The sequence below is a fragment of the Chiloscyllium plagiosum genome, unplaced genomic scaffold (assembly GCF_037043375.1).
Source record: "Chiloscyllium plagiosum isolate Xiang-an unplaced genomic scaffold, Cpla_swu_hap1 HiC_scaffold_40, whole genome shotgun sequence".
In the NCBI taxonomy this organism is placed as follows: Eukaryota; Metazoa; Chordata; class Chondrichthyes; order Orectolobiformes; family Hemiscylliidae; genus Chiloscyllium; species Chiloscyllium plagiosum.
Window position 1 is genome coordinate 41303293 of NW_028270178.1, and position 72089 is coordinate 41375381.

Consider the following 72089-nt stretch of genomic DNA (forward strand, 5'->3'; position numbering starts at 1 on the left):
CGAGGTCCGGCTCTGAGGCCCAGAAGGGAAAGGGGGAGAGGAGGAAAGCGCTAGTTATAGGAGACTCTACAGTTAGAGGGACAGACAGGCGGTTCTGTGGGCATGGGCGAGACTCTCAAATGGTTTGTTGCCTCCCGGGTGCCAGGGTCCGAGACGTCTCGGACTGTGTTTTCAGAATCCTTAAGGGGGAGGATGTGCAGCCAGAAGTCGTGGTGCACATTGTCACCAACGACATAGGTAGGAAGAGGGATGGGGAGGTCATTCAGGAGCTCAGGGAGTTAGCCTGGAAGCTAAAAGCTAGGACGGACAGAGTCGTCATTTCTGGGTTGTTGCCGATGCCGCGTGACAGTGAGGCAAGGAATAGGGAGAGAGTGTAGTTGAACACGTGGCTGCAAGGATGGTGTAGGAGGGAGGGCTTCAGGTATTTGGACAATTGGACTGCATTCTGGGGAAGTTGGGACCTGTACAAGCAGGACGGGTTGCACCTGAACCAGAAGGGCACCAATATCCTGGGAGGTAGGTTTGCTAGCACTCTTCGGGGGGGTTTAAACTAATTTGGCAGGGGGATGGGATCCGGACTTGTAGTCCAGCAAGTAGGTTAACTGTTTTTCTGGATGTCCAAGAATGTAGGGAGGCTGTGGAGAAGGTAGCACTGACAGGGAATACTTGCAGACACAGAGACGGGCTTACTTCAACGCAAGGAGTATCAGAAATAAGGTGGGTGAACTTAAGGCATGGATCGGTACTTGGGACTACGATGTTGTGGCCATCACGGAAATGTGGATAGAAGAGGGACAGGAATAGTTGTTGGAGGTTCCTGGTTACAGATGCTTCAGTAAGATTGGGGGAGGTGGTAAAAAAGGAGGGGGAGTGGCGTTACTAATGAGAAATGGTATAACAGCTGCAGAAATGCAGTTCGAAGGGGATCTGCCTTTGGAGGTAGTATGGGCTGAAGTCAGAAATAGGAAAGGAGCAGTCAACTTGTTGGGTGTTTACTATAGGCCCCCCCAATAGCAGCAGAGATGCGGAAAAACAGATTGGGAAACAGATTTTGGAAAGGTGCAGAAGCCACAGGGTAGTAGTCATGGGCGATTTCAACTTCCCAAATATTGATTGGAAGCTCTTTAGATCAAGTAGATTGGACAAGGCGGTGTTTGTGCAGTGTGTCCAGGAAGCGTTTCTAACTCAGTATGTAGATTGTCTGACCAGAGAGGAGGCCATATTGGATTTGTTACTTGAAAATGAACGAGAAGAAGTGATGGGCTTGTTAGTGGATGAGCATCTAGGTGATGGTGACCACAATTCTGTGACTTTCACCTTGGTTATGGAGAGAGATAGGTGCGTGCAACAGGGCAGGTTTTACAATTGGGGGAAGGGTAATTACGATGCTGCAAGACAGGACCTGAGGAGCATAAATTGGGAGCACAGGCTGTCAGGGAAGGATGTTGTTGAAATGTGGAACTTTTTCAAGGAACAGATACGATGTGTCCTTGATATGTATGTACCTGTCAGGCAGGAAAGAGATGGTCGTGTGAGGGAACCTTGGTTGACGAGGGAGGTTGAATGTCTTGTAAGGAGGAAGAAGGAGGCTTACATAAGGTTGAGGAAACAAGGTTCAGACAGGGCATTGGAGGGATACAGGATAGCCAGGAGGGAGCTGAAGAAAGGGATTAGGAGAGCTAAGAGAGGGCAAGAAAAATCTTTGGCGGGTAGGATCAAGGATAACCCCAAGGCCTTTTATGCGTATGTGAGAAACGTTAGAATGACGAGAACGAGGGTAGGTCCAATCAAGGACAGTAGTGGGAGACTGTGTATTGAGTCGGAAGAGATAGGAGAGGTCTTGAATGAGTACGTTTTTTCAGTATTTACAAATGAGAGGGACCGTATTGTTGAAGAGGAGAGTATGAAACGGACTGGTAAGCTAGAGGAGATACTTGTTGGGAAGGAAAATGTGTTGAGCATTTTGAAAAACTTGAGGATAGACAAGTCCCCCGGGCCTGACAGGATATATCCCTAGGATTGTGTGGGAAGCAAGAGAGGAAATTGCTGAACCGTTGGCAATGATCTTTTCGTCTTCACTGTCAATGGGGGTGGTGCCAGGGGACTGGAGAGTGGCGAATGTTGTGTCCCTGTTCAAAAAAGGGAATAGGGATAGCCCCGGGAATTACAGGCCAGTTAGTCTTACTTCGGTGGTAGGCAAAGTAATGGAAAGGGTACTGAGGGATAGGATTTATGAGTATCTGGAAAGACACTGCTTGATTAGTGACAGCAAGCACGGATTTGTGAGGAGTAGGTCTTGCCTTACAAGTCTTATTGAATTCTTTGAGGAGGTGACCAAGCATGTGGATGAGGGTAGAGCAGTGGATGTAGTGTACATGGATTTTAGTAAGGCATTTGATAAGGTTCCCCATGGTAGGCTTATGCGGAAAATCAGGAGGCATGGGATAGTGGGAAGTTTGGCCAGTTGGATAGAGAACTGGCTAACCGGTCGAAGTCAGAGAGTGGTGGTAGATGGTAAATATTCAGCCTGGAGCCCAGTTACAAGTGGAGTTCTGCAGGGATCAGTTCTGGGTCCTCTGCTGTTTGTAATTTTTATTAATGACTTGGAAGAGGGAGTCGAAGGGTGGGTCAGTAAATTTGCAGACGATACGAAGATTGGTGGAGTTGTGGATAGTGAGGAGGGCTGTTGTCGGCTGCAAAGGGACTTAGATATGATGCAGAGATGGGCTGAGGAGTGTCTAATGGAGTTCAATCCTGTCAAGTGTGAGGTTGTCCATTTTGGAAGGACAAATAAGAATGCGGAATATAGGGTTAACGGTAGGGTTCTTAGTAAGGTGGAGGAGCAGAGGGATCTTGGAGTCTATGTTCATAGACCTTTGAAAGTTGCCACTCAGGTGGATAGAGCTTGTAAGAAGGCCTATGGTGTATTAGCGTTCATTAGCAGAAGGATTGAATTCAAGAGTCATAAGGTGATGTTGCAGCTGTATAGAACCTTGGTAAGGCCACATTTGGAATACTGTGTGCAGTTCTGGTCGCCTCATTTTAGGAAAGATGTAGAAGCTTTGGAGAGGGTGCAGAGGAGATTTACCAGGATGTTGCCTAGAATGGAGAATAGGTCGTACAAGGATAGGTTGAGCGTGCGAGGTCTTTTTTCATTGGAATGACGAAGGATGAGGGGTGACTTGATAGAGGTTTATAAGATGATCAGGGGTATAGATAGAGTAGACAGTCAGAGAATTTTCCCCCGGGTACAACAGAGTGTTACAAGGGGACATAAATTTAAGGTGAAGGGTGGAAGGTATAGGGGGGATGTCAGGGATAGGTTCTTTACCCAGAGAATGGTGGGGGCATGGAATGCGCTGCCTGTGGGAGTGGCAGAGTCAGAATCATTGATGACCTTTAAGCGGCAATTGGATAGGTACATGGATAGGTGCTTAAGCTAGGACAAATGTTCGGCACAAAATCATGGGCCGAAGGGCCTGTTCTGTGCTATATTGTTCTATGTTCTATGAGGGAGCATAATCTGGGGTGGCATGGTGGCTCAGTGGTTAGCTGTGCTGCCTCACAGCACCAGAGTCCCAGGTTCAATTCCAGCCTTGGATGACTATCTGTGTGGAGTCTGCACATTTTGTCTGGATTTTCTCCCACAGTCCAAAGATGTGCCACGCTAAATTGCCTGTAGTGTTAGATGCATTAGTCAGAGGGAAATGAGTCTGGGTAGGTTACTCTTCGGAGGGTTGGGGTGGACTTGTTGTGCCTGTTTCCACACTGTAGGTAATCTATTAAATTCCAGTGCGTTCAGGAGGGATGTTCGGAAGCACTTCCACATAAAAAGGGTGGGAGAGGATTAGAAATCTCTTCCACACACAGCAGTGGATACTGGATGATTTGTTAACTTTATATCTGAGATAGTTCTTTGGTTTGTTAAGCAAAGAATTTAAGGATAATGCAGCTGTTTTGATTTGTAAAGCTTAATCTATCATCCTTTTTGGAAATTCTCTCCTCCCCACTGCCTCTGGTCAGGAAATTCAAATATTAACAGATTGCCCTCCTGATCCCTGCATGTCAAGGCATTTGTCATGCACAGATGTGTAGAATTACAGTGTGAATATCACAGCAGTTCCAACATTCACACATTGTCACTAAGGGAGCCTTGCATTCTCTGTAAGTGCAAGATACATGGAGTAGCTTGGTTGAAATCTTACATAAGTTCTGATGACCTGTTTTCTGGTCCTGTAGTGGCTCCAATCAGGATTTTGTCCAATGCCAAGAGCTAGGGATAACCTGACCCAAGGGAAAGAGGAGAATTTGTTTTATTGACAGTCCAATCTCCAGTCCTATGACTGGGTTAGGATCAAGGTTTCCAATTGGGTTCTGCCTCCAGCAGAGTTGGAGCTAATACCTTTAAGGATCTTTTACAGTTATTCAAATGGTTATCTTGTAACCAAACAAAATCAGAGATTTCTTTCTGCTCCCTGAGGAGGACTGTGTACTCAGATCCCATCCTAGCTCCATAATCTCTGGAGTGAATGGGCTGGAGGACAATCTTAAAATTCAAACTCACTCAATCCAAAGCAATTCTACAGACACAATGGGCAGGTCATTGGTGGTAAAATCTTATTGTTGCTCTCCGAAACAGGCAGGGGGATCTCCTGTTCAGTAATTCGCTATTTCTTTTCCTATTTGCTTTACACAGTTAATTTGCTGGCAATTTGCATTCTTTCCCAGCATAAGTGTGGTGTTTCCTCTTGCTTGACTCGTTACCTGGTGGTTATGGCAGCTGCCGATCTGATGTTATTTTCACTGATGTTATGCTGAGGAGAATTCCCTGTTTTTATTACCCACAGTCTTTTCTGGACATCACCCCTGTGTGTAGTGTTATTGGGGCACTGTTTCGTGCAGCCATGGACTGCTCTGTCTGGTTCACCGTCACTTTCTCCTTTGACCGGTTTGTTGTCAGAAGCTGAGAACAAAATATTGCACTGAGAAAACTGCGACAATGGTTCTAGCAACAACCTGCATCTGTTCTGTCTGAAAAACATCCCTTTCTATTTTCAATATGAATCTTCGATGATGATCAGCAATGTGCCATTCTACTGTAAAATAAAATCAAGTTACTGCACTGAGACTTGGTGGGTGGCATTGGATCGGCTTGATACAGTTTTAACCCCTTTACTGCCATTCGCTTTAATTCTGTTGCTCAATGCTCTGACAGTCATACACATTTTAGTGACCAGTCAAGTCCGAAAGAGGCTGAAGGGTGACAGCAAAGGAGAGAACTGAAGAGACCCAGAGATGGAGAGCAGAAGGAAGTCTGTGATTTTGCTCTTCTCCATATCGGGGAGCTTCATCCTCCTGTGGTTAATCAATGTTGTGGATTTCTTGTATTACGTCATTCAAGGAATGAATATTGACGAATACCCACCTTTTCAACTTCACCTCAATAAGGATGGTTATATGCTGCAGACTCTAAGTTGTTGCACAAACACATTTATTTATGCAGCGTTTTCTCGGTTCAGACCAAAGTTCAGTAACACAGCTAAATACCTGGTTACATGAATTCTTTGTGTTATAAATAAATAAAACTCCTTGGTGAAGCACATAGGAGGGACTTGTTGTTCCTGGGCTTGAATGATTTTTGTTTCATTAATTTGTGCAACATGGACATCATTGGCTGGGTCAGCATTTACTCCCTGTCCCTAGTTGTCCTTTGAAAAGGTGGTGGTCTCCTTCCTTTTTGAATCGCTGCAGTCCATGTGCTTTGGTTCACCTACAATGTTGTTAGGGAAGGAGTTCTTGGATTTTAATGCAGCAATACTGAAGGAGCGGTGACATATTTCCAAGTCAGGATGATGAGTAGCTTAAAGGTAAACTTGGAGGTGCTGGTGTTCCCATGTATCTGCTGACCTTCTCCATCCAGGTTGAAGTGGTTGTGGGTTTGGAAGGAATTGTACAGGGCTGTGAATTTCTGCAGTGCATCTTGTAGATGCTACACACTGGCCTACTGAGCATCGGTGGAGGCAAGAGTGAATATATGTGGATGTGGTACCAATCAAGCGGACTGTTTTGTCCTGGATGGTGTCAAGCTTCTTGAGTGTTTGTTGGAGCAACACCCATCCAGACAAGTGGGGAGTATTCTATGACACCCTGACAAGAATCCTTATCCCAGTGCAGGAAGAGAGTCGAGCTGCAAACCTGCGGATTCCTCATCATTGCATAATCCAAAGGAACTGTCTGGGAAAGTTAAATTTCCTATTGGGTAATTCCAAATGGAATTCCCTATTGGGTAATTCCTATCAGCTTGGAATCATCTATTCATCTCCATCAAATTCAAATACTTCAGAGGGTTCTGATACAATTTCATAGAATAATTCTTCAGAAAATGTTTGACCATTCAACAGACCCCATACTAATGGCAAAAACAGCCAACTATGAGCTGTTTCGAATCAAGAAAGTGTGGCAGGTATTATATGACATTATCAGTTCCCACCCACCGAACAAATTTCTGGCTCCCGATTTTTCAGCATCAGACAAGTGTGGAGGCTGAAAAACCTCAAGGATTCAGTCAAGGGGGGTTAGAGAGGAAGGGCAACAGCTCACAGCACTATCCAAACTGACAGCACACACAAACACATGCACAAATACACATACACGCATGCACAGATATATATACACACACACACATACAAATGCACACCATTGCGGTATGGAAATTGTTGCAATTGGACTGAGGTCCCTCGATGAAGATGCTCATGTGGAGAAATGTTGTGCATCTCCTGCAATGTGGAAATGATTTATCTTTGAGTAGTATTCCTGACGTTATTCAAAACAGAGTGTTTCTAGTGCAATTATATCCAGGCAACTCCATGTGAACCTATTTGTGAGGAGACAGTGTGAATTTTATTATACTTTCTGCTGCTTACAGTGTTTTCTGAAGTATTAGATTAGATTACTTACAGTGTGGAAACAGGCTCTTTGGCCCAACAAATCCACACCGCCCCGCCGAAGCGCAACCCACCCATACCCCTACATTTACCCCTTACCTAACACTACGGGCAATTTAGCATGGCCAATTCACCTAACCTGCACATCTTTGGACTGTGGGAGGAAACCGGAGCACCCGGAGGAAACCCACGCAGACACGGGGAGAACGTGCAAACTCCACACAGTCAGTCGCCTGAGGCGGGAATTGAACCCGGGTCTCTGGCGCTGTGAGGCAGCAGTGCTAACCACTGTGCCACCATGCCGCCCATTCTCACAAATTCTAAGTGAGAAAGGATTCAAAAATGGTAGCAGTGAGACCAGCACTGGGCATGTTCATCTCCTTCTCCTTATATTTCAAGGACAGTATCACAAGTCATCCAGCAAAACTGTTCTGTGTCTCCAAAGGTATTCTTTGAAGAACAAAACAAACGCGCAATATGAGAGATTCACAGACTTAAATGTTTTCTCCAAAAATAAATCTGATTCTTGTGGAAAGTTCACTAGAGGGTGGCATTGTATCACTTTAGACACAAGATGGGCAGACAGAGAGAAAGACAGAGACTCGTGCCTTTGATTCACCATATTTTAATTCATTCATCCAAAATTCCATCAGGACAAAGTGAGTACCATTGCAGGCAGAGACGGACAGACACATACACACACGTATGTCAACATTATCATCAACATTGTATTATCTTAAATACAAAAGGGACAGAGAGAGAAAGAGGTGTTTGATCCCATTTTAATGGCTTCATCCCGAAAACAACAGAGACCCCATTGCAGAGACACACATAAACATAGATTCCTGCAGTAACATGAACACACACTAGACACAAACACATAGATAGGTACAAAGACAGACACAGATACACGTAATCAAAAATGTACTGTAATATATACACGAACACACACACATATACCTTCAGACACACACAGTCATTCACACAGATGCACAGACACACACACAGATACAGAGATAGAAACCTACACAGATTGACACAGAAACACACACACTTACTTGCAGACACACAGACACATACAGAAACAAACACACACAGGGTACACATTCAGACTCAGATATTGTCAAGGACAGCAAAAGTGAAGCCACTAATAAAATTCCTCATTCCAAAAACTAAATGAGAAATCAGTAGATTTTTTGGAATGTGAGAGTTTACTGGAAATGTGTGCATAATTTCAAATAAAGAGCTGTGCCTTTGTTATGAAGGTGTTATAGTGTACTGTACCTTTAGGAAAGTATCTGACTGCACCAAGTGTTCTGAACAAGATACAATGAAACCTTTTAATCCAGCAGCTAGAATAGTCGGTTGGAGACAAAAAACAAATGTGAATTAGGCCAATCAATTTAAATTATACACCAAAAAAAAAACCAAACTCCAATCAAGTTTGAATCTAGTATATCGACAATATTAAAAGCTGATGACAAAATCTGGTGCTTGGGGATATAAAACCAGAAAAACGTGAACAGTTGAGAGAGAACTGCCAAGCCACCAATAAATGCAGACTGCCCACACAATAGGTTTCTTAAAGGTACATTTATCTATCAACGACCTGTGAAAGAGAAATTCTAAGAAGAAGAAAATCTACAGAGGAAGATACAAATGGCAGATTTGACAGCTGCCTGGTTTTGAAATTTGGATTTTTGTAAATCTTAATCAGAGGTTTTATTGGACTAGTATTATAAAAGGGAAAGTAACAATACGAGATGTAAATGGTTATTAGTTAATTATTTTCTGTTATACTTTCAGAAATAAAGTTGTTACTTTTTACTTTAACTAGTTCTTGGCCTCTCAAATTTTCGCAGATTTCTGCACTGAGTAAATCATTTTGTATTACAGGTTTAAATTAGTAGAGGGTTCACCCCGTGTTGTAACACCTTTAACAAATCTGTGAAGGAAACTACAAAAAAAGTAGTCTGGTTAGCAGAATGCGAAGCATCCTTTGTAAGGATGAAAGCAATTTGAAAAATGAACCAGTGTTGGCCATCTCTGATTTTTCCAGCCTTTTCAAAATGGCATTTGATGCTGATAACTTGGAGTTGTGTGCTGTCTTGTTCCAGTACGATGAATCAGGAGTAGAGAAACCCATAGGGTACTTCTCTTAGGAACAATATCAGTTATAGGAAAAATACTGTCCTCGAGAAGAAGAGGCTGTGGGATTGCTGTTGGCTTTTCAATACTTTGAAGTCTACATCTGACAAGGATTAATGAAATGCAAAGTTACACTGATCAAGACCAATTAGCCTTCATTGAGAAGTTTAAAATGAAGAAAGCAAGGCTAATCCAATGGAGTCTTTTGCTGCAACCATTTAATGTAAAAATCGTACACATTGCTGGAAAACTTAACGTAATTGCTGATGTATTGTTCCAAGGTGAGAAATAATAAATGGATTGCAGTCAGTGAAGTAGCACCACCCAGAAAGTTTGTGATTTCTAATAAACCTGTTGGACTATAACCTAGTGTTGTGCGACTTCTAACTTTGTTCATCCGAATCCAACATTGGCACCTTCATGTCACAATGAACCAAAGACATCTCTTTACATACAATTATATTTACATGCATTTAAGGTGGATTCGATAACTGAAATGACTTCCATTTACCTTCAGAAGGAAGATGTCAGACAGTGGTCTTGCCCCACTGAGCCTTGGTAGCAGCTATCCCAAGCTTTAGTGTGCTCTTCAGCAAGTAGTCCTGGACCTTAACACGTGTCAGTCTGCAACACGTAGTCAAGGTCACCTCCTTGTTCTGGAAGACCAACAACTTTCGGGCAGACAAAAAGAGCCTCTTTTACTGAATTGATGGTCCTCCAAGCGCAATCAATGTTTGTCTCGGAGTGTGTCCTGGACAACACACAGTAGAGCACAGAGTCCCGCATCACACAACTGCTGGGAACACACCTTAACAGACACACTGCATCTTGCCTCAGACTTCCTTTGCAAAGACACATTCCAGAAGGAGATGCTTACAATCTCTACTCACCTTGCAGCTGCTTCCAGGGCAGAGTGTTTACTGGACAGAGTCCAACTCCAATGTTTGTTTTGTTTTCTTCATATGCTGTTTGTTAGAAACGAAAATCGCTTCTCAATAATCGCTCTAGACAAATTCAGGAAAACAAAGTTTTATTAACAAGTCAAGTCTGCAGAGTCGGGCACCCTTAAAGAAAAGGCACGCTGAGGCTTACAAAGTCTCCATTATTTATAGGACAAGTCCCTCCTCTCCTTGGCTCCAACAAGCCATGAGGTTCACATTCTTAAAAACATCATTATTTTTATCACAAAGTCTGCAACAAAAGGCTCCAGAGTCTCCAAAGTTTGTTGTTTTTCTCACCCTGTAGTCTTATCAAAACAGATGTCTCAAGTCATACTCCCATCCTGGAGTCTTATCAGCCAAGGACTTATCCTTCTCTGCTGTGTGAATGGCTTCATTAATCAAGAGCCTGCATGCTTTTACTATAGCTCACAAATTGTCAGCATTCTGCACAATTTAAACTACTCTACTTTTGAGTATATAAAATGGTTGTTAGAAAAGAAACAAAGGTTTTGTCTTTTATTATAGATCAGTCTGTGGTCCAGGCACATCTTAAAGTTTAAACCGAAATTACCTCTTACAATTCCACCCTTTTCTTTCTTTAAGATGTGCCTGACCAAGATAAGCCCCCCCCCTTCCCTCAAGGGCCCGGGAAATCCTTGGTCTCTCGCAGCAACATCACTTTAAGTTCCCGTGTCCCATGTTGTGGAACCACTACTGCCTGGAGTCGGGAAATATTTTTCTGAATTAAAAACTGAATACAGGGAGTTAGGCAGGGTAATACGAGAAGAAGAATCATGCCGCCCCCAACCACCAGCAACGCCGTGCGCCACCAGCTACCACCTAGGAGACCATCCCACCAATACAGTCCAAGTAGAGTTCATTATTACTGTCTTTTCAGTTTTACCGACAACGGCTTGTCCCCTTGCTCGCATGTCCAGGTGCTTTCTTCTTCAGGCGGAACGGGCCCCTTTATCCTTGATGCGTGGACCCACCCTTTTTCTTTCGTTCGAACAGCTGCCTCAGTTGTTAACAGAACCAGGAACGGTCCTTCCCACCGCGGCTGGAGCTTTTCGGCCTTCCAGGTCTTAACAAGTATCCAATCTCCGGGCTCCACCTTATGCAGGAGGAAGTCGAGCGGCGGAGTCTGAGCCAGGAGACCTTTCCTTTGGAGTTCTGCAAAAGAACGGGATAAGGCCAGTAAATAGGTTCGGATAAATACATCCCCCCCTTGTAGAGTGGGACATCCATCAACCTTACTCCAATACGGTAATCCGAAGAGCATTTCATAGGGGGAAACCCCGACATCTCGGCGAGGTGCCGTACGTATCCTCATTAGGGCAAAGGGCAGGCACTTTGGCCAGGGTAACTTAGTTTCTAACATCAGCTTAGTCAATTGGGTCTTGAGCGTGCCATTCATTCTCTCAACTCGACCCGAACTCTGAGGATGCCAGGGTGTGTGGAATTTCCATTGGATACCCAGGGCAGTACAGATCAAATGGTGTAGCTTAGAAATAAAATGCGTCCCGCAATCGGAGTCAATAGATTCCATTATGCCATATCTCGGGATTATGTTCTCTAACAACAGTCGGGCCACGGTTGGTGCATCGTCTTTGGCAGTTGGGAAAGCCTCTACCCAGTGAGTGAAATGGTCTACTATTACTAGCAGATATTTCCATCTCTGTACTGGGGGTAATTCTGTAAAGTCAACTTGGATCCTCTGAAATGGCCTAATCGCTAGGGGCTGACCACCAGCTGGCATAGAACGCATGGTTTTCTGATTAATACGCCGGCAAGTGGGGCATCCGACTACCTCTTGTTGGGCTAATGTGTATATCCCCCTGCATACATAGTCTCTCAGGATTGTGTCACACATGGCTTGCACCCCCCAGTGGGTCTGATGGTGTAATCGGTGCAGAATACCCCGGGTGATCTGTTTGTTCAGTACTTGTCTCCCATCAGGAACCGTCCACTTCCCGTTAGTATCTAGCCGGGCACCCAATTGATCCATTTTATCAATCTCCCCCTGGGTGAAGACGGGTTGTTTAGCGAGGCCCTCCCTCAACGGTATTAACGTTAACAATTGGACGGATTTTTCGACTGCTGCCCGCTTGGCTTCCTCGTCTGCCAGCCGGTTTCCCACCGCTTCCGGTGTCGACCCCTTCTGGTGACCGGGTACATGGACTACTGCAAGTTCCGTAGGTAACGCCAGGGCTTCCAACGTTAGGCTGATCATTTGTTCGTGAGCTAATTCCTTTCCCCGGGAAGTTATCAATCCTCGCTCTTTCCAGATTTTCCCGAAAGTATGAACGACTCCGTATGCATACTTTGAGTCAGTATATATGGTCCCCACTTTCCCTTCCAACAGCTTCAGGGCCCTCTGGAGGGCGTACAACTCACAGGATTGGGCTGACCACTTCCCGGGCAGTCGTCCAGACTCAATCGTCCGTTTCGTTGCACCATCTATAACAGCATAGCCACTGTATCGTACTCCACTGATGCACCGGGAGGACCCGTCGATATACAGTTCCTGTCCCTCACCCAGCGGGGCTTCTTGCAGGTCCTCTCGGCTTTTGGTCTGCAAGTCCACAAATTCCACACAATCATGCTCCTGTTCCCCGTCTGCAGGACGTCCGTACAGAAACTGGGCTGGGTTGCAACTGAGATCTTTTGCAAAATTGAGATCGTTCCCGGTCATCAAAATCGTCTCATACTTTAGGATGCGAGAGTCTGTTAACCAGCGGTGAGCCTTCTGAGCCAGTATGGCACTAACCGAATGTGGGGAGTATACTGTGATCCTTCCTCCAAAGGTAAGTTTTCGGGCCTCTTCTACTAACATTGCCGTAGCTGCCACTGCCTGTATACAGGTCGGCCATCCACATGACACAGGGTCTAACATTTTTGACAAAAATGCAACCGGCTGACGTTTCCCTGCCCGCAGCTGAGTGAGCACACCCTGGGCAATTCCGCCGGCGCTATTAACATATAACTGGAACGGTTCCTTCAGGGTGGGTAAAGCCAATACCGGAGCTCGAATCAGTTTATTTTTAATAATATTAAATCGCTGCTCCTCCTCATCTGACCAGTCCACCTTTTGTCCTTCTTGTCCCAGTTTGTCGTACAAAAATTTTACTAAAGTGGTGTAACTTTCAATCCATATCCGGCAATACCCTACTAGTCCCAGGAATTGTCTGACTTCCTTCTTCGTCCTGGGTATTGGCATACCCGTAATTCCTGATATTCGTTCTGGCGTGATACGGCGGTGCCCCTTACTGACTTGATGGCCCAGATATCTTACTTCTCGCTCCACAAACTGGAGTTTTGTCCTGGAGACGCGTAGACCCTGTTTCCCCAGGAAGTTCAACAGGGCAACGGTGTCTGCTCGTACCTCCTCTTCTCTTGGTCCTGAGAGTAAGAGATCATCGACATATTGGAGCAATTGATTCTCCGCGTCACACTGAAATCCTTCTAAGATCTGCTCCAGTATTTGTCCAAACAAATTGGGTGACTCCGTGAATCCCTGCGGCAAGACCGTCCATCTTAACTGTCGCTTTCGTCCTGTGAAGGGATTCTCCCATTCAAAGGCAAAAAGGTTCCGACTTTCTTCGTCAAGGGGGCAACTCCAAAAAGCATCCTTCAGATCTATTACGCTGAACCATTCATGTTCGGGGGGAATTTTACTCATTAACGTGTAGGGATTAGGTACCACCGGGTATCTAGCCTGGACTACTTCATTCAACCCCCGCAGGTCTTGCACCAGCCTATATGTCCCGTCCGGCTTCCTCACAAGGAGTATTGGAGTATTGAAAGGGGACATGCATTCCTCCAGTAGTCCATCTGTGATTAATCTTTCTATCACAGGTTGTAACCCCTCCCGTCTTTCCATAGCAATCGGGTATTGTTTCCTTCTTACCGGGCCTCTTCCTGGTAACATGGTGATTTGGAGAGGTTTGATGTTTAGACCCCCTCTGTTCCCCTCTCGGTACCAAACTTCCGGGTCTATTTGTTGATCATCTTCTTCGGTGAGGGCGAACAACCTTACCACCATTTCCCCGTTACTTGGTACCGTTCCGATCCCTAGTTTGACCTGCAAGTCTCTTCCTAACAAATTAAATCCCGCCGATGGCAGTAGAAGGAGGTCTCGTTTAGTAGTTCTGTTTTCATATCCAATTTCCACGTCCTCTACCACTGGGACTTGTAATTTCTGTCCTCCAATTCCAGATACCCCCATAACTTTTCCTCCTGCTCGGGTGCCGGGGGGTATTTGGATTATACTTGATCTTTCGGCTCCCGAGTCCACCATAAATGTGATCTCCGATCCTTGGGGCCCTACTTTCAAGTTTACCAGGGGTTCCTGTCGATAGTCCTTTTGCCCCAAGGGTAGGAACCCCCGACCTCCCTAATCTTCCTCCATCAGGACGTACGACCTCACCTCCCGCTTGTAGCGGGAGCACTCCCGTTTAAAATGTCCCTCTTCATTACAATAGTAACATCTGAGTGTCGTCTTCGTTTCCCTGTCGCGGTCTCGCGTTCCTCCACTCTTCCTTTGTTCCGGCCATGGTTCTCTTTTCCTCTGCTCTTGCCACGACTCTCCCCTTTCCTGTTTCTGCCACGGCTCTCCCTTTTCCTTTCTTCCAGCTGTCATTTGTTGCACCGTTTGCATCATTATCTTTGTCGCCTTCCTTTGCTTCTCATCGTCCCTTCTCACAAACACCTTTTGCGCCTCTCGTAGTAATTCACTTAAAGATTTACTATCCCAATCATCCATTTTCTCTAACTTCTTTCGTATGTCCAGCCAGGCCTTTGATACAAACTCTACCCGTATGAGTTGTTGCCCCACGTCCGTCTCAGGGTCCACCCCAGCAAACTGCTGCACATTCTTCCTAATCCTGTCTAGGAAGTCCGTAGGGGTTTCCTCCGGGCTTTGATGATTACCAAAGGCCTTGGTAAAATTGTGCCCCTTTGGGGCTGCGTGTCTTATTCCTTTTATCCAATATTCCCGCATGTCTCTCACGTTGCGCCGTCCTCCCTCCGTGTTCTTATCCCACTCGGGGTCGGTGAGGGGAAACTTCTGCTCCCCTTCTTCTCCCCCCTCTCTCTCCCAGACCAAGAGCGCAGCTTGTCGTATCATCTGACGCTCCTGGCTAGAGAACAATATTTTCATGATGGAACACATCTCTTCCCACGTGTAAGTATTCGGACCCAGGAACTGATCCAATTGTTCAGCAAGTCCCATGGGGTCCTCTAGTAGACCCTTCATCTCCCTCCTGAAATTCCGTACTTCAGTACTCGTCAAGGGAACGTTCACATATCCCGTCCTTCCTTCCTCGCCCCCCATGGGCACTTCCCGGAGTGGATTCATTCTTGCAATCGAGACAGGGTTTTGTCTGTGACCCTTTTCAGCTTGAGATCTGGTCTGTACCCCTGAGGTAGTTTGTGATTCCTCCCCATCTTCTTCCCCTTCCCCTGAATCGTCGTCACCCGAAGGAACATTCTGTGGGGCAGACGGGGTCACGTAGGGCGGCGGTAAGTGATCTAAAGGGTCCCATTCTTTCTGCCCTTTCGAGTCTTTATTAGTTACCTGCATTTGACAAGATATCGTAACCGGCAGCCAACAAAGGGCATAATCACTTTCTTCCAGATTAACATCAGGCTTTGAATTGACATATAAAATGAGGGCTTGCCGGACCCAGTCTTCGTCAGTACCGAATCTAGGCCACCACACTGAGTCGCCCTGAATAGGTTTCTGGGACCACTTTTGACAGTATTTTACCATCTTCCTTTTAGATTTTCCCTTTCTTCCAGCCTGATCCCAATTATTTAGCATTCTCCCTAACGGACTATCGTCAGGTACCCCGGGGTATGTGTCATTGTCCCTGTTTAAGCCTACCTTTCCCTTAATCACCTTAGATCCCTTATTTCCCATTTCCGAGGACTTCGTATTTTTCCCGTGATAATCTATCACAATGTAGCCAATTCCCGGACCTTCAGTCCCGTGATCGCCCAGGTTCCTTTGCAGGCACCCCCGGTCTTTGGATTCCTGTGTCCTACGTCTCTGTGACACAAATCACAGGCACCCCGTAGGTACACGTTCCTCCTCAAACACGGTCTCTGCAAAATCCCTCACAGGCGAGCCCCGGTCTCCAGATTCCTGAGTCCCACGTCTCTGTAGAAAAAAAAATCCACAGGCACGCCGTAGGTAACCAGTCCTCCGGAAACACGGTCTCCGCAAGTTTTGTCTTACCTGGGTTCGGTGCACCGAAATTACTCGATCGTTAACCGTCCCCACTGCCTCGGGTACACCCCTCCTTTGTTTTCCTGAGCCTCCCGGATATCACTCGCTCAAGCCGCGCGGGGCGACAAGCAAGGAATCAGGGACTGCTGAACTCAGCAGGGTGCACCTTCTCCGATATCCTTCCTCAACTCCCCTTGCGGCCGGAGTGTTGATCCCGGATGACGAGCCCCCAAGTTGTTAGAAACGAAAATCGCTTCTCAATAATCGCTCTAGACAAATTCAGGAAAACAAAGTTTTATTAACAAGTCAAGTCTGCAGAGTCGGGCACCCTTAAAGAAAAGGCGCGCTGAGGCTTACAAAGTCTCCATTATTTATAGGACAAGTCCCTCCTCTCCTTGGCTCCAACAAGCCATGAGGTTCACATTCTTAAAAACATCATTATTTTTATCACAAAGTCTGCAACAAAAGGCTCCAGAGTCTCCAAAGTTTGTTGTTTTTCTCACCCTGTAGTCTTATCAAAACAGATGTCTCAAGTCATACTCCCATCCTGGAGTCTTATCAGCCAAGGACTTTTCCTTCTCTGCTGTGTGAATGGCTTCATTAATCAAGAGCCTGCATGCTTTTACTATAGCTCACAAATTGTCAGCATTCTGCACAATTTAAACTACTCTACTTTTGAGTATATAAAATGGTTGTTAGAAAAGAAACAAAGGTTTTGTCTTTTATTATAGATCAGTCTGTGGTCCAGGCACATCTTAAAGTTTAAACCGAAATTACCTCTTACACTGTTGTACTGAATTGAAGTTCTTTATTAACTATAGATGTATATATACTTGTTTTTATGAGTAAAGTATATTCTTGAAATAAAAAAAATCATTCCTTCGGTACGGGACCGAAAACTGCTCACAATATTTCATTCTGCTCTTCTATTCTAACATTCTCAAACAAACCCTAACATTGTATTTTCGTTCCTAACTGCCAACTGAAGCTGCGTTTTAACATGAAGAGAATCCTGAACACGGACTAACAAGTCCCTTTGTGCTTCAGTTTTCTGAAGCCTTTCCCCATTTAGAAAACCGTCTCTCCCTCTCTCCTAATCCCAGTGCATAACCTCACACACTTTCCCACATTGTGTTCCGCCTGTCAACTGAACTGTAAGAAAGTCCTGAACGAGGACTCCCCCCGAGTACCCTCAGGTCTGGCAGTATCTGCCCAGAGAGAGATAAAGCTGAGACAACGTTTGGGGTCCGGGGGCGGCCGTCATTCGGAAGATTGGGACTTGATGCGGCGACACACAATTTCTTCATCACTTTCACCTCCCTGCCTGTGGGAAGGAGTATTTTTCATTATAAAACGTATTATTTTGTTTGGCGACACCGAAGTCGGCCCTTTTGTGTTTCTGTTTTCTCTCCTGAAATGGTTGTTTCTCTTTAAAGAGTTTATCTTCTGAAGCAGCTGCTAACGGTCACTCGGGGCACGAGGCGGCCGTTAACCGCCAGCTCGCGCGCGGCGGGGGAGGGGGCGGGGCCTGGAGCTAAAATGGCGGCGGTCCCACCCAGAAAGGAAAAGGCTCAGAGGGAGAGCGGGCTGTGTCAACAAACTACCGTTCCTGAAGGTAATGATGGTGGATATTGGGGGATGGAGGGAGAGTGGACTGTGTCAGTAAAGTCCTGTTCCTGAAGGTAATGATGGTGGACATTGGGGGTGGAGGGAGAGGAGAGGTTCCGCTTTGGCCCCACTCCTTTCCCTGAACATGTCATCTTGCCGGTAAGTGGGGCCGGGCGGCCGCTACTGATTTTATTTTATATTTTCCTCTCTCACGCAGCCCAGAGGTTTGTATTTAAATTGGGCGGGATTCTTAACGAATGCATTGATTCTCCTGGATTAATTAGCATGTTATGGTTGATAATATCTTTTTAGGAATGACCAGGAGACGCAGAGAATTCCTCAAGATAATAAGTCTTTATTTGCAAACAAAAGCTGTAGCTATCAGAGCCACCAACCCTGAAAACCACGAACAGTGAGAGTACTCAGTGAGTTATGTTCTAAAAGCCAGGCTCTACCCCCGTTATATTTACATAACCAATCGCACTGAGCCTACATTAACTAATCAGACTCTGCCACAATTGTCTTCTGGATTGCTGCTGACCCCCACATTGTGCTGTGGTAATCTGTTCACCTTTTGTCACCTGACAGGCCGCAGTCGGGCAAGGCTGACTCGAGCATGCAATCCAGACCTTGCACTTATGTAACATCTCCACATGTATTAATTTGTAGTTATATATTCATTTTAACCATAGACGCTGTCCATATGTCCATTTCTACTATCTTTCGGACGTTTCCAATCCCTTTCCCACCCCTAAAACTGTAATAGCAGTGGTCCCCACCCTTATTATTTCTCCTGCACACCGTCCAACACAAAGTGGGAATAATTACTGTGTTGTTTTTAATCTCTGATCCGGGAACTTCACTGTCCACAGGTTAGTGACAGCTACTGGCCGCAAGCGGGAACTGCAACCAACTCACGGAAATGTTCAGGGTCTGTCGGGGTAATGAAGCAGCTCAATGTGAGCAAAAAGACTCTCTCTGTACACAAAGCACTCAGATTGATGCACACGATTGGGAAATAAAACAGGAAAATCGACGTTTCAGACAAAAAGTCGATTTTCCTGCTCCTCGGATGCTGCCTGACCCGCTGGGCTTTTCCAGCACCACTCTGATCTAAACTCTGGTTTCCAGCATCTGTAGTCCTCACTTTTGCCCCGAGAAATAAAACAACCGATTGTACAAAATAAAGAATATTGTTTGGATACGTTTTGTTCAATATTGAGCAGAATTTCGTAAAGAAAGAGCATTAGTGTGAAAGAGCATTAGTAGGAATAAAGAAAGAGTTAATTTATGTAAAAAGGTAAAACTCAGGATCTCTGGTTAGAGTTTATTTTAACCTTGAATAGATCTCACACATTAATCCTCCCTCCCCTTCTCAATAGACGCTGTTGGAACTGTTCAATGTTTCCAGCAGCTTGTGTGATTATTTGAGGTTCCCAACAGGAGCAGTGTCTCACTTTTCGAAAAAAATTGCTGTGCTGCAATTAACATTTAAATAAGAATTGGGAAGCTGCAGAGGGGTAAACTTCAGAGTTGCTGAGTTTTGTTGCCCACTTCCACGCTGCAATTCATAGAAACCATCGTCATGACAAGTGAGGAGCAATCTGGATGGTTTTGTTTTCTCACAGAATAAAACATTCATATACTTTCAGAGAAAGTAAGGTGATAATGCCAGTTCATCTTCAAGTTCTTCTGTGCAAAATGGCTTTGAAAGCACCACCCTGTGATGTCTGGGAATCAAACGCGGGTTAACTGCTTGGAAGGGAGCTATACTTAGCACTATACCACCATCGCTGTGCGACTGAATGGCTCTCAATTCTCAAACGCATTTAACAAGACCGTGATCATAAGTAATTGAACGTGACGAAAATGAAAACACGAATTTCTGGCGAAACTCCACAGGCCAGCCATCATTAGCATCAGAAATCTTCAGTTCTGAAAAAGAATCATTACACCCAAGAGTTTGACTCTGCTTTCTCCCCACAGATGCCAGACCTGCCGAATTTCACCAACATTTTCTGTATTAGTTTTGAAATCTCCAGTATGGACAGTTCTTTCCTTCAAATAGACCTGATGATGCATTGAGTATAGGAGTTGCAAAGACATGTTGCAGCTGTACAGGACATTGGTTAGGCCACTTTTTGAATATTGTGTGCAATTCCAGTCTCCCTGTCAAAAGGATACTGTAAAACTTGAAAAGTTTCAGAAAAGATTTACCAGGATGTTGCCAGGGTTGGAGGGTTTGAGCCATATGGAGAGGTTGGGACTGAGGGGTGACATTAGAAGTTTATAAAATCGTGAAGAGCATTAATAGGGCAAATATTTTTCTTGGATTTGGGGATTCAGATCTAGAGGTTATAGGTTTAAGAAGAGAGGGAAAAAGTTTAAAAGGGAACTTAGGGGCAACCTTTTCATGCAGAGGGTGGTGCGTGTATGAATTGAGCTGCCAGAGGAAGTGGTGGAGGCTGGTACAATTACAACATTTAAAAGGCATCTGGATAGGTAAATGGATTGGGAGGATTTAAAAGGATATTGGCCAAACTGCTGGCAAATTAACTTAGGATGTCTCGTAGGCATGGACGAGTTGGACCGAAGGTCTGTTTCCGTGCTGTACATCTCTCCGGCTCTATGACCCATTGAAGGGGATACTGGGTCAGATGATCATCTACCTCAGAGGCAGAGGTGAAGCAGCATAGAATTGATGTGGAAACTTGATTCGGCCCAAAAGGCATCCCACCTAGACTCACCCCCTTACCCTGTAATCCTGTATTTCCCATGTATGATCCATTTTACCTACACATCCCTGAATATTATGGGTAATTTAGTATGGCCGAGGTATCTAATCTGCACATCTTTGGACTGTGTGAGGATACCGGAGAAATGGATTCAGATGAGTATCCTCAGGGATTGACAATATTAAAGGTTCACTGACGTTAGAATGAAGTGCTGTCTGCTCATCTGTCCCAAATAATCTGCCCCTTTCTCTGACGTTCTATCCTTGTTTCAGATTCCCAAATATACCTAATAAGGGAAATCAGGAGGGCAAAAAGGGGATGTGAGAGAGCTCCGGCAAATAGGGTTGGGGAGAATCCAAAGGAATTCTATAAATGCATCAAGGACAAAAGAGTAACCAAGGAGAGAATAGGGCCCCTCAAAGATCACAAAAACAATCTTTGTGCACCTGCAGGCGATGAGGGGAGATGTTGAAGGACTATGTTGCATCAATGTTTACTGTGCAGAAAGACATGGAACATATAGAATGTGGGAAAATAGACTTCGATATCTTAAAAAAATGTCCATATTACAGAGGAAGAGAAGCTGGATGTCTTAAAACGCATAAAGATGGATAAATCCCCTGGACCTGGTCAAGTATACCCTAGAACTCTCTGAGAAGCGAGGGAAGTAATTGCTGGGCCTCTTGCTGAGATATTTGAATAGGATATATAGATAGGATAATTAAGAATGTGTTTGGTATGCTTTATTTTATTGGTCAGAGTATTGAGTCCAACAGTTGGGAGGTCATGTTGTGGCTGTACAGGACATTGGTTAGGCCACTGTTGGAATATTGTGTGCAATTTTGGTCTACTTCGTATTGGAAAGATGTTGTGAAACTTGCAAGGGATTCACAAGGATGTTGCCAAGGGAGAAGCTGATCAGTCTGAGGCTGTTTTCCCTGGAGCGATGGCGGCTGAGAGGTGACCTTATACAGGTTTACAAAATTTATGAAGGGCATGGATAGGATAAATAGACAAAGTTTTTTTTTTTTCCCCCTGGTTTCGGGGAGTCCAGAACTAGAGGGCATAGGTTTAGGGTGAAAGGGGAAAGATGTAAATGAGACATAGGGGGCAACTTTTTCACACACAGGGTGATACATATATGGAATGAGCTGCCAGAGGAAGTGGTGGAGGCTGATACAGTTGCAACATTTAAGAGGCATTTGGATGGGTATACGAATGGGAAGGGTTTGGAGAGTTATGGGCCGGTTGCTGGCAAGTGAGACTCTATTGGGTTGGGATATCTGGTCGGCATGGACAGGTTGAACCGAAGGGTCTGTTTCCATGCTGTACATGTCTCTGACTCTGACTCTATCTAATTGAAAGTCTGGTGATGTATAATGGATCATAAGCATTCAGAATCAGTAAGCATTAGTTGCTTACTGCAAGGAGAATTGTTCACTGCTTTGGGTTGCTCAGTTCAACCTCTGAAGTAAATGCAATACCTCAGCAAGTACGAATTGGACTTTTGCAACCAGTTTGTCAATTACCTAAAATACCAAGTTTACCAAATGTTTCAAACTGAATCTCACTGTGGAATCCTGCATTGGATAACGTAAAGGCTCTGACAATTAAACAGTTCAGTTTCTTTTGCAGAAAGAGAGTTAACAGCACAAAGGGGAACAGTAATTCACTGACAAAGAACATCGACCAATTCAGCATATCCTAAAAATAATCTATACGATTCTCCCTGTGGTTGGTGTTTCAGGTACGTGGCTAAATACACTGAGTTGTTCTTAAAAGTCTTGATTTAAATTGACAAAGAATTTACTCTATGGTGAACACTTGCTCAGGTTGAGGGAAATTTCCCGAATTCCATCTTTGAGAGCGTTTGTTTTATTGACTAAGTTGAAAACATGATCCTTTTTGTAAGCCAAGAATTCTACAAAATATCAAGCTAAGATCCTCACAGGAGTAACGTGTTGCTTCAGAGCACAGTACAGTATTGGCACGTTTTTGAAGAATATGCAGTACTGAAACGAGCTATCACTGCAGAACTATACTGTCTCTCACTAGGTGGGGGGGGGGGGGGCGGAGAAAATTGGTTCTTCATTGAAATTGTTGGTTCGAGTATATAAGGAATCTTTTCTCAATGTTTATTGTGGTTTGTTATTTAATTAATGGCAAAGTGAAAAAGTGTTATCATTTTGAAATATTTTCAAACAGTTAACACAGTGTGATATATTTCATCGTTCTCCTCAGCATTTCACAAAAGTAGATTGTAATGTTTTTCTGGTGAGTAAAAATCTGACAGCAGGTTTATTGTGTTCAATCTCCAGTATTAAGGTGTGTTCTAATCTATATGGAGTTACGATACACCCTTTTTAGCGGTGATCAATCTTCTTTTCACAGCTTAGATCTGAGAGTTTGTTGTTCATGAAGTTATACATAATATTACTCTAGGCGTTCAATGAATGTCTGGTCCTGAGGATGTTGAGTGCTGCACAAAGTCCCAGTTCTGGAAATAGGAGCGAAGGACTCCATTAGTCATCGCAAAGATATCAACTCCCAGCACAAGGAGATCTCTGAAACAAAAGTAGAAAATGCTGCAGATATTCATCAGGTCTGGCATCATCTGGAGAGCGAGAAACAGAATTAACATTGAGACAAAACAAAAACCGAATGAACTATGGATGCTGGAAATCAGTTCCCATACTGCCTGAGATTACCAAGAGGGTCTCACCTTCGCAACCTTGCCCTTCCCCTGAGGGGACACAACACCGAGAGGATGGTAGGGGTCAGCACTATTTTGCCTGGGAGGGTAACTTACGGACCATGCCAGACCTCAAAATATTTTGAGAAGGTAGCCTCGACCCTAACTTTTGTTTTAATTTTAAAGGCAGATGTGAAGTGGGTGCTCCAGGTGTGATGTCATTGGTCAAATTATTTGGTTTTAGCAAAACAGAATGTATGTAAACACTGCAGCTGAGACACGAACAAATGAAAGCAGAATTTCGAAAACATAACTATTGGAAAGCTTAAGTGACCTGATACAGTAACTATTACTAATTACCTGTTCCAATACAGGAACATCACATAAATACACTCGGGGAAATAAAGGTTAATTCAAACAGATTCGAACAGGAAGGAGGGAATAACATCCAGAAAGTGGTTTCAGAGTAAGTCAGAGGATTGTTTTACTGAAACATGCCACTCTGCCTGGAATCACACATCTAGTGTGATTTAATTTAAAACTAGAAAATTACTGAACTGAGAAAACTGGCCACTCCCCTTCCATTGTTAAACTAAACCTCTTCAGAACCTCTGCCTTTATGACCTCTCTTCTCAAAAAACATGACAGCATCATAACAGTAACTAAGGTGGGAAAACTCAAAACCTTTAAGATGCACTTGGATGAACACTGAAAATTCAAGACAAAATGTTGGGGAGTGAGATTTGTTGTAGCTTTTTTGTGTAATTTTACAAGCTGAGTGGATCTATGGGCCAGCTCTGTTCTGTATGATGCAATCATTCTATGATTCTGAGATCAAGGTTCTGAATTTTTTTTTGTCTTCGATTTGAGGAAATGTGACCCGGTGTTCACTCCAGTTATTGGTGTGGTCAGTATCAGCTTCACGCTCTGTATCTGAGTGCTTATTCACACAGAGGATTTCCCAAATGAGATGTAAAGCTGAAATAACGAGGAAAGCAATGCTATAACAGTGCAACAATTCTCAAGGAGCTCTACACCATGAGGTATTGAGTGGCTGAATAGCCTCAGCAAAATGAAGGTCATCATTGAAAAGAATATCAAATAAATTAGATATTCATTGAGCTGATAGCACATGAAATGATGCAAGTATTGTCGTTTGAAGACAAATTGCAATTAATGTTTTAGACCTCATAGGATCCAGTCTTTTGAATATTCAATCACAGACATAAATCTCAATGACATCATGTCATTAAAATAAACCTGTTCTCATAACCAGGTGTACTCAAAGTTTCCCCTTCGGAGATACCACCCAATATAAAGTCCAATTCCTCAATTTTCTGATTCCAACAATTTGCCAGCAGCAGGAAGGGAAGGTTGTTTCACAAAGTACAAAATGTATCCTGTAAGACAAGTAATTGAAAAAATATACTATACCATTCTTGCCATTGTTGGCATTCCTGGTAAGTCCTGTAACAACTTCTTCAATTGTATGAATCCCTGGACTAAACCATGCTGATTTCCACTGTACGATTGCTAATTATTTTATTTCCATTTAGCAAGGCAAATCTCAATGACAGATGATATTTCCCTCGCTCACGGAGTTTAAAGTGAATATTTTGCTGTTTAGGAGGCTCCTCGGTAATGTGCAGCATTGTGTGTTTCTCTGTACTGCGCAGAATCGGTTTGCATTGATGCCACGTTGATAGAGGTTTGCTGAGCTTCAGTCCTGACTGTTCGAGAAAGTGTTTAGCAAGACCACGCTCTCTCTGTGTTAGTTTAATGCCTGTTATCGGTCAGATGGGTTTTGTAACAACCCACTTCCTAGTGACACCTGGTGTTTCCCATTCCTTGATGGAAAGGAATTGTGTTGGTGGATCTTGCTTAGGCAGCTTGCTTCAAATAGGAGCCCAGATACAACAGGGTTCAGCAGGTTATGGAGTGATAAGTGAGGATCAGCACGAATGGCTTCAATGATCTTGCGTGTTTGCAGCAGTCAGTAGACGTGAGGAGGTGTGATATTTGTAAGAACAGTTCACTCAGAGGGGTACTGAGTGCAGAGTTCCAACTGTGATGTGTTTTTTTGAAATTATTTGATTGTCAAAAAATCATGTAAACTGCGCCATTTGTCAAAAGATGCACAATACTGTGGTGCAGACTTTAAAAGTACAAATGCTGAGATCTGGAGTGCTGTGTCAGTAGCTGTCCCAAAGAGAATCAAATAACTTTCACAAACAGAATGTTTCTCACTTTGCCCTTTGATGCTGTTGTCCTTTTATGTTGTCCAACTGATAATTCTGTTGTGTCCACTGATGGAGCTGACAATTGTCATGACATCTGCCTTGAAGAGAAATTTGTTCTGTCCGGTTTCTTTTGAAGAAATGTTCGGAAATTTGGTGCCAATTTGACTGCTCCGTGGAAAACAGTAATTAAATGCTTTTTTCAAGTAGGCAAAAGAAGAATGAGTGAGTGGAATCGGACTCTAACAAACCCAGGGCTGACAATTATTGAAGTTTGAGCTTTGGATTGAAACTGCTGGACACAGCTTTCACTCCACTGTTGCTGCTGCAAAAAGCTTGCAGTCCCTCTCTCTGCTGCTAGATTCATTCCATTAGCGTTGCTTCTGAGATTGGAGGAGACAGCAAATGAGGGAAAAATATTTTGATGAACTTGCCTTCACCAACTATGTTTGTGGGAATGCTGCTGTGTTGGTACAATTGAAGAGTCATCATTAAATAATATAACAATTTGTTAAGAATTTCGACAGTTAAAGTTATATCAATTTTTTTGGTTTCTACTTTAACTATGGTGGAAGAATAAATTGAGCTTTTGTTTAAAGCCGAGTGTTTGACCAATCAAGTCACATCTGGAATACAATGTCTTATACTTAAATTTAAATGAGATAAAAATTAGAGTCTCGGTTATTTCCTGATATGGTTTGAGAAATTGTGGTCTGGTCCAGAACACAGAAACATCGTGGAGTACAAATGGGAAACTCTTCCCCTATGTTTCGTAAAAGTTTCCAAAATGGATATAAACTGATGTGATTAATTTCAGAAAGGGAAAATGGCAGAGCAGCAATGTTAATTCAGTGAAATGTCCCATGGACATGTTAACTATTGTCCAAATAGTTGGGACTGATTAATCTTCAAGCAAGATTAAGGCAAGCTGTGGGACCTAGTATCTCTAATTTATTGGCTTGACATTAGTAAGGATGGATATAGGGCTGGATGTGTTCACACTATTTCAAGTCTGATCCTAATTAGGTTTTGATAAACAGTTTCTCAATCGATAATTCACAATTTTTCCACACCTAAAATTTCAGTGAGTTCTGCTCTTTGTTTTGTGATATATATCCTTCATGGGAGGACGATGTTTCAATGAGAAATGTGCGCCAACCAGTTTTAAGGCAATGTATCAAAATGAAAATACTAAAGTCGAATAAAATTGTTTCAACAAATACCTAACTTCAGTACCTGTAATCTTATGACTATGATTAATAATTGAGTTGGAGAGCATTACATAGGATTAACAATCCAGAATTCTGAAAGTTTTAAATATTAATCTATCAGCCAAGCCTCTTCTATTGCCACATTTTCGAACCCTGAATGAGCATTCCATATTAATGGCGCCAGTATGGTCTCTCATTCATGGAAGGAACATTTCCATGTTTTGCATCCGAAAATCCTTTGACATTTCATATCCAACTTTAGTACAGTATTCAAATTTCTCTCAGCAAAATTCAAGATGTGTGTGTATGTTTATACTCTCACACACCTTGTGAATGTGACAAACTAAATATAGAAATTCGTGAATGAATTATTTTACCTTCATCATAAATATTTGATTCAGCCTGCAATCTGTATTCTCTGTCACTAATTCAGCTCACAATGTTCATTTCCAGAATTGTGAGCAGTTCTCTTTGTGATAATGGCAAACATTCTCTTCTCTACAAACAAGCCAATATTCTGTCTCTCGTTGCTATTTTTATTGTACTAGAGCCTCTGACTTTCCAACATAATGACATGTTAAGTCTGTCATGCCCCAATCTCAGGATTGTTTGATTGCATTCACAGAACCTTGGTCTGTTCCTCAACCAGATGCACCTACTTTTACAGTTACATTTTAATGACTGGAAAAATATTCAGCTCTTAAAATGAACACATTCACAATAATGAGCCCTCAAAAAAGAGTCAATGAGATTTCATTGTTTTCATACGGACTGCAAATGAAGATGGTTCAGTCTGTAAGAGTGCCATCACCTCAGCTATTGTACATCTCCATCGGAATTCTTCAGAGTCATGTCCTAGACCCCAAAATCTGCAGCTGCCTCGCCAGTGCCCTTCCCCGCATTGTCATTTCCAAAGTGGAGATGTTTGCTCTTAATTGTACAATGTTCAGCATCATTTACTTTCTTAAATAATGAAGAGGTCTCTGTCCCTATACAGTGTTGTGAAGGTGCCCGTGTTGCACTGGGATGGACAAACTGAAGTCCCACAATACAAGATTATTGTTCAACAGGTTTATTTGCAACCCCAAGAATTTCGAGAGTTGCTCCTTTTTCAGGTGAAGTGGAGGAAAGCTACTCTGCTTCACGTGATGAAGGAGTAGTGCTCTGAAAACTTGTGAAAGCCTGTTGTACTATAACCCGATGTTGTTTGACATTTGAATTTGTTCATATACAGTGAGATAAGATCTGATAATAGACAGTAACATTCACATCCCACAAGTGGTAGGCAATGATTGTCTCCAAACAGTGAGAATCTACTAATCTCCCATTGGATTACTATCTCTGAATGCATGATGACCAATACAAGAGCTGTAGTAACAGAAGTATGTTAGGCACTTTAATTACAATGGCAATAAGCTCCCTACCTGTCTCACCAATCCATGTCTGCCACCCAGAATGCATAGCTCAGCGGTGGAATGGAATGCTGTCCATGTGTCTGGCTGACAGCAGCTCAATTGTAACAATTCACAAAATACCACACTGTGTAGGACAAACAGTCGATTCATTGGCATGTCAATCACCACATTCAGTAGTCACTGCCTTCACCAATGACACCATGACCAACAATGAATACCACCTACAAAATTCAAAATAGTTAGAGTTTAAGTCTCAACTCACAAATGCATGATCTCCAGTACCCCGTCAAACAAGTGTAGCATAGAACCATCATCACATGCCCGTTAGCTTTCATTCTGAATTCAGAATATATCGTTGTTCCATCACCTTTGCTGGGCAAAAATTCTGCAACTCCCTCCAAGAACACTGGGTTGTCCTGCACTCAGAATTAATGCAGACGTTCAAAAAGACAGATCTGCAGCACCCTCAGAAAGGCAAATAGAGCTGGATAATGAACATTTGGCCAGATTATAGGCCATGACGTGATTACATTTTATAAATAATCACTATTTCCATATCTGCACAAGGGTATTTCTGAACCAGTTTAACGGGTGACTTTAGACTCTCAAACCCATATTTTTATCAATTCAATTTACATCATTTGTCACTGGGACATTAGATCTCTGAATTTATAGACTCTTGATAAGACCAGTCAATCACTGTTTCCCCTAATTTTCAGCATTGGCCTGAATCCATGGAAGGATATCCTGATACCAAGCAATGATATAATGGGGTTTCTTGGAAAAAGCTATGGTCCAATTCTGGTGATTTCCATTGAACATGCTGGTTAAAATTTGTGGTTCTTAGCCCTGTTATGTGCTCTAAATCAGAGAGGGGGATTTCCATTCACAAGGTGACGCCTAGCAGAGGAGCTTTGGTGTGTGAGACGACATCAGGCAGAAAGCTTTGCTTAATCTCAGACATAGAGTGTGATTTCTAAACTGGGAAGTTGCAATGACCAATACTACATAAAATCATATTTTATTTGAACGAGGGCTATGGTGTACAGTCTTTGGCGTGTGGGAGGGGTGGGGGGTGGCGAGGGAAGGCCATAGCAAATATTGAAGCACTTCTGATTGTGCTGGGTATCCAATCTGGGCTATGGTGGTGGTATTCACTGCTGAATACTTGTAGTTCAGATTGTCAGGATATTCTGAAGGAAGAACTCAATATCTCATCATTTGTTTCTTCATATTGCAGAGGCCATGCATTTCAGGACACTGCAGTGTGTTTCAATGGCCCATGCGTTTAGTTCCTACAGTGCAGATGTACAATTCTAGAGGGGATCTGAGCTGTGGAGGCTCCAAAACTGAATACAGAAATTTCGCAGTCAATATCTGCATGAGGTGTCACCCCTTCTTTATTTTACAGATCCAAGTGTTTTTGTGTGGATGGTGGTGTAAAGGGAATCTCCAGCCATTCTAAGTCACCTCATAGTGGATGAAATCGCCACTGCTGATTCCAATAAAACCTCCAGTACATGACCGTGTTTCTGGGATTGATCCGCTGCTCATGGTAAAGAATCATAGAATTGTGGGAGGCCACTTTACCCACCTTTTCTGTACTGGCTACCTAATGAGCTCCCCTGCACGTCCCATTATCCATCTGTATCTCTGTAGCAATCCAATTTCATCACTTTCACAAATATATTCTGCACCTTTTTGAGAGCTCCAATGGAATCCACTTCCGTCACTCTCCCAGGCAGGACATTCCAATTCCAATCAACTCTTTGGGTAAAGAACTTTCTCCTAATCTTACTACCATCTCTCTTGCTGATAATCCTGAAGATGTAATCCCTAGTTATTTACACACCAATGATTGAAATATCATTATTTATCCTGTCAAAATTGTTCAGAATTATGAACTCCTCTGTAAGGTCATCTCTTAATCTTCTCTAACACAAAGAATAAACCTAATCTCTCTCAATTTTCCTTTATCTGAAATCCATCATTCAGAGGTTTATTGTTGTAAATGTTCTTCCCTATCTATTTTGTAAGTGCATTTGATTCATTTTCAGAAGCTTTGATGTTGTGGTTATAATTCTTTATCTTGATGTGGCATGGAACAACAATTATCATTGTGTGAAAACTATTCCTTACAGTTTGTACTCAACCAAAGAATATTTGATCAGTAACTTCAAGTCTCTATTGTTTCCTTTATCTCCCTAACAGTTAGTCTAGTGGTGATTATATTCCTGTGTCGGGATAAGTGTGGTCTTTCTAAATGCAGCACTTGCTATCTGGTAACTATGGCAGTGTCTGACCTACTGTTCATTTTCTTTGAAATCATAATTAGTTGGTTTCGCTACTATTATTATCCACAATGTTTCCTGGACATCGTTCATGTTTGCCGTGTTACCAATGTCCTGAACTTCATAGCAACTGATTGTTCTGTCTGGTTCACTGTCGCTTTTTCTTTTGATCGATTTGTCGCCATTTGTTTTCATCAGATGAAAGCTATGTATTGCACAGAGAAAACTGCAACGAGAGTTCTAGCAACAATGTGGATTTTTTTTTCTTTGAAGAACATTCCCAACTATTTTCGATATGAACCTCGAACAATCATCAACAATGTTCCATGGTATTGTTATTCCAGCTACAGTTATTATAACGACCCTCGGTGGGCAAGTTTTAAATACTTTGAATATTTTTTAACACCATTGTTCCCATTCACTTTTATTCTTTTTATTAACATGCTGACTGTCAGACATATCCTTGAGGCCATTAAAGTACGTAAGGAACTGAGGGGTCAAAGAAAAACAGAGAATGAACCAGAGGTAGACAACAGACGCAATTGTCTTTTTACTCTTTGCTATATCCGCCAGTTTTATCCTTCTCTGGTCGGTGTATGTTACATATACATTTAATGCTGGCTTTTCCTTGAGCTGGGATGATTTTTATCTCTTTGAACAATTTTCATATATGCTGCGGAGCTTAAGCTGCTGCACAAATGCATGTATTTATGTGATGATGCAGAAAAATTTCAGAGAGCAATTAAAGTATGTCATGAATTATCCAGTGATAAAAATAATTCAATTGATGAATGAATCCAAGTAACTGAGAACCGATAGTGGAGCAAGGAGTCAACGTGAGGAAGGGACTGAAAAGAGGAAAAGGATAGGCAACATGATAACACTCCTTTTCGAATGGGCAAGGAATAACCCTAAGATGCAACAAGAAAAAGACTGAGTGCAAAGTAAAGTGCTGTTAGCAATGGGCAACAGTTCGAAGAAAGTTGAACAAAAAAAACATAACCAAAAGATAAATTAGATGAGCCTGAGAAAAGAAATTCATTCCAAATAATTTCTTCTCAGACAGTGAACCAATGCCAAACAAAAATCTGAAGGAAAGTCTCATCATTCACTGCATGCTAATGTGGGAACAGCAATGATAGGCTCCTGTGAACTCCTGCTCATGGATTCTCCGATACACACATCTGGATACAATTTAAAATTGAGAAGTTTCCTATTTTAAAGATTAAATAACATACTGTGAAAGAAATCTGTGTACTTTGGTTATAAGCGTTTTTTCAGCAAGACTGTGTTTCCATTCAGTACTCCCGGCATGATGCTGATATCACTTCCTTTTGTCATTCATTTCTTTCCACGAATCGGTTCCAATCAGAAAGCGTAGTGCCAGATGAGATCCCATGCTCAAGAATGGGGTCGGATATCGTGGACGAGCCAACATCCTCAGTGCTTTCATGGAAATGTTTTGTGGCTCTCAGTGAGCTCGATGGAGTCAATGAGAACTTCTCTGATTTCTGTTTGCATGTGACTTCCGAATTGAGCCTGAGATCAATTCAAACACATGTCCGTATCGTCACCAAGAGTCATTGTTTCCATCTGTGAAATGGCCCCTATATCCATCGCTGCCTCAGCTCTTATTTGGTAAATCAATCATTTCATTCCATTGTGACCTCGCGACCCTCATATCCAGCACCATTTCACTCTGAAAGCAGATTATTAACTCCACATTTGCTTTATCCAGATTTCTTCCTCTATTCTGATTTGCTTTCACAACAAATCCTATTTCCTCATCACCCAGTTAACGTAATAACCGACACAGGCATACTGTCCTCCAAATTATCGATGTTGAATTCTCATCTGTGTTGCTTGGATTGGTGTGACTCGTGTTATAAACTCGATCTGAAAGTGTTAGATATTCAGCTGTGATATAAATGTTACCAGCTGGTGAAATGTTAGACGAAATTACCGATTTCATCGAATTAAGTCAAATGAAATGGAAGGTAAGCATTCCAAAAACAAAAGTACATTTGACAATTGGGAACAATCCTGTTACTGAACTGTCTCAACATCTGGATTTCATCTCTACTCCTTCCGATTAAAGAGCTCCTTAAAATCTTCCTTATGCACAAGTTATTGTCATCTGACTAGTATCACCTGCTATGGATCAACATTAACTCTATTTAGTTTGGCATGATAAAAGTATGTTTAAGTATGTTTATGTAGTGATAAAGTTGTACAGAATGGAAATAGCCCCTTCAGTCTGACTCATCTATGCCAATCAGAAATCAGATGGGAAGGCTATCCCTGCAGAAATTCCTAGACCCAAACACCTTCAGCTGCTTCATCAATGACCTTCCCTCCATCATAAGGTGAGGAATAGGTATGTTCACCAATGATTGTGCAATGTTCAACACTATTTACGATTCCTCAGACACAGACATTCCATATCGTATTAAAAAGCTTACCTTGTGAATCTGCAGTCACCATTTTTGCAGCGAAGACCAGGGGCTGCTGGGCATTAAATAAATTCTGTAAAAATTTACCTCATGAACTGGTAGAGTTCATGCTGAACAGGAGGAAAATGGGATGGCTCAATAAGTGAGATTATACATTTGTGTGGTTGCTTAACTAGAAACATAGAGTCATAGTCAGAGATGGACAGCATGGAAACAGACCCTTCGGTCCAACTCATCCATGCAGACCAGATATCCCAATCCAATCTCGTCCCACCGACCAGCACCCGGCCCATGTCCCTCCAAACCCTGCCTATTCATGTACCCATCCAAATGCCTCTTAAATGTTGCAATTGTACCAGCCTTCACCACTTCCTCTGGCAGCTCATTCCATACACGTACCATCACCTGCGCAAAAACATTGTCCCTTAGGGCTCTTTTATATCTTTTCCCCTCTCACCCTAAAACTATGCCCTCTAGGTCTGGACTCCCCGACCCCAGGGAAAAGACTTTGCCTATTTATCTTATCCGTGCACCTCATAATTTTGTAAACCTCTATAAGGTCACCCCTCAGCCTCCGATGCTCCAGCGAAAACATCTCCAGCCTGTTCAGCCTCTCCCTATAGCTCAAATCCTCCAACCCTGGCACCATCCTTGTAAATCTTTTCTGAAATCTTTCAAGTTTCACAACATCTTTCCAATAGAAGGAGACCAGAATTGCATGCAATATTCCAACAGTGGCCTAACTAATGTCCTGTACAGCCGCAACATGATGTCCCAACTCCAGTACTTGTCTCCCATCCTCCTTCTCCTCAAAACAGAAAAAGTATTGTGCACCGATTTGGTAAGGTTATTAGTTTTATTTTTCAATAGTCTCTTTGGGAATTTAGAATGATGGGAATGGAGTTCAGGGCAGCTGAATGCTCCCCCTCCAGAATGTGAGAGATAAGGATCACCATGAGTATCCCTGCTGACTGCATCTACAGGAAATACACCCAACTCCAGCTTTTCGGAAACCATGTTAGATTAGATGACATACAGTGTGGAAACTGGCCCTTCAGCCCAACAAGTCCACACCGACCCACCAAAGCGCACCCACCCAGAGCCATTCCCCTACACCTAACACTACGGGCAATTTAGCATAGCCAATTCACCGAACCTGCACATTTTTGGACTGTGGGAGGAAACCGGAGCACCGGAGGAAACCCACACAGACACGAGGAGGATGTGCAAACTCCACAGTCAGTCACTTGAGGCAGGAATTGAACCCGGGTCTATGGCGCTGTGAGGCAGCAGTGCTAACCACTGTGCCACCGTGCCACCCACAGAACCTGACCATGATATTTGCATGATAACATGGCTTTTACCGATTAATATTTGGAATCATTTTACTATGTGTGAAGTACCTCAGATTAGATTACTAACTCTAGAAACAGGCCCTTCGGCCCAACAAGTCCACACCAACTCACAAGCCATCCATACCACGACATTTACCCCTTCACCTAACACTACGGCCATTTCACCTGACCTGCACATCTTTGGACTGTGGGAGTAAACCACTGTGCTACCGTGCCGCCCAGTTAAGGAACTGAAGCTTGAGCTAGATGAAATTCAGATCATTTGGGAGGCTGAGGGGGTTATTGAGAGGAGTTACAGGGGAGGTAGTCACATCTCAGATACAGGAAAAAGGTAGATGGGTTACAGTCAGGGAATGGAAAGGGAAAAGGTAGACAGTGAAGTGATCCCTGTGGTTGGTTCCTTCAATAACAAGTATACTGTTTTGGATACTGTTGAGGGGGAATGAATTAGCACATGTAAGCCATGGGGCACAGGTCTCTGGCACAGAGTCTGTCCCTGTTGCTCAGAAATGAAGGGAGAAGAGGAGCAGAACATTAATCATTGGGGACTCGATCGTTAGGGGGAGTAGATAGGATGTTCTGTGGGAATGAGAGAGACTCATGTTTGATGTGTTGCCTCCCAGGTGCCAGAGTTCGTGATGTACAGTATCATGGTTTTGGGATCCTAAACAGGGGGGTGGATGTGGAGCAGCTCCAAGTCGTGGCACATGTAGGTACCAACAACATTAGTGAGAAACAGAATGGGATGTAAGGGAGAAATTCAAGAAGCTAGTGTGGAAGCTGAGAGCTAGAACAAACAGAGTTGTTATCTCTGGTTTGTTACTCATGCTGAAATTGAGTTGCTGGAAAAGCGCAGCAGGTCAGGCAGCATCCAAGGAGCAGGAGAATTGACATTTCGGGCATGAGCCTCATTCAGGAATGAGGAAAGTGTGCCAAGCAGGCTAAGATAAAAGGAAGGGAGGAGGAACTTGGGGGAGGGGTGTTGGAAATGCAATAGGTGGAAGGAGGTTAAGGTGAGGGTGATAAGGTGAGGGTGATAGGCTGGAGTGGGGGTGGGGGCAGAGAGGTCAGGAAGAAGATTGCAGGTTAGGAAGGTGGTGCTGAGTTTGAGGGTTGGGACTGAGACAAGGTGGGGGGAGGGGAAAGGAGGAAACTGGAGAAATCTGAGTTCATCCCTTGTGGTTGGAGGGTTCCTAGGTGGAAGATGAGGCGCTCTTCCTCCAGCCGTTGTGTTGCTATGGTCTGGTGATGGAGGAGTCCAAGAATCTGCATGACCTTGGTGGAGTGGGAGGGGGAGTTGAAGTGTTGAGCCACAGAGTGGTTGGGTTGGTTTGTCCGGGTGTCCCAGAGGTGTTCTCTTAAACGTTCCGCAAGTAGGCGGCCTGTGTCCCCAATATAGAGGAGGCCACATCGGGTGCAGCGGATGCAGTAAATGATGTATGTGGAGGTGCAGGTGAATTTGTGGTGGATATGGAAGGATGCCTTGGGGCCTTGGAGGGAAGTAAGGGGGGAGGTGTGGGCGCAGGTTTTGCATTTCTTCCGGTTGCAGGGGAAGGTCCCGGGAGTGGAGGTTGGGTTGGTGGGGGGTGTGGATCTACGAGGGAGTCACGGAGGGAGTGGTCTTTTCGGAACGCTAATGGGGGAGGGGAGGGAAATATATCCCTGGTGGTGGGGTCTGTTTGGAGGTGGTGGAAATGACAACGGATGATATGATGTATATGGAGGTTGGTGGGGTGGTAGGTGGGGTTCTGTCCTGGTGGCGATTGGAGGGGCGGGGCTCAAGGGTGGAGGAGAAGCAGTGGAGAGCATTGTCGATCACATCTGGGGGAAAATTGCAGTCTTTGAAGAAGGAGGCCATCTGGGTTGTTCGGTATTCGAACTGGTCCTCCTGGGAGCAGATGCAGCGGAGACGAAGGAATTGGGAATATGGGATGGTCTGAACGTAGTCCAGAGTCCATGCGGGGTCAATCGGTTCCGTAGGCAGGTGCTGAGGAAGGAGATGTGGCTGTGGTAGCGAGTCTGTTTGAGAACGTGGCTGAAGAGCTTCTGGGCAGAGGAGATGACCTGACGGTCTGAACGTAGTCCGGAGTCCGTGCGGGGTCAGTAAACCTTTGTTACTCATGCCACATGTTTGCAAGGCGAGGAATAGGGAGAGAGAGAGGAGTTGAACACATGGCGACAGGGATGGTGCAGGAGGGAGGGATTCAAATATCTGAATAACTGGGGCTCATTCTGGGGTAGGTGGAACCTCTACTAACAGAATGGTCTACACCTGAACCAGGACAGTAACAATATCCGAGGGTTTTTTTGTTAATGCTCTTTGGCAGGATTTAAATGAATTCATCAGGGGAATGGGAACTAGAATTATAGCTCCAGTGTCCAGGAGGTTGAGAGTAGTGAGGTCATAAATAAGGTTTCAGGAGTGTAGCGGCAGGCAGGAAGGTGCTTTGAAGTGTGTCTACTTCAACACCAGGATCATCCAGAAAGAGGTGGGTGAACTTGCAGCATGGATTGGTACCCGGGACTTTGATTTTGTGGCTATTTTGGAGACATGGATGGAGTAGGGACAGAAATGGTTGTTGCAGATTTTGGGGTTTCGATATTTCAGTAAGAACAGGGAAGGTTATAAACGAGAGGGAGGCATGGCATTTTTAGTCAAGGGCAGTATTACAGTGGCAGAAAGGACGTTTGATGAGGACTCATCTATTAAGGTAGTATGGACTGAGGTTAGTTACAGGGAAGAAGAGGTCACCCTGTTGGGTGTTTTCTGTATGCCTCCAAATATTTACAGAGATGTAGAGGAAAGGATTGCAAAGATGATTCTGGATAGGAGTGAAAGTCACAGGGTATTTGTTAAGGGGTCTTTAACATTCTGAATATTGCTTCAAAATGCTGTAGTTTGAGAAACTTCGATGGATCAGTTTTGTCCAATGTGTGCAGGAGGGTTTCCTGACACAGTATGTCAACAGGCCACAAAGAGGCAATGCCACATTGGATTTGGTACTGGGTAATGAACCAAGCCAGGTGTTAGTTTTGGAGGGAGGTGAGCACTTTGGTGATAGTGACCGCAATTTGGTTATGTTTACATTAGCGATAGATAGGGACAGGTATACACCACAGGGAAAGAGTTACAACTGGGGCAAAGGTTTTTATGATGCGATGAGGCAACAGTTAGAATCCATAGATGGGAAAGGAAATTGAAGGGATGAGCACAATTGAAAGTTGAGCTTGTTCAAGGGAGAGCTACTGCGTGTCCTTGATAAGTATGTACCTGTCAGATAGGGAGGAGGTTGTCAAGTGAGGCAACTGTGGTTTACTAAAGAAGTTGAATCTCTTTTCAAGGGAAGAAGGAGGCTTATGAAAAGAAGAGATGTGAAAGGCGAGTTAGGGTGATTGAGAGGTAAACATTAGCCAGGAAGAACCTAAAGTGAGAGCTCAGAAGAGCCAGGTGGGGACATGAGAAGTCTTTGGTAGGTAGGATCAAGGAAAACCCTAAAGCTTTTGAGAGGTATGTCAGGAATAAAAGAATGACCAGAGTAAGACTAAGGCCTGTCAAGGACAACACTGGGAAGTTGAGTGTGGGGTCCGAAGAGACAGGAGAGGCACTAAATTAATAATTTTCATCAGTATTCACACAGGAAAAAGACAATGTTGTCAAGGAGAATACTGAGATACAGGCTCTTAGACTAGATGGGATTGAGGTTCAGAAGGTGGTGTTAGAAATTCTGGAAATTGTGAAAATAGGTAAGTCCCCTGGGCCAGATGGGATTCTCTGGGAAGCTATGCAGAAGATTTTAGAGCCTTTGGCTTTGATCTTTTTGTCACCATTCTCTACAGGAACAGTTCCAGAAGACTGGATGATAGCAAATGTTGTCCCCTTGTTCAATAAGGAGAGTAGAGTCAACCCTGAAAGTTATATATCAATGAGCCTTACTTTGGTTGTGGGTAAGGATTATAAGAGATAACATATATAATCATCTAGAAAGGAATAATTTGATTGAAGATCACCAACACAGTTTTGTGAAGGGTAGATTGTGCCTCAGAAATCTTATTGAGTTCATTGAAAAGGTGACGAGGTGTGTGGATGAGGGTAAAGCGGTTGATGTGTGTCTGGATTTCAGTGAAGTATTTGATAAAGTTCCCCATGGTAGGCTACTCCAGAAAGTACGGAGGCATGGGATTGAGGATGATTAAGCGGTTTAGATCAGAAATTGGCTAGCTGTAAGAAGACAGAGGGTTGTGTTTGATGGGATATGTTCATCCTGGGATTCAATTGCTAGTGGTGTACCACAAGGATCTGTTTTGAGGTCACTGCTGTTTGTCATTTTTATAAATGACATGGATGAGGGCATAGAAAGATGGGTTACTAAATTTGTGGATGACACAAAGGTCAGTAGAGTCATGGACATTGCAGAAAGATGTTGCAGGTTACAGTGAGAAAAAGATAAGCTGCAGAGATGGACTGAGAGGTGGAAAATGGAGTTTAATGCAGAAAAGTGTGAGGTGATTCACTTTGGAAGGAGCAAAAGAAATACAGAGTACTGAGCTAATTGTAAGATTCTTGGTAGTGTGGATGAACAGAGAGATCTCGGTGTCCATGTATACACATCCCTGAAAGTTGCCACCCAGGTTGGTTGGATTGTTAAGAATGCATATGGTGTGGTTGCTTTCATTGGTAGAGGGATTGAGTTTTGGAGCCATGAGGCCATGTTGCAGCTGTACAAAACATTGATTTAACGCACTTGGAGATTGCGTACAGTTCTGGTCATCGCATTACAAGAAGAATGTGGAAGCTTTGGAAAGGGTACAGAGATTTACTAGGATGTTGCCTTGTATGGAGGGAAGGTCTTATGAGGAAAGAATGAGAGACTTGATTAGATTACTTTACAGTGTGGAAACAGGCCTTTCGGCCCAACAAGTCCACACCGACCCGCTGAAGCGCAACCCACCCATACCCCTAACCTAACACTACAGACAATTTAGCATGGCCAATTCACCTGACCTGCACATCTTTGGACTATGGGAGGAAACCGGAGCACCCGGAGGATAACCACGCAGACACGGGGAGAATGTGCAAACTCCACACAGTCAGTCGCCTGAGGCGGGAATTGAACCCAGGTCTCTGGCGCTGTGAGGCAGCAGTGCTAACCACTTCAGGCTAGAGAGAAGTGGTTAAGAGGTGACTTAACAAATGCAAACAAGATGATCAGAGGATTCAATAGGGTGGAGAGTGAGAGCCTTTTTCCTTTGGTGATGGCAAGCACGAGGGTACATAGCTTTAAACTGAGAGGTGATAGATAAAGGACAAATGTCAGGGGTCGGTTATTTACTCAGACAGTAGTCAGGGTGTGGAATGCCCTGCTTGGAAGAGTAGTAGACTCATCAACTTTGAGGGCATTTCAGTGACCATTGGATAAATATACAGATGATAATGGAGTAATGGCTTCAGATCAATTTCAAAGATCGATCCAACATAAAGGCCCGAAGGGCCTGTATGCACTCTATTGTTCTATGCTCTCTGTCTCCAAATTCAACAAGAGCTGGACAATATCCAGGCTTGGGCTGACAAGTGGCAAGTAACAATCATACTACACAAATACCAGGCTATGGTCATCAAGAATAAGAGACAGACTAAGAACCATCCCTTGACATTCAATGGTGTTACCAACACTGAGTCGTCCACTCCCAATAGCCTGAGAGTTAGCATTGATCAGAAACTCAATTGGACTCATCACATAAATGCAGTGGTTGCAATAGCAGGGCAAAGGCAAGACGAGTAACTCACCTCCTGGCTCCCAAAAGCCTCTCCACCATCCACAAAACACTAGTCAGGAGTGTAATGGAATATTCTCCACATGCCCGGATGGATGCAGCTCCAACGTGCAAGAAGCTTGACACCATCCTTGCCAAAGCAGCCCCCTTGATTGGCACCACATCCACAGGCACTCACTCCCTCCGCCACCAGATGCTCAGTAACAGCAGTATGTACTATCCACAAGATGAACTGCAGAAATTAAGCCAAGTTCTGCACAGAGTGCTTTCCAAACGCATGACCATTTCCATCTGGAAGGACAAGGGCAGCAGATAATGGGAACATGAAGCCACTCACAATCCTAACTTGGAAATATATTGCTGTAATTTTACTCGCTGAGTGAAAATCCTAGAATTCCCTCCTTAATGGCTTTGTGGGTTAACACACAGCAGGAGAATTGAAGCGGTTCAAGACGGCAGCTCATCACCACCTTCTTAAGGAGCAACTAGAGACAGGCAAAAAATACTGGCCAGCCAGTGATGCCCACATATCACAAAATGAATTGATAAGGAAGTATTCCAAAAGTGGCCTCTCCAATGTCCCGAACATGACATCCCAACTCCTATCTTCAATGCACTGACCAAAAAAGGCAAGCATACCAAACACCTTCTTGAGTTCCTTGTCTACCTGCAACTCCACTTTCAGGGAGCTATGAATATGTACTCAAAGGTCTCTTTGTTTGGCAATGCTTCCCAGGATCATTTCATTATGTGTAATTTCTGCCCTGATTTGCCTTGCCAAAATGTAAAGCCCACATTTATCTTAATTGAGCTCCCATCTTCCACTCCATGGCCCATCTGATCAATGTCCAATTGTACTGAGATAACCTTGTTCACTATCCATGCACAACTTACTTGGGGTCATCTGCAAACTCACTGACCATACCTCCTAAATTCACATCCAAATCATTTCAATAAATGACAAAAAGCAATGACCCAGCATTTATCCTTGTGGCACACTGCTGGTCACAGGCCTTCAGTCCAAAGAAAAATCCTCAACCACCACCTTCTGACTCCTATCTTCAAAACAACTAAGAATCCAAATGGCTAGCTCTTCTTGTATTTCATGTAAACTAACCTAGCTTTCCAGATGACGATGTCGAACACTTTGCTGAATGCCAATATAGACAATGTAAACTTCTATTCCTTTATAAATCTTCTTTGTGACTTCTTCAAAAGACTCAGTTAATTAATTGAGACATGACTTCCTATGCACAAAACATTATTGATTATCCCTAATCAATCCTTGTCTTTCCAAATATGTATAAATCCTGTCTGGCAGAATCCCCTCTGACAACCTATCTACCACAGATGTCAGGCTCACTGGTCAATAGTCCCCTACATTTTCATGACCATCTTCCTTAAATAATTGCACAACATTAGTCACCCTCTAATCTTCCGGTACCTGACCCGTGGTTATTGATGATATAAATATCTTAGTAAGACACCCAGCAATTCCCTATCTTCCTGCAAAGTTCTGCGATATACCTGATCAGGCCCTGCGGATTTATCCATCCTTACACATTTTAAGATGCCCAGCACCTCCTCTCTGGAATATGGAAACTTTTTTCAAGATATTACTACACATTTCTCCAAGCTCTCTAGCTTTTATATCCTTCTCCACAGTTTGAGAATGATGTTGTGTTAAAGTGTGCAGTGATGGTGGTATCCTAGTGAGTGTAGCTGCCTTCTAAGCAGGTGGCCTGGGTTGGATTCCTGACAATTGCCTATTGAGATTTTTACATTGACCAAACGGAAAACTTAAAGTGAAAATGAATTTGATCAGTTTGAAAATACATGTCACTTTCATTCCATATGTCTATCCAATGACTATTTAAATGCCCTTAAATCTGGTGAGTCTAATACTGTTGCAGGCTGGGTGTTGCATGCCCCTACTACTCTGAGTAAAGAAACTACCTCTAACATCTGTCCTATATCTAGCAGCCCTCAATTGAAAGCTATGTCCCCTCGTGCTAGCCATCAACATCAAAGGAAAAAGGCTGTCACAGTCCACCTGATCTAACCCTCTGATTATCTTATATGTCTCAATTAAGTCACCTCTCAACATTCTTCTCTCTAATGAAAACAGCCTCAAGTTGTTCAGCCTTTCAAGGAACAAAGAAAATTTACAGCCCAGGAACAGGCTCTTCAGCCCTCCAAGCCTGAGAAGATCCAAATGTACTGTCTAAACCTGTCGGTCAATTCCTAAGTATCTATATCCCTCTGCTCCCCACCTACTCATGCATCTGTCCAGTCACATCTTAACTGAATCTACCATGCCTGCCACTACCACCTCTGCTGGCACCACGTTCCAAACACCCACCACCCTCTGTGTGAAGTTATCCCCTTAGACTTTCCACCTCTCACTTTGAAAGCATGACCTCTTGTTATTGGATTCTTCACCCTGGGGAAAAAACTTGTCTCTATCCACCCTGTCTATACCCTTCATGATTTTGTAAACCTCAAATCAGGTTCCCCCCTCAATCTCCTTTTTTCTAGTGAAACTAAACCTAACCTACTGAACCTCTCTTCATAGCTAGCACCTTCCATACCAGGCAACATCCTTGTAAACGTTCTCTGCACCCTCTCCAAAGCGATCACATCCTTTGGTAATGTGGCGCCCAGAACTCTACACAGTATTCTAAATGCAGCCGAACCAATGTCTTGTACAAAGACCTTTCCTCAAGACCTTCCTTCCATACCAGGCAACATCCTAGTAAATGTCTTCTGAACCCCTTCCAATGCTTACATATCCTTCTTACAATATGGTGACCAGAATTGTACACAATATTCTAAGTGTGGCCGCACCAGATAAATGCAGCATGACCTCATAGCTTTGAAACTTAATCCCTCTATCGATAACAGCTAGCATACTGTATGCCTTCTTAACAACCCTATCAACGTGGGTGGCAACTTTCAAGGATCTGTGTACATGGACAATGAGATCTCTCTGCTTATCTATACTACCAAGAATCTTACCATTCACCCAGAACTCCGCATTCCTGTTGCTCTTTCCAAAGTGAATCATCTCACACTTTTCCATATTAAACTCCATTTGCCATCTCTCAACCCAGCTCTGCGGCTTATCTATGTCTCTCTGTAGCCTACAACATCTTTCATCACTATCTACAACACCACCGACGTTAGAGTCATCCACAAATTTGCTAATCCATCCTTCTACACCCTCATCCAGGTCATTTATAAAAAAGACAAACAACAGTGGCCCTAAAACAGATCCTTGCTAATTTGGCTGTAAAATATATACCTGAGTTTTAGTTGCTGTTTTGACAATAATTCAAACTTAACCAATCAGTTTCAATTATGCCCCAGAATGAAAAAACCCAATCGACTTTGAATTTATTGTTTTGCCAACATTGGAACAATGAGGCGATCTGATATTTGGCATACAAAAATGCGGATATTTTGAAAATTGCAGAAAGAGCAACTGCCATCGAGAGAGACCCAAGAAATTTGGTAACACTCACTATCAAAGGTACCTTTTCATATGAAACATACTCGCAGTAAAAAGAAAGACGACGACTATTGGAGATCATCAGCTGAAAGATGACAGGCACCGAAGATGACAGCCGCTGTGTGATTTTGAAATTAGGTTGATGTAATTTTAATATGTGTCTTATTAGAACAGCACATTGTTGTAGAGTTGGAGGCAGATAATAAGCAGTTAAGGGGTGTGTGTGTGTGTGTGCTTAGAGTTGTGCGTAGTTGTTGTTGAATGTTCACTTTTAGAGTTAAAAAATAAATTGATATCATTTTCTTGAAATAGTGGAATTTGGGAATTCTCTATCACTCATATCTTAACAGAGGTGAGCTTTTCTGGGTATTGGGTTTAATTAACAAAAGTGTTCACCACCATGTTGTAACAAGCGTCATACAATGGAAACACACCCTTCAGTCCAATGAGTCTATGCCAACCATAACCTCAAACTAAACAATCCCACCTGCCTGCACTTGACCCATATCCCTCCAAATATTATTCATGTACTTGGTTAAATGTTTCTAAATGTTCTAACTATACGTGCATCCACTACTTCCTCCGGAAGTTCAATCCACACACAAACCACTCGATCTGTAAAAACATTGGCCTTCATGCCTTTTTGAAATCTTTCTTCTTTCACCTTAAAAATATGCCTCCTATCCTTGAAATTCCCCCATTATTGGGAAAGGACACCTGCCATTCTCCTTATCTGTACTCCTCATGATTTTTTATGAACTTTAGTAAGGTCACACAGAAACCTCCTATGCTCTAGGGAAAACGTTTTGGTCTATCTAGCCTCTCCTTATAACTCAGACCTTCCATTTCCAATGACATCCTAGTAAATTTCTTTTGAGCCCTCTCCAGCTTGATATTATTCTTCCTATAACTGGGCGACCAGAACTGGACACAATAACTGGACGCAGACCACACAGAAGAGCCCCACCAATGTCCTGCACAATCTCAACATGGCATCCCAACTCCTACACTCCAAGCAATGAAGGCAAGGGTGTGAACGCCTATTTAACCAACCTATCTCTATGCTGAAATGCAATAACTTTATGAAATCTAGAAGTAACTCTACAAATAAAACTGAATCTCAGGAGCAGCTGCAATATCTGCATTACTCTCAGTCCACCATTTTCAGTATTAACACACACTCCAATTAGATAAACTATTCCGCAGAACATCCAAGTTTACTTACATTTATGGTGGCACCGTAGAATGGAGGCCATGAATGAGCGGTGAGGGTTCCCCGCTGCCAACTCACTCCCCTCCCACCAACCAATTCTCCCAAAGGGAGCTGACTTTGCAGAGGTCACCGTGCAGCCCAATGGCTGGAGCAGCTGCCCACATACACAGCCCGCACATCTCTAGTCTCCAGTAACTGACCACCATCCAGTCCAATACACCACCAATCCACCCTCTACTAACACTCCCTATCCCTCCATCCATACTCCTCCTCCCATGCCTTCCTCGCTAGCTCCTTTCCCCCTTCTTACCCTCACACCACTCCTTCACTCACAGTCATTATCTGAAATTGCCTGGTGTTGCTTTGCAGGAAAAAGTCCTAAATCACTTGTGGGAGTAGGGTCCAGCTCGACAAGATCCTCACCATTAGGATGCCCATTCTGGCAGGGACATGGAATTCATGTGTTCATATCTGAGATGATTTTGTAATGGTTCCCGCTTTTCAGATTATTTGGCTCTCTCCCTCTCTCTTTCACACACTCTCTTCCACGCTCTCTCTCTGAACAGTGCCAACATTACATGTCCACAAATAAAGATCAAGTCCTCACATCCCAATCCCTGAAAACTCTGGTTTAAGTTCAGCCAAAGTATTCAAACACCACAGGAACTTATCCAAAAGAATACCACGGCATCTCTCCAATTTTGATATAAGGAAGTATCCTTCAGATCACACCATAGCAGAAAGGACGTTCAATGGAAAACGTTGACACCTTGAGCCTCTCAACATGGAGTTTTCAACAAACAAGCATTGGACATGTGACTTTCTCAGAAAGCTTTAAATGTTCAACTTAAGATTTTTCAAGTGGCAGAAGCTCCTAGACTGGGGAATCATTTTTGTAATGAGCTCCAATCGATAGACAGAGCAGTCGGGAACATATTCTTTCAGAGGCATCTCCATCACTTGCATGATATATTCCAGTGAAGTCCAGAGAATACATTATAGCAGTATACATGTTCAAGGTGACTATTACAGATTCTTCGGTTTTTATGTTCAAGTTTATGGGGAGGTGACAGAAAACAGTTCATGATCAGACTAGGATCCGTCTTTTTTTTAAATGGCAAAGAGGTTTTGAACAATTGTAGGCCTACTTGTGCCTTTGAATCTGATATTGCTAATGTTCCTTACGTAAAAATGAGGTGACCAAATTTAAAGGGCATTGGCTAAGAAACAAGCCTTCCAAGTGAACTGTGTAAAATATGAAGACAGTTTTTAAAAGAATAAAACTCTGAAATTATTGAATCAAACTACAAAAACATTTATCGTCATCCAAACATGTCCTCAAACTTCAGGTCTCATGTTAACTCTATTCTCATCATCAGTTGAGTAATGTTACTCTTTTCTGTGCCTCATTATAGATACATGAATTATTTGTCATTTACTGTATCTTTAATATATAATCTGCATGTGTAAAATTATTGCCGCATGTTTTAATAACTGCAACCAGTACAATCTCCTTGTGCAATAAATCTCTCTGTTTGTAGTTCATTACAACCAGTTGAAAATAAGAAGCTCGCTGGTATATTTAGAATTACAATGTGACTGGTCTCGTTTACAAGGCATATTGAGTTCTGTTAATGCATTTTACATTTAAACAGTTTGACACGTATCTAGTGAAAATTTGATTTGTGGAGTCAGCTTTATTTTGCTGGAATAAACAGTCATTGTTGGAAAAGTGTTTATGTTATAAGATCTAATAACAGATTCTGACTAGTATAAGTAACATGCCCAGATGCTGTGCTGTTTTTAATTCAAATGGCGGTGCCTGTTTGTAGTTTGCAAAGTCTGCCAGGCACTGAACAAAGAACATAGAGTATAGCACACCATATCTATACTATCTATGATGCTATTTAATGTTAATCTAAAGTAATCTATTCACTGCTTGTTCATGTGTCTGCTCAAATGTTGCTATCGTATCTGCTTCCAGTACTTCCCCGTTAGCATGTTCCAGAGACCTACTACCTCTACATAAAAAGCTAACCTCACATCTCCTTTAAACGTTCCCCTCTCACCTTGATCTGATGTCTCCTAGTCTTTTACACTTGCATCCTTGGAAAAAGACTCCAAATATCCACCATTTCATCATTTCATTTACTTCTATCACATCACCCCTCAGCCACCAACACTACAATGAAAACAACCCAAGTTTGACCACCAGTGCCTTTCAACTAATACACTTCAGTCTCAGCGATATCCTGGTATATCTCTTTTGGACCCATTCCAAAAACACCGCATTTTGCTTGTAGTTTGATGACCATAATAACACACAATAACACACAATGCCGCGTGGGCGGCACGGTGGCACAGTGGTTAGCACTGCTGCCTCACAGCGCCTGAGACCCGGGTTCAATTCCCGCCTCAGGCGACTGACTGTGTGGAGTTTGCACGTTCTCCCCGTGTCTGCGTGGGTTTCCTCCGGGTGCTCCGGTTTCCTCCCACAGTCCAAAGATGTGCAGGGTCAGGTGAATTGGCCATGCTAAATTGCCCGTAGTGTTAGGTAAGGGGTAAATGTAGGGGTATGGGTGGGTTTCGCTTCGGCGGGTCGGTGTGGACTTGTTGGGCCGAAGGGCCTGTTTCCACACTGTAATGTAATCTAATCTAATCTAAATGTGTCCTAACTAAAGTTTTAAACAACTATAACATGACTTGCTAACTTTTATACTGCAAATAGTGAAAGCAAGAATGCTGTATGCCTTTTTCCCCATCTTATTTACTTCTGTTGCCACTTCATAGAGAACTACAGACCTGCACCCCAAGATACCCCTGTATGTCAATGTTCCTAAGGGTCCTGCAATTTATTGTATACTTTCATTTTGCATTTGACCTCCTAAAATGCATCACTTCATACTTGTCCAGATTAAACTCCATCTGCTGTTGCTCCACCCAACATTCCAGGTGAATTGTATTCTGCTGTCTACTCTGTCAACCCTCCTCACTATTCACTCACAGAAAGTGAGGACTGCAGATGCTGGAAAGTCAGAATTGATAAAATATAGAGCTGGAAATAGCACAGCAGGTCAAGCAGCATCAGAAGAGCAGGGTAGTCGATGTTTGGGGCAGAACTTTTCATCAGGACTCATGTTGAATTGTCCTGTCCGTAACGTCAACTCTCCTGCTCCTCTGATGCTGCTTGACATGCTGTGCTTTTCCCAGCTCCACATTTTATCAATTCCTCACTATCCATGATTCTTCAATTATTGTGGCATCTGCAAACTTATTAATCACACCGCCAAATCATATTTCGAGGGAGAGGGAGCAAACAATCAAGGTCCCAGCACTGGTCTTCACAGAAAGCCATAGGCCTTCATTCAGAAGAACACTCCTCCATAATTACCTTCCATCTTCTATAATCAAGTAAACTTTGTATGCAACTTACCAACTCACCACAGATCCCAAGTGACTGAATCTTTTCAACCAGCTTTCCACAAGACACCTGGTGAAATGCTTCAGTAAAGTTCATGTAGATGGCATTTACTGCCCTACCCTCAATCAATCATCTTCAACAGTTTGAAGCAAAGAGCCACTCTGACTGTACTCGGGAACCCTTCGCTGATCTGCATCATCTCTTGCCTCTCCCTTTTTGACAGTGCACCCTCATGCCTGGTGACCACGTTATGGTGATGTCACTGCGCAGCCATTGCATCTCCACTTCTCCCAGGGTCCAACGCGGCCCTGTTTCATTGTTTGAGGGTATTCATGTATGCAGGGCATTATGGGTAGAAGTGCAGTCATTGCTCTATCGTCGACTGAAATGCTCCTGAACACGAAATGTCAGTAATTCGGTAACAATTGAATCCAATGGCAATGCGTATGTTAAGACTAGATAAATGAGACCAATTCGTTTGTGTATACAAGCAGCTTTAGTAACACGTTAAAATTAGGCTTTCGTGTGAAAATGATTTTTTTTACATTTAAAGAAGATAGCAAATTTTAATAACTTATGATATGAATGATATCCATATGGAAATATTTTTTACAGAAAGAATATTACTAAGGGCAATACCAACTATGAATAAGAAACGAAGAGTGTGGCACTAGAAAAGCGCAGCCGGTCAGGCAACGTAGGAGAATTGACGTTACGGCATAAGCCCTTCATCAGGCTTATGGGCGAAACGTTGATTCTCTTGTTCCTCGGATGCTGCCTGACTGGCTGTGCATTTCCAGCATCGGACTCTTCGACTCTGATCTCCAGTATCTGCAGTTCTCACTTTCTCCAATGAATAAGAAAGGCTAATCATACATTGATATGAATACAGCCATGAGTTTAAAAATCGTTCAAAACAATCTATGTTAATCATTCAGAAGTGAACTGTTGATGAAAAAGTGAAACAACTATGTGATGTTGTTTTGCTCATCGTAACGAAATAATTACATTTTTAAAATCTTATTTTAAATCGTAGAGCACAATTACACTCAATTGTAAAATAAGTTTATTTTAATGTATACAATACATATACGTTTGCACAATAAGCTTATGTTAAATTGTTTAATAGACAATGTTCAATTGTATAATTGAGTTTATGTTCATTCGCAAGAATTTCAAGCTCATTCATGTAAAATTTCAGAATTTACTTGTTAATTTTAGTTTCACCAATATTTGCGTTCATTTGTGCAAAAGCTTGTTGCAAGCCTGGGTCCAATGGGAGGAAGAAAGGATTTTGATACTCTCCGCACTCTTTTAAAACTTACTGTAATCTTCACTGAAATAAACTCCTGCCCTCTCACCACTCGTTGTGAAGTTGTTGCTTCCTCTGAGTGCTCGTTCAAACGAACTGTTTAGGAATGTTGTGTGTCACTCCACAAAACTGTCAAAGGATTTGGGCAGTGCAAACAATACTTTAAAGAGGCGCATCAATAACTCACAAAATAATTGAATGGATTTTGTTCTGCACTTGAATTTCACTTGGAAACTGTTCTGATCATTAATCTGATAGATGCAGATGGTGAGCTTGTTAAATTTGTTAGTGTATTGTGACAAGATGAATGGCTGTCAATGGAAACTTGGACATATTGCTGCTGCTCTGGTGGTTCCATGACCTAATGGGTAGACATCTAAGTTTGAGTTCTGATGCATTTGGCGATTACGTCTTGTTTTTCTGAAATAAGCCAAGTTGCTTTCATTCTCATTTGCCGATATTACCGACTTTCACAATGAAAATACAATTTCAACATGATTTTAGTGTTTGTGGTTGACATATTCTGTTCATTTTTTTAAATGAATCAACACAGCTCTGAATAAATTAATCATGTTTTTCAAAATTTGACTCAATTGTTTCAATCTCAAGTCGTTTCAAACCGAGGACCAAATGGAAGAATAAAATAATCATGAGGTTTGCCATATGTGTTTGAATTTGAACGATAAGTGATATTGAATGATGGGGTTGTGAATAAATGTTAATATCAGAAATGGGAAACCATGAAATGGAAAGTTTCGGAGAATCTCAGTAAATGCAGTAATTCTGTCCCATCTCCTCACTAGATACCACGGACAATTACCATAATCAGCAACAAGCAGCATATTAAAAACATAGTTACATTTCAAGTGGAAGGCAAGGTTAACTTGTACCTCAGGAGCAGAACAATTCAGCAGTAACAGGGTTTCAATTTGGACAGATTTGCAACAATTGCAATTTGCAATAAGTACGAAACGAATCCGGGCCAACTGCTTGGAAAAAGCAATTATACACAAGACTATACAGTCATCCCTCTGTGTAATTCTACATGTGCGGTGTTCTGCAGCAAAATATTCATCAAAAGACTGATGATTGCAAATAAAATATGTTTTGAAGTGCAAATAATTATCATGTCAAAAACATCAAATCAGTGGATCTTGAGAGGAGCGGGACCAGATTTGCAGGAAGAACAGTGTGATTCCAATGTGTCTCTGTCACTGACCCAGGGCAGAGCAGACTGACCTCACTGTGTCTCTGTCACTGACCCAGGGCAGAGCAGACTGACCCCACTGTGTCTCTGTCACTGACCCAGGGCAGAGCAGACTGACCCCACTGTGCCCCTGTCATTGACCCAGGGCAGAGCAGACTGACCCCACTGTGTCTCTATCAGTGACCCAGGGCAGAGCAGACTGACCCTACTGTGTCTCTATCAGTGACCCAGGGCAGAGCAGACTGACCCTACTGTGTCTCTATCAGTGACCCAGGGCAGAGCAGACTGACCCCACTGTGTCTCTTTTCAGTGACCCAGGGCAAAGCAGACTCACCCCACTGTGTCTCTATCAGTGACCCAGGGCAGAGCAGACTGACCACACAGTGTCTCTATCAGTGACCCAGGGCAGAGCAGACTGACCACACTGTGTCCCTGTCATTGACCCCACTGTGTCTCTGTCACTGACCCAGGGCAGAGCAGACTGACCACACTGTGACCCTGTCATTGACACCACTGTGTCTCTGTCACTGGCCCGGGGAGAGCAGAACAATCACATTGTGTCTCTGCCTCTGATTCTGGAAAGAACAGACAGACCTCACTGTATTTTTCTCACTGAACCAAGGGGACAGAATCACGTCTCCGAATGGTTGAAAGACCTAATTCTGTACTGTGAAGGTCTGAGTTTAGGGTGAACCTATAAGTGTAAGATCAGTCTATTTAAATTATTTCCTTCTGGAAGTTTCTCCTAATTAGGTAAAAGTGTTGCAAAATTGAAGCATGATTCTGTGGCTGTGATCACATCCAAAGTCGAAGAGCTGGTGTTTGTCTGTCCAAGATGAATTCAGCAGATTTTGGAGAATTGTGGAGTTTTTTGTCCCTCACCTATTGTAACATTTCTAGTTTGTCACCAATGTCTTGTTTTTGTTCTCTGAGATGATGAATTCTTTTAAAACTTGTGTGATCACATTCAGTTTACATCAACATCAGTCTTAGTCTTACTCTGTATTGAACAAACACTTGATGATAGTGAGTCAATTCCCTTTTGGGGTTAAAATTATTTAAGGCTTAAACTCCACAGGACAATTCCATTTATGTTAATTGGCCAATAGAATTTGGGAGATTTATCCTGCCGATATTGATTCTGTTTAAACTAATGGTTTGTTTGAAAACAACACAGCAAATTTTACTGGTAAATGTTCATCCTTTTGTTGTGGCAATTCAGTCATTAAATTGCATGTGGTCAAAATTTTCTCCCTGTCTGTTGTTGAGTCTACCTGTCACTGTCTCTCTCTTGCTTTCTTTCTGTCCAGCAGTCTATTGACATCACTTTCTGTTTCCATCTCTCTCACTGTCTCTCTCTCTCTCTCTCACTCTCTCTGTGTTTCTTTCTTTCCCAATGCCTCTCTGTCAATCAGCCTACCTCACTCTCTCTGTTTTTCTCTCTTGCCCCTGCTCCTTTTATTGGTTTACCTTGCTCTCTCTCTCTGTTTCTCTTTCTATCCCTCTTTGTCAGTCTGTCTACATCTCTCTCTGTTTTTCTATCTCTGTCTCTGCACCCTCTCTGTTGGTCTGTCTACATGTCTCTCACTGCTTGATTTTCTCTCTCTCCCTGTTGTTCTGTCTTCAGCTTTATATTTTCTCATTCTCCATATCACGCTCTTTTCCTGTCTCCTTCACTCTCTCTCGAACCCAAGAGCATTCTACTGCTCTGTGGCTGGGACTTTCACTGTAAATGTGATTATTCAGTTGCCCAATCAAAATTCATTAATATATGACTAAGAATAACAGATTCACAAAATTTTACTTTCTGTTCTAGAATCCTATTTTTCCATGTGGGTGCAAAATGAATACATTTCCATGAATTTGATTTTTTTTTCATATAGAAATGGAAAGGTTCTCAGCGTTCTCTTCTGAGTTGTTACCTCTGATTCTTTATCACTCATCAACAATTTATCTTCACTCTGGGCAATGTGGCCTGTCCAGGAGGAAGCTGAGTGAGAAATTACAACATGAAGATGTCTGACTGAAATGCATGGATTACACACATGCCTTTCCCTTCCTTAACTCAGCAAACTCATGTTTCTTGGAAGACAGCAAAGACCTGGAAAGGCCTTTTAATCTCTCCATTGGATCCTGACAAGTCGAGTCCTGCCCGGCCACCCTATATGATACAGGGGCCGGAGATGTTCAAAGTGGAATCACTGTCAATGAAGAGGGAGCATTAAAGAAAGAACTGCCCATTTGGGGCTGAGAGTGGGATTACTCAATTAATGCTCCTTTGCAAGTGTTCTTTCTTTAAGACTTTTGTTAAGCAGGGCATCTGTTAGTGGCCTTTGTTAGTCCCACAGTCTCCCTTGGCGTGATGGTCTTCCATTAGCGTCAGGCTCTCTGTTAGTAACAGACTCTCCATTAGTGTTGGCGTCTCCATTGTTGACATGGTCTTTGTTAGTATCACGGTCTCCGTCAGTGTCATGGTCTTCTATTAGTGATATTCTCTCCATATTTGTCTCTTTGTCTCCATTACTGTGACAGTCTTCTGTTCATATCAGGGTCTCTGTTAGTGACAGACTCTCCGTTTGTCATGGGGTCTCTGTGAGTGACATGATATTCTGTTAGTGAGAGGCTCTGCATTAGTGTCACAGTCTCTGTTATAATTGATATGAGTGAGACGGGCACACATTGCGCAGATGATATTTGGTTTCAAACTACAAGCCAGTCCTGACAGATTTGACAGTATTGCAGATCCTATCATAACCACAGGGGAATGGTTCCAGTACTAACCTGGGTCAGAGGTTGGTCAAGCACAACCTGAAGTGTCACTGAGCTCTCATATTGGGAATCCTCCAGTTGTTTTCTTTGAAAAGAAACAATTACACACTTGAGCACAAACTTATTACACAGACTACAATATATTTATGACACAACTGAACATAGCTATAAATACAATTTATGTACAAGATTAATACAGCAATTAACACAGGTTTCCTATACAATTGAATAAAACCTTCACAGTCACATCTTCATCCCCTTCTGTGCACCATTGATCCTCAACGGTTGCTACTTAAATTTCCAATGAATCTTGTTGCCATGAGGGACACTCCACATGGTTTCCATTTTATTTCAGAATTCCAAGAATTGCTTTTCTGGACTCAGTGTAACATCTCATGCATTTCATTTTATCCTTTACGGATATACAAGTGAGAAAATACAAACTGTATTAACGAGTCCAAATAACAGACAACTTCTCAATCCTTTGATCACACAACCAACATAATTCAAGACCTTTCCCACCCTGTTTATGCTCTCTTCCATTCTGGTCTGTCAGGCACCCCTCCTCATCTCTCTAACTTCCTCCAGGCCTTACACCCCTGCCTATCTCTGTGACATCCTCCAGCACTGACACCCCTCATTAGCTCTGTAATATCCTCCAGCACTGACACTTTTCCCTCCCTCTATAAAGTCCTGCAGCATTGACACCCCTCCCTACCTCTGTAAGGTCCTCCAGCACGGACATTCCTCCCACTTCTGTAATATCCTCCAGCACTGACACCCCTCCCTATCTCTGTAACATCCTCGAGTACCACAACTTCTCCTTATCTCTGTAGCTTGCTCAAATACTGATACCCCTCCCTGTCTATGTCACTTTCTCCATCACCGACACTCTCTCTTTTGATATAATCTCCTCAGCACTGACATCCCTCCTAACATGACCTTGTCCTGAACTGATACCCGTCCCTATCATGGTGTCTTCTTCAGCACTGGCACCACTACCTACCTCTGAAACGTTCTCCTGGATTGACACCCCTCCAGATCTGTGTAACCTCTTCCAGCATCGACAAACCTCTTTATCTATGCAACCTCCTCCAGCATCTCAAATCTTCTCGATGTAATCTCCTGCAGCTCCAACTCTCCTGCCAATATCTCCGACTGCTGTCATCTCATCCAACACTTACACTCCTCTTGAACTCTGTATCTTCTTCAAGCCGCTCCATGACAATCTATATCTGTAATGTCCAGTTGATGGGTCAGAGATTAATTCATGTCCACAAAGATTGTTAATCAGTCACGGACACAGTGAGTTTTTGTTGAATGCAGAGGTCCCGGTATAGAGCAGTCCCCTGTGAGGAAGGGCCCAACACACCACCAACCACAGGGCATTTCCCCATGTCTTCCCACAAAAACTGGGCTGGATCAGAATTTCTGTAAAATTAACGAATGGGTCGCTTGAAAACAGGTAAATTTCCTTATGCAACATACTTTAAAACTGACAGTAAGTGGCCATACTCCAATTAAAGATGAGAAACCACACAGCAATCATTCAGAAACTGACAGCAAATGTGCATCCTGTAAACTGGGACTGGGACACCAAAGGTGCCTCACTTTCTTAACTCTGTCACCATTTTCTTTAGTTTTGATTGCTTTTGGATGACATTTAGTGAGGATCCTGTCATTTTTTGATTAGATTAGATTCCCTACAGTGTGTAAACAGGCCCTTCGGCCCAACAAGTCCACACTGACACTCCGAAGAGTAACCCACCCAGACCCATTTCCCTCTGACTAATGCACCTAACACTGTGGGCAATTTAGCATGGCCAACTCACTTGACCTGCACATTTTTGGACTGTGGGAGGAAACCGGAGCACCATGAGAAAATCGATGCAGACGGGGGAGAATGTACAAACTCCACACAGACAGTCACCCGAGGCTAGAATTGAGCCTGGGACCCTGGTGCTGTGAGGCAGCAGTGCTAACCACTGAGCCACTGTGCCGCCCCATTTTTTTGCAACTTCTCCCATCTCACGCCCATCCAAGTCCTTGCACCATTTTGGTTATTGTTGTCACTTTGTCATTTAAGTTTCCTGGCCTCCACCCCATCAAAAACATTCCCTTCTGCTCTTCTGTCTACCCTCCATCTGATGTACAGGCATATTTCTGGCAGTTTCTTCACACACACACAGCCGGTATGTTATCATTCACAGAGATACAGAGACACAGAAGGGTCATCAATCCCACAGGCTCAGACAGAGACAGTGTTCAGTCCCACTCTAATCCCACCTTCCAGTGACATATTTTCATTCTAACATGCAAACAGAGCAAGAGCGAAAGGAATCATTTACATTTCTCGCAAGCTGGTCTGTAAAGAAATTCCAGCCTCCAAATCACATCGACATTAAGATCTGTGTTAATCACTCAGTAGTAACCCACAGCAACAAATTCAATGGAACATTGTGGAGATTTGTAATTTGAAAAGCTGTAAACTCCAGACATGGCTAGCATTAAATAAAAACAGAGTCATTTCCTCTGATGAAAGTTCTTCGACCAGAAACGCTCATTTTGTTTTACTCTCTATAGGATGCTGCCTGACTGCTGAGAATTTGCAGCACTTTGGGTTTTACATCATGTAGGTTTGCTCCATGTTCAGAAAGGACACAAGTTATTTAATTAAAACAGGCATTCACAAAAAACATTCAGGTCATTTATAATTGAAAAAACACATAGACATCTTCTTGTACATTACAACATTAAATATACAATTACAAACACAAATATGGAGGTGAGCATTAAATATATGAACATAATCCATCAGACTTGCAAAGAATTACAGAGACCGGATGCAGAGTGAATCTCACTCTCATGAAACCTTAGAAATAAACTATACACCAAATCACAATTAAAGGCAGGAATATTAAGATAGTGAATGTACAACACCGTCAACACCAAAAACTGTAACTTGTCGAACAGCCGATCCTATTCCATAACTATTTTAAAACAAATAGAATAACAATAAGTATTCCCCCACTTATACTTCATTCACTTGCCCTGCCTTATTTCCCAGGATGAAGTTGAGTTTTGCCACCTCTCCCGGAAGACCATTTACATTTGATTGAGGAAGTTTCTTGAATACATTTAATAAATTCCTCCCTTCCATTACCACTCAATGTTTGGAAATTTAAATCCCATTCTACTGCAACTCTGTGTTTCTTAAAGCTAGCTGCAAATCCCCCTACAAATTTTCTCCTCAATTTCCTGTTGACTATTGGGGGAGGGGTGGGTGTGGGTCCACTGTAAAATCCCATCAATCCTTTTTTTCTCAGTTCCACCCATATCGTTTCACTGGATAATCTGTCAGGAATCTCTCTAAGTACCGCTGTGATGTTTTCCCTAATTAAAAGTAGAACTCCCTCTCCTCTCTTGCCTCCCCTTCTATCTTTCCTACAAACAGACCATTCGGCTTGATTTTGGAGCACCATTTTGAACTACTTATGATAAAGGGTCACTGGACTTGAAACGTTAACTGTTTTCTCTCCACAGATGTTATGAGACCAGCTGAAGTTCTCCAGCAAATTCTCTATCCAGATTTAGCACCAAGTCATATTCCAGGTAACCTCTTCATCCTGTTTCTTCTGCTATTACTGTCATATTAGGAAATTCCTAGTATCAGCCTATTTAATTGGTTTCACTGCCCTGTTTGAAGCTAACTATGAGGTCATCTCCCTGTTCCTCTCTTCAAGGTTATGGTTGAAGGAATATGGGCAGCTGTCTGGGGTGGTACTTTCAAATACCTGATCTTAATGGTCTTGAAACCATAGGGCACAGTTCTCCAACACAGTGTTGAAGTTCTGATCTATCTTCCCCTGATGCTGGTCTTTGATCAAGGATAATTTCTACTCCATTGCCAATTCATGAAATGCTCCTTGAGACAAATCTTAGACAAATCTTCGCCACAACAGGTTTATATTCACCAATATGGAATAAATCACAAACACAATTACATGATTCATAGTGATTAAAGTATTACAAGAATAAACTAATAGAGTTGTATAAAATCAGGATGGCATAGATTGAGTAAATAGACAAGGTCTTTTCCATGAGGTGAGGGAGTCTAGAACTAAAGGGCAAAGATTTAAGGTGAGAGGGGCAAGATTTGAAAGGGACCTAAGGGGCAACTTTTTAACACAGAGGATGGTGCGTGTATGGAATGGTTTTGAGGGATACGGGCCAAGTTCTGGCAAATGAGATGAGATTAAGTTAGAATATTTGATTGGCATGGACCAGTTGGGCCGAAGGGTCTGTTTCCGTGCTGTCCATCTCAATGACCGCATGACCCTGTAAGTACTGCATTGGATTATCAAGATTTGTGTGTGTGTATTCGTGTGCAAATGTGCAAAGGCTTACATAAAACATCCTGTGTTTCTTTGACAGCCCTATAATTTTTATACTTACATTTTGCTCTTAATCTGTTGGTAAGACTTTTTTTTTTGTCGATTATACCCGTTAATAATTTTCCTCTGCTCCCTTGGACTTTCAGAGATTTTTAAAATATGCAACTTCATCCATTTAGATTTCCTACTGAGCTTTGTATACTCTTAGGATTTTTTGTCATGGTCAGCATCTTTCTTGTACTGCTCTATCTCACCCTGTATGCTTGGGGCCACCTTTGGGACTCTAGATCTGGAAGGATAATGGTTTATTTTGTTCGGCCATGTCTCTAGAATCTCACTTTTGAAATCCTACCACTGATTTGTCACTTTGTTTTTGAATATCCAAATTCAGTCCAACATTGCCAGATAATCTCGCAGATTCAGAAGATTTGTCGAAACCAAACATCAAAGTTTTAACTTTGTTATCTTTGTCTTGTGAAATATTTACCCTAAATGTAAATGTATTAATGTCACTTGCTCAAAAATGGTCCAACTCTTCCAATTTATTCACGAGCCCAGCTTCATTTCAGAAGCTTAAATCAAGAACTGCTGACCTTCTCATTGTGCTATTGTCTGCTAAAGACGTTGAATAAATATAATTAAGAATTTTGTGCTCTCGGCCCCTTCCACTCTGTTCATATCCCAGTCATTATTTGAGAGATGAAATCACCAACTATTCCTGCTGTATTGTTTTAACCTTCAGAAATGTCTTACAAACTGCTCTTCTCTTTTCCTCAGAGGATTTGGTCATTAACAGTAAACTACTCGTAGTGTGACAGTCAACTTTCTTAAGCTTCTCAGTTGAACATCTGCCAGCTGTTTTATTGATTCATTGAGTATATCAGTGAGGACCCCTCTTCACGAGAGTTGAGGTGGGGGACTCTCCATTGAGAACAAAGAAGCTCATGTTGGATACATGGGGGTGGAAGGTGACATCATCAGATCAGATGAAGTTGGAATAGCAGGGAGAATGGAGTGGCCCCCTTAAAGGAAGCAGGATGTGAGCAAATGCATTCGAGGTAACTGTGGGAGTCGTTGAGTCTGATGGATAATTGGTGTGCAGAACTGGAAACAGAGAGATCAGGAAGGGAAGACTCAGAAAAGGATCAGGTGGCTATGAGGGAAAGATGGAGGTTGGAAGCAAATTAATATAGTTTTTTTTCTAATTCTGGCAAGAGCAGGAATAGCATCAATCACATCAACGATATATTGGAGAAAGAGCTGTGGGTTAATCTCCCAAACAGGATTGGGTGAAGGAATATTCCACATACCCCCCAAAAAGGCAGATATAACTATGACTTGTACAGATAGCCAGAAGTACATCTTTGACTTGGAGAAAGTGAGATAAGTTAAAGAAAAAAGTTACAATTGAGCTGAGCCTTGAGTAAGTGGATATTGCTGGATGGGGACTGTTCAGGTCTCTGAGGAAGAAGCAGAGAAACTCCAGACCACTCATCCTGATGACAGATGGATATGCAGAGGGATGGTACATCCACTGTGAAGAGGAGACAGATGGTGCCAAAGGAAAAAAATAGTAATTTTGCCACTAACTTAAAGCCCCAGAAGAATTGTGAATATCGGTGTTGCTTCCAATTGCTTTCCATTTCAGTAAGCCACATTGCTCCCATGTACTCATTCCCCCTCCACCTGAAGCCTTTCCTTCCTGCCATGACTGTTTCTGTCTCACTTTATTGACAAGATAAAACTAAGCTCCAGTACAGACCCCGTTATCAATTGCACTTGTTACATCCTCAAAGAAATTTTATCCAATTGAAAACAATGTGGACTTTCCCAAATTAACTTGAACTGATCAATGTGTCCTGCTGTACATGGTTGAATAATATCTTTCAACAGTTTCCCTGTGACATGTTGAGCTAACCGGCCTATGCTTCCTGCTTTCTGTCTCTCTCTTTAATGTGAAACTTCCACCTGCTATCTTCGAATACACTGGGCTGAACCGTGAATCACCAGGAAGAGCAACAGTTTCAAGAATCGAATACGAAAGCTCTGTCTCTCGCTGGATACTGGTTTCCCACTCCCCATCCAAGTGGGCAATTTCTTTAGGAGCTGAAAGGTTCTGACAGGTGGATGGCCAAGGTAATGGACATGAATCTATATTTTTGCAGGCACCTTCGATTCAAAATCAAAATGGCGGCACAGAATGGTTACTCTGTACACTTTTCACTTTTCTGATGTAATCCTATACTTGAGTACACGTGACAATAAAATCTAATTCTAATTCCAAAATTGAGCCTCGAGGGAGTCAATTTGATTAACAGAATAGGTCCATAATTTCCATTTATTTAACAAATAAAAACATTCTCGTTGCAACGATAGTAACCAATTTGCAGCACTGTTGGCGCGGGTACTTTGTTTTATTCCTCTTCAACACAAACACTGACCAGTCTTGGATCATGAGATGTATATGCATGTCGGATACACAAGGAATGACCAACTAACAGATTATTATTCAGAACTATGAGAAGTTATTCCTGCTTTTAGTAGCAGGGATTTTATGATCTGCCACATGGACTAACCACTTCCAGTCATGCTATCTAAAAATGCTTCACTATTCTGAAAATCCTCAAAGAAAATTCAGCCAGCATTGCTCCCTGCTCATCATTGTTAAATTGTGATTCAAGTGAGCATTGGGAGATTTTCCTAATTCCTTTGTGGCAATGGTCACATCCCTTCCCGTCCAAACACACACATACTGCATCCATTGGAAATATCCAACAAAGGTGTGCACACCCAATAATTTTATTTATATTCTTTTCTGAAATTTCTGGCAGTCTTAATCTTGGTTGTGAAAATATTTTATTCAGATGTGATTATCAATTAATTAAAGGGACTTGAACTTTGATGGATGGGCCAGAATTTATTGCCTCTGAGAAATGATGTGGCAGCTACATTCTTGTGTTTCTGTTGTCCTGATGATGTGAGAAGAATTAGTTGATTGTATGAAGGGGAGGGGGGTTGCAGAGGGATTTTCCAGGATTTTGACAGAAGAACACCAAAGGAATCACCCTTGTTCCAGAGAGATGTTCTCTCATATCGAAAGACAACGGTGGTAAGTTTAACCTAAGGATCACCTCACCTCTCCACATCTCACACCAAACATCCAGCCAACTGTGCTACTGACCCCCTGCAGCAGTGGTGGCTGGATGGCTGATATGTGATGTCAAATGACACCAGTAGCACAGATTCAGTTCCCATTCTGCCTGAGGTTACCAAGAAAATCCCACCTTCTCAAACTTGCCCCTCCTCTGAGGCATGTTGACCCTCAGGTTAAACTCACAATTAGCTGTATCGTGAATGATAGAGCAGCTCTGTGGCCCACTGGGAATATGGCACAATGTTATAATGCAATTCAGGGATGGTGAGTGGCTTGCAAGGGAACCTGGAAGTGGTGGTGTTCCTAAGCATCTAATGCTTTTGTCTTTAGGATGGTGGTGGTCTTGGATTTGGGAGATGCTGTGTAAGCATTGGTGAATTTCTGCAGTGCGTACTGTAAGTGATACATAATACTGCTACTGAACAGTAGTGGTGGAAGGCCTGCATGTTTGCAGGTATGGTTCCAATCAAACAGGCTATTTTGTCTCTAAATAGAAAGTTGACTTTCCTCCTTGAAACTGTTTTGTAGAAGAGTTATACTGGACACAAAAGGGATTTCTCTCCACAGGTGCTGCCAGGCTTGCTGAATTTCTCCAGCACTTTCTGCTTTCAAATGTCCACTTATATTGCTGCTGTTTCAGGGTGCTATCCATTTTCTGGAGGTTGAGTTCCATCACTGTTCTGATGTGTGCCTTGCAAATAGGGGAGACACTTTCAGAATCTGTGATGTATTCTTGACTTCTGGCTTGCTCTTGTATCCACAAAACTTAAATTGTGAATCCAGTTCAATTTCAGCTCAGGTTGTTGATCATAGGGGATTCAGCAATGGTGAAGACTTTGACTGTCAAGAGGCATCATGTAGGCAGTCTCTTGTTGGAGGCACTAATTGCTTTGCATTTGTGTGGAACAAATGTTAATTCCCATTTGTCATCCCAGGCCTGGACGTCGCTGGGATCTTGCTGCAGATCGACACGGTGTGCTTTAATTGTACATTGTACAATTATTAGTGAACACTCTGGCTTATAACTCAATGATGGGGGAATGTCAGTTATACAGTCACTGAGGATAGTTATGCCGAGGGCACAATATTGTAGAACTCCTGCCGTGAAGTCCTGGAGCTTAGATGGCTCACCTCTACTAACCACACCAATTTCTGTGGGTCTGGAGTCACATGTAGCCCAGACAAGGTAAGGACAGAGGTTTTCTCTCTCGAAAGGCCATTAGATAAGAACATAGAACATAGAACATAGAACAGTACAGCACAGAACAGGCCCTTCAGCCCACGATGTTGTGCCGACCACTGATCCTCATGTATGCACCCTCAAATTTCTGTGACCATATGCATGTCCAGGAGTCTCTTAAATGTCCCCAATGACCTTGCTTCCACTACTGCTGCTGGCAAGGCACTCCATGCTCTCACAACTCTCTGTGTAAAGAACCCGCCTCTGACATCCCCTCTATACTTTCCTCCAACCACTTTAAAACTATGACCCCTTGTGTTAGCCATTTCTGCCCTGGGAAAAAGTCTCTGGGTATCAACTCTATCTATGCCTCTCATTATCTTGTATACCTCAATTAGGTCCCCTCTCCTCCTCCTTTTCTCCAATGAAAAAAGTCTGAGCTCAGTCGACCTCTCTTCATAAGATAAGCCCTCCAGTCCAGGCAGCATCCTGGTAAACCTCCTCTGAACCCGCTCCAAAGCATCCACATCTTTCCTATAATAGGGCGACCAGAACTGGACACAATATTCCAAGTACGGTCTAACCAAAGTTTTATAGAGCTGCAACAAGATCTCACGACTCTTAAACTCAATCCCCCTGTTAATGAAAGCCAAAACACCATATGCTTTCTTAACAACCCTGTCCACTTGTGTGGCCATTTTAAGGGATCTATGTACCTGCACACCAAGATCCCTCTGTTCCTCCACACTGCCAAGAATCCTATCCTTAATCCTGTACTCAGCTTTTAAATTCGACCTTCCAAAATGCATCACCTCACATTTATCCAGGTTGAACTCCATCTGCCACCGCTCAGCCCATCTCTGCATCCTGTCAATGTCCCGCTGCAGCCTACAACAGCCCTCTATACTGTCCACGACACCTCCAACCTTTGTGTCGTCTGCAAACTTGCTGACCCATCCTTCAATCCTCTCATCCAAATCATTAATAAATATAAAAAAGTAGAGGACCAAGGACAGAGCCCTGTGGAACACCACTCACCACAGACTTCCAGGCAGAATATTTTCCTTCTACTACCACTCGCTGTCTTCTGTTGGCCAGCCAATTTTGTATTCAGACAGCTATGTTCCCCTGAGTCCCATTCCTCCTGACCTTCTGAATGAGCCTACCATGGGGAACCTTATCAAATGCCTAGCTGAAGTCCACATACACCACATCCACAGCTCGACCCTCATCAACTTTTCTAGTCACATCCTCAAATAACTTGATAAGGTTTGTGAGGAATGACCTGCCCCTCACAAAGCCGTGTTGACTGCATTTAGTCAAACCATGCTCTTCCAAATGAGCATAAATCCTATCCCTCAGAATGCTTTCAAACACCTTGCAGATGACAGATGTGAGACTTACTGGTCTGTAATTGCCGGAGATTTCCCTATTTCCTTTCTTGAAGAGAGGAATTACATTTGCCTCTCTCCAGTCCTCAGGTACGACTCCAGTGGAGAGCGAGGTTGCAAAGATCTTCGCAAGTGGCGAAGCAATTGCATTTCTCGTTTCCCAAAGCAGTCAAGGACAAATCTGGTCCAGGCTTGGCGACTTGTCAATCTTAATGTTTGACAAAATTTTCAGCACATCAGCTTCCTCTATCTCTATCCATTCCAGCATGCACACCTGCTCTTCAAAGGTTTCATTCACTACAAAGTTTGTTTCTTTTGTAAAGACAGAAGGAAAAAACTCATTTAGGGCTGCCCCTACCTCCTCAGACTCCACACACAAGTTCCCTATGTTATCCCTAATCAGCCCTACTCTTTCTTTGACCATTCTCTTATTCCTCACATAAGTGTAAAATGCCTTTGTGTTCTCCCAGATGGGCTTTTGCTGAAATTGACAATAGTTTTATGGTCAACATTACAGTAATAATTCCATATATTTCTTGAATTGAAGTTCTGGCAACCGTCATGATAGGATTTGATCCAAGTCCATGGTAATAGTCCTGAAGTATCTGAATGTGACCAAATTCAATGACTGGCTTCCAGGTTGATTCAGAACCCACTAGGGGAAAGTGAGGTCTGCAGATGCTGGAGATCACAGCTGAAAATGTGTTGCTGGAAAAGCGCAGCAGAAGAGGCAGCATCCAAGGAGCAGGAGAATTGATGTTTCGGGCATGAGCCCTTCTTCAGGGCTGATGATTCCTGAAGAAGAGGTCATGCCCGAAACGTCGATTCTCCTGCTCCTTGGATGCTGCCTGACCTGCTGCGCTTTTCCAGCAACACATTTTCAGCTCTGATTCAGAACCCACAACTTGATATTTCTGTTTCAATTTCAATCTACATGTTTATGTTTTGTTATTGATTACTGAGTGTCAGGTCACCGATTTAATGGTGTTTGTGAACTGCATTAACTTCAATCCATTGTGAATAATTGTGAGACCATTCATTTCGTACCTGTTCAAAATGGGTTAGTGTATTTGCTCAGTTGGATGTTTGAAGTAAATATGGATGAGCAGAGTGAATTCTTTTCCTATGCAAAGGCAGTTCCTGAGTCAAAGGATAATTTACAGATGCATGAGGTATTTATGGTGTGTGTATGTGCATGTGGATGTGCACACGTGTGCGCACATGTGTGTGTGTGTGTGTGTGTGTGTGTGTGTTGTGGGTAGGGGAATGAGAGGGTGCTGGGCTTGGTTTTGAATGATAAGTAGGTTTATAAATGACACAAATATTGACCAGATGGATGGCAGTGAGGAAAATAGTTTTAAGTTAAAGATAGCTATTGACAGGTTTGTCAGAGGGGCAGATCAGATAAAATGTAACCCTGATAAATGTGAGGTGATGCACTTTGAAAGAAGTTACAAGACAAGGTAATGGTCAACGAATGGAAATTCACTAGGATGCTTAGAGGAAGAGAATGAGCTTGAGGTGATTTTTAACAGATCCCTGAAGCAACAGGACAGGTTCTTAGGACATTTAAGAAGACCTTCAGGACACATGCCTTTACCAGTCGAGTTATGTATAATAGGTTCATTAAAATCTTGCAGAATTCTCAGATAATCTTCTTCACCATACCACAATCTTGGTGTCATGTGCAAACTTCCTAACCGTACTTCCTAAATTCTCATACAAATCATTTATATAAGTAAAGAATAACAATTAACTCAGCACTGATCCCTGTGGCACACTGCTCATTACAGGCCTCCAGTCTGAAAGACAACACGCTACCAACGCCCTCTATCATCTTCCATCACTCCAATGTTGTATCCAATTGGCTAGCTGTCCCTGGATTCTATGAGATTCAACCTTACTCAACCACCTACAATGTGATACATTGTCAAAGGCTTTGCTAAGGCGTCTACCACACTGCCCTTATCCATGTTCTTGTTCACTACTTCAAAAACTCAATCAATCGGAACATTGTTTAGCCCACAGTTGGAGTATTGTGCGCAGTTCTCGTCACTGCACCATAGGATGTGATTGCATAGGAAGGAGTGCAAAGGGCATTCAGTAGAATGTTGCTTGCGCTGCAGTGATTTAGCTGTGAAGAGGGAGGCTGCATCAGCTTGAGTTACTTTGTTTAGAGAAGTCATTGGGGTATATCAGATTATGAGGGGCATGGACAGGGTGAACTGAATGCAGTTATTTCCCTCAGCCAAAGGAACAAGAGCAAGTGGGCATAAATTGTAATATGAAAGGCAGGAAGTTTAGAGGGGACATACCACCCAGAAGATGGTAGGGGTCAGCACTATTTTGCCTGTGAGGGTAACTATTATTGACCAGGCCAGACCCCCTCAAAATATTTTTAAAAGGTAGCCGAGAGACTAACTTTTGTTTTAATTTTAAAGGCAGATGTGAAGTGGGTCTTCCAGATGTGATGGAACAGGTCAAATTATTTGGCTTTAAGCAAAACAGAATGTATTTAAGCACTGCAGCTGAAACACGAACAAATGAAAGCAGAATTTCGTATAACGTAACTATTGGAAAGTTTCAGTGACCTGATATAGTAATTATTACTAATTACCCCTGTTCCAACACAGGAACATTCCACAAACACAGTCATGGAAACAAAAGTTTAATTCAAACGCAGGTTCTAACAGATAGGAGGGACCAACATCCAAAAAGAGGTTTCAGAGAAAGTCCAAGGAATTTTTCCTGAAGCATGCCACTCTCCTGCAGTCACACATCTTGTGACTGCTACAGTGAATTAGAACTGGAAGAAACCTGAACTGAGAGAATTGGCCACTCCCCTTCCATTGTTGAATTATTTGGCTTTAAGCAAATCAGAATGTATTTAAGCACTGCAGTTAGAATGAACAAATGAAAGCAGAATTTCGAATAACGTAACTATTGGAAAGTTTAATTGACCTGATACAGTAATTATTACTAATTACCAGTTCCAATACAGGAACATCCCACAAACACAGTCCTGGATTTGTATCATCGATAGTCACAGGTGAGGTGCCGGAAGACTGGAGTTTGGCAAACGTGGTGCCACTGTTTAAGAAGGGTGGTAAAGACAAGACAGGGAACTCTCGACCGGTGAGCCTGACCTCGGTGGTGGGCAAGTTGTTGGAGGGAATGCTGAGGGACAGGATATACATGTATTTGGAAAGGCAAGGACTGATTCGGGATAGTCAACATGGTTTTGTGCGTGGAAAATCATGTCTCACAAACTTGATTGAGTTTTTTTGAAGAAGTAACAAAGAAGATTGATGAGGGCAGAGCAGTAGATGTGATCTATATGGACTTCAGTAAGACGTTCGACAAGGTTCCCCATGGGAGACTGATTAGCAAGGTTAGATCTCATGGAATACAGGGAGAACTAGCCATTTGGATATAGAACTGGCTCAAAGATAGAAGACAGAGGGTGGTGGTGGAGGGTTGTTTTTCAGACTGGAGGCCTGTGACCAGTGGAGTGCCACAAGGATCGGTGCTGGGCCCTCTATGTTTTGTCATTTCCATAAATGATTTGGATGCGAGCATAAGAGGTACAGTTAGTAAGTTTGCAGATGACCCCAAAATTGGAGGTGTAGTGGACAGCGAAGAGGGTTACCTCAGATTACAACAGAATCTGGACCAGATGGCCAATGGGCTGACAAGTTGCAGATGGAGTTTAATTCAGATAAATGTGAGGTGCTGCATTTTGGGAAAGCAAATCTTAGCAGGACTTACACTCTTAGGCCTTAGGGAGTGTTGCTGAATAAAGAGCCCTTGGAGTGCAGGTTCATAGCTCCTTGAAAGTGGAGTCGCGGGTAGATAGGATAGTGAAGAAGGCGTTTGGATTGCTTTCCTTTATTGGTCAGAGTATTGAGTACAGGAGTTGGGAGATCATGTTGTGGCTGTACAGGACATTGGTTAGGCTACTGTTGGAATATTGCGTGCAATTCTGATCTCCTTCCTATTGGAAAGATGTTGTGAAACTTGAAAGGGTTCAGAAAAGATTTACAAGGATGTTGCCAGGGTTGGAGGATCTGAGCTACAGGGAGAGGCTGAACAGGCTGGGGCTGTTTTCCCTGGAACATAGGAGGCTGAGGGGAGACCTTATAGAGGTTTACAAAATTATGAGGGGCATGGATAGGATAAATAGACAAAGTCTTTTCCCTGGGGTCAGGGAGTCCAGAACTAGAGGGCATAGGTTTAAGGTGAGAGGGGAAAGATGTAAAAGAGACCTAAGGGGCAACCTTTTCACGCAACGGGTGGTACATGTATGGAATGTGCTGCCAGAGGATGTGGTGGAGGCTGGTACAAATGCAACATTTAAGAGGCATTTGGATGGGTATATGAATAGGAAGGGTTTGGAGGGATATGGGCTGGGCACTGGCAGGTGGGACTAGATTGGGTTGGGATATTTGGTCAGCATTGATGGGTTGGACTGAAGGGTCTGTTTCCATGCTGTACATCTCTATGACTCTATGACTGTATGACTGCAGGTGCAAAGCAAAGTGCTGTTAGCAATGAGCAACAGTTCATCGAAAGTTGAACAAGAAAGGCTTAACTGAAAGGGAAATTAGATAGGCCTGAAAAAAGAAATTCATTCCAAATAATCACTTCTCAGACAGTGAACCAATACCAAAACAAAAAGATCTGAAGGAAAGTAGCATCATTCACTGCATGTCAATGTGGGAACAGCAATGATAGGCTCCTGTACACTCGTGCTCACGGAATTCTCTGATGCACACTTCTGGACGGAATTTAAAAATACAAGAAGTTTCCTTTTATAAAGATTAAATAACGTACTGTGAAAGAAATCTGTGTCTTTTGATTATAAGTGTATTTTCAGCAATACTTGTGTTTCCATTCAGTTCCCCCCAGCCTGATGCTGATATCACTTCCTTTGTCATTCATTTCTTTCCACGAATCAGCTGCTGTGTTGATGTGGAGAATACAAACTCCAACCAGAGAGCTCAGTTACAGATGAGATCCCATGCTCGGGAATGGTGCCAGATATGGCAGATGAACCAATATCCTCAGTGCTTCCATGGAAATGTTTTGTGACTCTCAGTGACTCCATCGAGCTCAATGAGAACTGCGCCTGGATGAACTATGTTTGCTTGTGACTTCATCATGGAGCCCGAGATCAATTCAAAAACAAGTCCTCATCATCACCAATAGTCATTGTTTCCATCTGTAAAATGGCTCCTACATCCATCCCTGCCTCAGTTCATAATTAGCAAATCAGTCATTCATTCTATTGTGAGCTCGGGACCCTCATATCCAGCGCCGTATCAGTCTAAGAGCAGATTATTAACTTCACACATTTGCTTTATCCAGATTTCTTCCTTTACCTGGTTTGCCTTCCCAACAAATTCTATTTCCTCATCATCCAGTTAACATAATAACCGACACATGCATATTGTCCTCCAAATTCTCGATTTTGAATTCTCATATGTCTACTTGGATTAGAATATAGAACATAAATCCAAACAGTGCAGAACAGGCCCTTCGGCCCTCGACGTTGCACCGACCTGTGAACTATTCTCAGCTCATCCCCCTACACTATCCCATCATCATCCATGTGCTTATCTAAGGATTGTTTAAATCTCCCTAATGTGGCTGAGTTGACTATATTAGCAGGTAGGGCATTCCACACCCTTACCATTCTCTGCATAAAGAACCTGCCTCTGATATCTGTCTTAAATCTGTTACCCCTCAATTTGTAGTTATGCCCCCTCGTACACACAGATGTCGTCATCCTAGGAAAAAGACTTTCACTGTCTACCCTATCTAATCCTCTGATCATCTTGTATGTCTCTATCAAATCCCATCTGAGCCTTCTTCTTTCCAATGAGAACAGACCCAAGTGTCTCAGCCTTTCCTCATAAGACCTTCCCTCCAGACCAGGCAATATCCTGGTAGATCTCCTCTGCACCTTTTCCAATGCTTCCACATCCTTTGTGTAAAGTGGCAACCAGAACTGTACACAATATTCCAAGTGTGGCCATGCTAGCATTTTGTATAGTTGCAGCATGATATTGCAATTCCTGAACTCAATCCCTCTACCAATGAAACCTAACACACCATATGCCTTCTTACTAGCACTATCTCCTGGGCGGCAACTTTCAGGGATCTATGCACATGGACCCCAAGATCCCTCTGCACATCCACACTCCCAAGAATCTTTTCATTGACCCAGTACTCTGCCTTCCTGTTATTCTTCCCAAAGTGCATCACCTCAAATTTAGCTGCATTGAATTCCATTTGCCACCTCTCATCCCAATTCTGCAGTTTATCCAAGTCCCCCTGCAACCTGTAACATTCTTCCAAACTGTCCACTACTCCATCGACTTTAGTGCCGTCTGCAAATTTACTAATCCATCCATCTATGCCTGCTTCTAAGTCATTTATAAAAATGACAAACAGCAGTGGTCCCAAAACAGATCCTTGTGGCACACCACTAGTAACTGTACTCCAGACTGAATATTTTCCATCAACCACCACTCGCTGCCTTCTTTCAGAAAGCCAGTTTCTAATCCAAACTGCTCAATCACCCTCAATTCCATGCCTCTGCATTTTTTCCATTAGCCTACCATGTAGAACCTTATCAAAGGCTTTACTGAAGTCCATGTATACCACGTCAACTGCCCTACCCTCATCTACATGCTTCGTCACTTTCTCAAAAAACTCAATGAGATTTGTGAGACATGACCTGCCCTTGACGAAACCATGTTGACTATCTGAAATCAAATTGTTGCTTGCTAGATGATTATAAATCTTATCTCTTATGAACCTTTCCAAAACCTTTCCTCCAACAGATGTAAGGCTCGCTGATCTGTAATTACCTGGGTCAACTCTACTGCTCTTCTTGAACAAGGGCAATCCTCCAGTCCTCTGGTACCAAACCTGTAGACAATAATGACTCAAATATCAAAGCCAAAGGCTAAGCTATCTCCTCCCTACTTCCCAGCGAATCCTCGGATAAATCCCATCTCGCCCAGGGTGCTTGCCTACTTTCACTCCTTCTAGAATTGATAACACCTGTGCGTAACTAACCTTGATCCTTTCTAGTCTAATATCTTGTACCTCATTCTTCTCCTCTACAATATTCTCCTTTTCCTGAGTGAACACCGATGAGAAATGTTCATTTAACACCGCTCCGATTTCTACAGGGTCCACACTCAACTTCCCACTTCTGTCTTTGACTGGCCCTATTCCTTCCCTAATCATCCTTTTATTCCTCACAAACCTATAAAAAGCTTTAGAGTCCTCCTTTGTTCTATTTGCTAAAGACTGCTCGTGTCCTCTCCTTGCTCTTCTTAACTCTCTCTTTAAATCTTTCCTAGCTGATCTGTAACTCTCCATCGCCTCATCTGAACCATCTTGCCTCATCAACACAAAAGCCTCCTTCTTCTTCTGCTTAACAAGAGATGCAATTTCTGTAGTAAACCACGGTCCGCTGACCTTATCACTTCCTCCCTGCCTGACAGGGACATAACCTATCAAGGACACGCAATATCTGTTCCTTAAACCAGCTCCACATTTCCATTGTTTGCATCCCCTGCACTTTTCTACCCCATTCTATGCATCCTAATTCTTACCTAATTGCATTATAATTCCCTTGCCCCATCGATAACTCTTGACCTGTGGCATATACCTATCCCTTTCCATCGCTGAACTAAACATAACTGAATTATGGTCACTCTCGCCAAAGTGCTCACTTACAACTAAATCAAACACCTGGCCTGGTTCATAACCAAGTACCAGATCCAGTGTGGCCTCCCCTCTTGTCGGCTCTTCAACATACTGTATCAGGACACCCTCCTGTACACACTAGAGTTATAGCATTTCCAGTCAATGTTGGGGAAGTTAAAGTTCCCCATAATGACCACCCTGTTCCTTTCACTCCTACTCAGAATAATTTTGTTAATCCTCTCTTCCACCTCCCTGGAACTCTGAGGAGGCCTATAAAAAAACTCCAAGCAGTGTGACCTCTCCTCTCCTGTTTCTAACCTCAGCCCACACTACCTCAGTAGATGAATCCTCATCAAAAATTCTCTCAGCCACCGTTATACTATCTTTGACTAACAAGGCCACGCCTCCACCTCTTTTACCGCCTTGCATGTTTTTAATGGAAGATCTAAACCCTGGAACCTGCAACATTCATTCCTCACCCGGCTCTATCCATGTCTCCGAAATGGCCACAATATCGAAGTCCCAGGTACCTATCCATGCTGCAATCTCACCTACCTGTGACCTTGAGATCCTGTCCCTTCCTTCCTACTCTCATCCTCCTGTGCACTGCAACTACACCTCCGGTTCCCATTCCCCCTACTGAGCGAGTTTAAACCCACCCAAATAGCATCAGCAAATTTCCCACCCAGGATATTAGTATCCCTCTGGTTCAAGTGAAGACCGTCCTGTTTGTACAAGTCCCACCTTCCCCAGAATGAGCCCCAATTATCCAAAAACC

General features: G+C 42.9%; 1 long non-coding RNA gene across 1 annotated transcript; it reads left to right on the forward strand.

Moving 5' to 3' along the window:
• Nucleotides 1-17976: 17976 nt before the first annotated feature.
• On the forward strand, nucleotides 17977-29886 carry LOC148138484 (uncharacterized). Its single transcript, XR_015753978.1, has 3 exons — nucleotides 17977-18032; nucleotides 22244-22355; nucleotides 29575-29886. It is a non-coding gene; the product is annotated as an uncharacterized LOC148138484 (long non-coding RNA).
• Nucleotides 29887-72089: the final 42203 nt, after the last annotated feature.